Source organism: Bombina bombina, chromosome 2 (genome assembly GCF_027579735.1).
Source record: "Bombina bombina isolate aBomBom1 chromosome 2, aBomBom1.pri, whole genome shotgun sequence".
Classification (NCBI taxonomy): Eukaryota; Metazoa; Chordata; class Amphibia; order Anura; family Bombinatoridae; genus Bombina; species Bombina bombina.
In genome coordinates, this window is record NC_069500.1 from 319,008,029 (window position 1) to 319,080,117 (window position 72,089).

The 72,089-nt window shown below is 40.1% G+C and overlaps 1 protein-coding gene across 1 annotated transcript; it reads right to left on the reverse strand.

Annotated features, from left to right (window-relative positions):
• Positions 1-14,470: 14,470 nt before the first annotated feature.
• On the reverse strand, positions 14,471-33,244 carry LOC128647770 (A-kinase anchor protein 9-like). Its single transcript, XM_053700494.1, has 5 exons — positions 33,131-33,244; positions 25,808-26,071; positions 24,684-24,746; positions 15,479-15,574; positions 14,471-14,578 (listed from the first exon to the last, which is right to left on the reverse strand). Exons 1-5 carry the CDS (start codon positions 33,218-33,220, stop codon positions 14,495-14,497), a joined length of 597 nt encoding a protein of 198 aa, XP_053556469.1. The 5' UTR covers positions 33,221-33,244; the 3' UTR covers positions 14,471-14,494.
• Between the last annotated feature and the right edge of the window lie 38,845 nt (positions 33,245-72,089).

Here is a 72,089-nt window from a genome sequence, read left to right on the forward strand (position 1 = left end):
TAAAATGAAGAAAATCTAATGACATGCCTCCTTGTTCGCCTGATCTGAACTCCATTGAGAACCTGTGGTCAATCATCAAATGTGAGATTTACAAGGAGGAAACAGTACACCTCTCTGAACAGTGTCTGGGAGGCTTTGGTTTGCTGCTGCACGCAATGTTGATGGTGAATCAGATCAAAAACACTGACAGAATCCATGGATGGCAGGCTTTTGAGTGTCCTTGCAAGAAAGGTGGCATATTGGTCACTGATTTGTTTTTGTTTAGTTTTTGAATGTCAGAAATGTATATTTTGTGAATGTTGAGATGTTATATTGGTTTCACTGGTAAAAAATAAATAATTGAAAATGGGTATATATTTGTTTTTTGTTAAGTTGCCTAATAATTATGCACAGTAATAGTCACCTGCACACACAGATATCCCCCTAAAATAGCTATAACTAAAAACAATCTAAAAACTACTTCCAAAACTATTCAGCTTTGATATTAATGAGTTTTTTGGGTTCATTGAGAACATGGTTGTTGTTTCAATAATAAAATTAATCCTCAAAAAAATCCAAACTTGCCTAATAATTCTGCACTCCCTGTATATATATATATATGCAGGTGGTGAAAACGGCTCATGTTTCTTTTCTCCTGCTGGAATATCCTTTTTATAAACAGGTCATTTTATTGTCATTAAAACAGATAAGTATTTTTTTTAAGTAAAAGCACATTTATAATTATTTTTTATTTATTTATAAGGTGCTACATATTCCTTATTAATTATAAGCAGACAGTGAGGGGGTGGTTTGTTGTGGCCCAATGGGGACTCTTTAGCACAGCTTTCAGCCCTTTCATTTTAGTATGACAATAAACTGTGCTGTTTACAAAAAACAGAATTTATGCTTACCTGATAAATTTACTTTCTCCAACGGTGTGTCCGGTCCACGGAGTCATCCTTACTTGTGGGAATATCTCTTCCCCAACAGGAAATGGCAAAGAGTCCCAGCAAAGCTGGCCATATAGTCCCCTCCTAGGCTCCGCCCACCCCAGTCATTCGACCGACGGACAGGAGGAAAAAATAGGAGAAACCCATATGGTGTCGTGGTGACTGTAGTTAGAGAAAATAATTCATCTGACTTGATTAAAAAACCAGGGGCGGGCCGTGGACCGGACACCACACCGTTGGAGAAAGTAATTTATCAGGTAAAGCATAAATTCTGTATTTCTCCTCAACATTGGTGTGTCCGGTCCACGGCGTCATCCTTACTTGTGGGAATCCAATACCAAAGCTTTAGGACAAGGATGAAGGGAGGGAGCAAATCAGGTCACCTAACGGAAGGCACCACGGGCTTGCAAACCTTTCTCCCAAAAATAGCCTCCGAAGAAGCAAAAGTATCAAATTTGTAAAATTTGGCAAAAAGTGTGCAGTGTGAAGACCAAGTCGCTGCCTTACATATCTGATCAACAGAAGCCTCGTTCTTGAAGGCCCATGTGGAAGCTACAGCCCGTAGAGGAGTGAGCTTGTGATTCTTTCAGGAGGCTGCCGTCCGGCATGTCTCATAAGCCAATCGGATGATGCTTTTAAGCCAAAAAGAAAGAGAGGTAGAAGTGCTTTTTGACCTCCTCCTTTAACCAGAATAGACGACAAACAGAGAAGAAGTTTGTCTGAAGTCTTTCGTGGCTTCTAAGTAGAATTTTAGAGCACGGACTACATCTAAATTGTGTAGCAAACGTTTCCTTCTTTGAAACTGGATTCGGACACAAAGAAGGTACAACTATCTCCTGATTAATATTTTTGTTGGAAACAACCTTTGATAGAAAGCCAGGCTTAGTACGCAAAACAACCTTATCTGAATGGAACACCAGATAGGGTGGAGTACACTATAGAGCAGATAACTCAGAAACTCTTCTAGCAGAAGAAATAGCAACCAAAAACAAAACCTTTCTTAGATAACAACTTAATATCTACGGAATGTAAAAGGTTCAAACGGAACCCCTTGAAGAACTGAAATAACTAGATTTAAACTCCAGGGAGGAGTCAAAGGTCTGTAAACAGGCTTGATCCGAACCAAAGCCTGAACAAATGCTTGAACATCTGGCACCAACTGCCAGTCGTTTGTGCAGTAGGACAGATAAAGCAGAAATCTGTCCCTTTAGAGAACTTGCAGATAATCCTGTATCCAAACCTTCTTGTAGAAAGGAAAGAATCCTAGGAATCTTTTATCTTATTCCATGGGAATCCCTTGGATTCACACCAGCAGATATATCTTTTCCATATTTTTATGGTAAATCTTTCTAGTTACCGTTTTTCTGGCTTGAACCAGAGTATCTATCACGGAATCTGAAAACCCACGCTTTGATAGAATCAAGCGTTCAATCTCCAAGGACGTCAGCTGGAGGGAGACCAGATTTGGATGTTCGAATGGACCCTGAACAAGAAGGTCCTGTCTCAAAGGTAGCTTCCATGGTGGAACCCGATGACATATTCACCAGGTCTGCATACCAAGTCCTGCGTGGCCACGCAGGAGCTATCAAGATCACAGAGGCCCTCTCCTGTTTGATCCTGGCTAACCCAGCCTGGGAATGAGAGGAAACGGTGGAAACACATAAGCTAGGTTGAAGGTCCAAAGCGCTACTAGTGCATCCACTAGAGTCGCCTTGGGATCCCTGGATCCTGGACCCGTAGCAAGGAACCTTGAAGTTCTGACGGGACGCCATCAGATCCATATCTGGAATGCCCCATAGTTTGCGTCACTGGGCAAAGATCTCCGTGTGGAGTTCCCACTCCCCCGGATGGAATGTCTGACGACCTCAAATTAATCCGCTTCCCAGTTTTCCACACCTGGAATGTGGATCGCAGATAGGTGGCAGGAGTGATTCTCCGCCCATGTGTATTATTTTGGTCACTTCTTTCATCGCCAGGGAACTCCTTGTTCCCCCCTGATGATTGAGATACGCAACAGTTCTCATGGTTGTCTGATTGGAATCTTATGAATCTGGCCTTTGCTAGCTGAGGCCAAGCCTGGAGGAGGCATTGAATATCGCTCTTAGTTCCAGAATGTTTATCGGGAGAAGAGACTCTTCCCGAGACCACGAGTCCTGAGCTTTCAGGGATTCCCAGACCGCGCCCCAGCCCACCTAGGCTGGCGTCGGGTCGTGACGATGACCCACTCTGGACTGCGGAAAGCTCATTCCCTGGATAGGTGATCCTGGGTTAGCCACCAACGGAGTCTCTGGTCTTCTGATCTACTTGAATCACTGGAGACAAGTCTGGTATAATCCCCATTCCACTGTTTCAGCATGCACAGTTGTAATGGTCTTAGATGAATTCGCGCAAAAGGAACTATGTCCATTGCTGCAACCATCAATCCTACTACTTCCATGCACTGAGCTACGGAAGGAAGAGGAATAGATGAAGAACTTGACAAGGCCGTTTAGGAAGTTTTGACTTTCTGACATCTGTCAAGAAAATCCTCATTTCTAAGAATCTATTATTGTTCCCAATAAGGGAATTTCTTGTCGACGGAGACAGGGAAACTTTTTTCTATGTTCACCTTCCATCCGTGAGATCTGAGAAAGGCCAGAACGATGTCTGAGTGAACCTTTGCCTTTGAAAGAGACGACGCTTGTACACAGAATGTCGTCCAAGTACGGTACTACTCGCAATGCCCCTATGTCCTTCAGAACCGCTAGAAGGGATCCGAGTACCTTTGTGAAAATCCTTGAGCAGTAGCTAACTCCGAATGGGAGGGCCACAAACTGGTAATGTTTGTCCAGGAAAGGCGAACCTTAGAACTGATGATGTTCCTTGTGGATAGGGATATGTAGATACGCATCCTTTAGATCCACGGTAGTCATAAATTGACCTTCCTGAATTGTGGGTAGAATCGTTTCGAATGGTTTTCCATCTTGAACGATGGTACTCTGAGAAATTTGTTTAGGATCTTTAGATCCAGGATTGGTCTGAAAGTTCCCTCTTTTTTGGGAACCACAAACAGATTTGAGTAAAATCCCATTCCTTGTTCCGCCGTTGGAACTGGGGTGTATCACTCCCATCTTTAACAGGTCTTCTACACAATGTAAGAATGCCTGTCTCTTTATTTGGTTGAGGATAAGTGAGACATGTGGAACCTTCCCCTTGGGGGTAGTTCCTTGAATTCCAGAAGATAACCCTGAGAAACTATTTCTAGCGTCCAGGGATCCTGAACATCTCTTGCCCAAGCCTGAGCAAAGAGAGAGAGTCTGCCCCCCCACTAGATCCCGGTCCCGGATCGGGGGCTACTCCTTCATGCTGTTTTGTTAGCAGCGGCAGGCTTCTTGGCCTGCTTACCCTTGTTCCAGCCTTGCATCGGTTTCCAGGCTGGTTTGGTCTGTGAGGTATTACCCTCTTGTTTAGAGGATGCAGAATTAGAGCCCGGTCCGTTCCTGAAATTACGAAAGGAACGAAAATTAGACTTATTCTTGGTTTTGAAAGGCCTATCTTGTGGAGGGCGTGGCCCTTTCCCCCAGTGATGGTCTGAGATAATCTCTTTCAATTCTGGCCCGAAGAGAGTTTTAACCCTGAAGGGGATATTAAGCAATTTTGTCTTGGATGATACATCCGCTGACCAAGACTTTAGCCAAAGCGCTCAGCGCGCCACAATTGCAAAACCCTGAATTTTTCGCCGCTAATCTAGCTATTTGCAAAGCGGCATCTAAAATAAAAGAGTTAGCCAACTTAAGTGCGTGAACTCTGTCCATAACCTCCTCATAAGGAGTCTCTCTACTGAGCGACTTTTCTAGTTCCTCGAACCAGAACCACGCTGCTGTAGTGACAGGAACAATGCACGAAATGGGTTGAAGAAGGTAACCCTTGCTGTATAAAAATCTTTTTAAGCAAACCCTCCAATTTTTTATCCATAGGATCTTTGAAAGCACAATTATCCTCGATAGGAATAGTAGTGCGCTTGTTTAGAGTAAGAAACTGCCCCCTCGACCTTAGGGACTGTCTGCCATAAGTTCCTTTCTGGGGTCGACCATAGGAAATAATTTCTTAAATATAGGAGGGGGAAACAAAAGGTATGCCCGGGCTTTCCCCCATTCCTTATTCACTATGTCCGCTACCCGCTTTGGTATAGGAAAAGCGTCGGGGTGCCACCGGAAACCTCTAGGAACTTGTCCATCTTGCATAATTTTTCTGGAATGACCAGGTTGTCACAATCATCCAGAGTAGATAACACCTCCTTAAGCAGTGCGCGGAGATGTTCTTAATTTAAATTTAAATGTCACAACATCAGGTTCAGCCTGTTGGGAAATTTTTCCTGAATCTGAAATTCCCCATCTGACAAAACCTCCCTCATGGCCCCATTCAGATTGGTGTGAGGGTATGACAGAACAATTATCATCAGCGCCCTCCTGCTCTTCAGTGTTTAAAACAGAGCAATCACGCTTTCTCTGATATGCAGGGGCATTTTGGATAAAATATTTGCTATGGAGTTATCTATTACAGCCGTCAATTGTTGCATGGTAATAAGCATTGGCGCGCTAGAAGTACTAGTGCCTCCTGCGTGGGCAAAACTGGTGTAGACACAGAAGGAGATGATGTAGAACCATGTCTACGTCCCTTCATCTGATGAATCATCTTGGGCAACTTCATATCTGTGACAGTACTGTCCTTACTTTGTTTGGACGCTTTAGCACAATTATCACATAATTTAGAAGGGGGAGACACATTGACTTTCATACATATAGAACTAGCTTATCTGAAGGCACAGACATGTTAAACAGGCTTAATACTTGTCAGTAAAACACAAAAACCATTTTAAAATCAAAACCGTTACTGTCTCTTTAAATTTTAAACAGAGCACACTTTATTACTGAATATGTGAAAAAATATGAAGGAATTGTTCAAATTTACCAAAATTTCACCACATTGTCTTAAAAGCATTAAAAGTATTGCACACCAATTTTCAGAGCTTTAACCCTTAAAATAACGAAACCGGAGCCGGTTACAGTTTTAACCCCTCTACAGTCCCAGCTACAGCCTTTGCTGCGACATCTACCAAACCCAGAGGGAATACGATACCAAATGACGCCTTTCTAGGAACTTTTCCAACTATTTTCAGGTCCTCACACATGCATCTGAATGTCTTGCTCTCAAAACAACTGCACAGTTATGGCGCGAAAATGAGGCTCAGCCTACAACTGTGAAGGCCCTTCCTGACTGGAAAAGGTGTCTAACATAGTGCCTGATGTTAAAATACGTTCCCCCAAGTTTATAAATGTGAAATACCAGCATAAACATGTATAAAATGCCCAAATAAAGCAATCGATTTTTGCCCATAAAAGTGTCTACCAGTTTTATAGCCCATATTAAGCCCTTTATTCTGCTTGAGACTAAGAAAATGGCTTACCCGGTCCCCATGAGGGGAATTGACAGCCTTCCAGCATTACACAGTCTTGTTAGAAATATCGCTAGTCATACCTTAAGCAGAAAGTCTGCTAACTGTTTCCCCCAACTGAAGTTACTTCATCTCACAGTCCTATGTGGAAACAGCAAAGGATTTTAGTTACAGTCTGCTAAAATCTATCTTCCTCTCACAAACAGAATTCTTCATCTCTTTCAGTTTCAGAGTAAATAGTACATACCAGCACTATTTTAAAATAACAAACTCTTGATAGTAGAATAAAAAAACTACAACTAAACACCACATACTCTTAACCATCTCCGTGGAGATGTTGCCTGTGCAACGGCAAAGAGAATGACTGGGGTGGGCGGAGCCTAGGAGGACTATATGGCCAGCTTTGCTGGGACTCTTTGCCATTTCCTGTTGGGGGAAGAGATATTCCCACAAGTAAGGATGACGCCGTGGACCGGACACACCAATGTTGGAGAAAGGATATTCAATGCAGGAGAAAAAAGAAACATGAGGCCTTTTCACCGCTGCAGTGAACAGTGTATCACTACTGACAGGAAGATTCACTGTTCACTGTAAGCAGCAGAGAGATCAGATCTAAAACTGCATTTGTACGTTGTAGTTCTGGCAATTCTGCTTTAAAATCACCACATGAGAGCATGCATATACTAGACTGACATAGGGTGTATGGTGCAGTCCCTATTGGACGATACACCTGTCTGTCAAAATGAGATTACAGAAATTTCTCAGACAGAGGCGGCCAGGAACAGGTAACGGAGTGGCTTAAAAAGTAATATTTTCATTGAAAAAAAACAGAATTTATGTTACCTGATAAATTACTTTCTCCAACGGTGTGTCCGGTCCACGGCGTCATCCTTACTTGTGGGATATTCTCTTCCCCAACCAGGAAATGGCAAAGAGCCCAGCAAAGCTGGTCACATGATCCCTCCTAGGCTCCGCCTACCCCAGTCATCTCGACCGACGTAAAGGAGGAATATTTGCATAGGAGAAACCATATGATACCGTGGTGACTGTAGTTAAAGAAAATAAATTATCAGACCTGATTAAAAAAACCAGGGCGGGCCGTGGACCGGACACACCGTTGGAGAAAGTAATTTATCAGGTAAACATAAATTCTGTTTTCTCCAACATAGGTGTGTCCGGTCCACGGCGTCATCCTTACTTGTGGGAACCAATACCAAAGCTTTAGGACACGGATGAAGGGAGGGAGCAAATCAGGTCACCTAAATGGAAGGCACCACGGTTTGCAAAACCTTTCTCCAAAAATAGCCTCAGAAGAAGCAAAAGTATCAAACTTGTAAAATTTGGTAAAAGTGTGCAGTGAAGACCAAGTCGCTGCCCTACATATCTGATCAACAGAAGCCCTCGTTCTTGAAGGCCCCATGTGGAAGCCACAGCCCTAGTGGAATGAGCTGTGATTCTTTCAGGAGGCTGCCGTCCGGCAGTCTCATAAGCCAATCTGATGATGCTTTTAATCCAAAAAGAGAGAGAGGTAGAAGTTGCTTTTTGACCTCTCCTTTTACCAGAATAAACAACAAACAAGGAAGATGTTTGTCTATAATCCTTTGTAGCATCTAAATAGAATTTTAGAGCGCGAACAACATCCAAATTGTGCAACAAACGTTCCTTCTTTGAAACTGGATTCGGACACAAAAGAAGCACGACTATCTCCTGGTTTAATGTTTTTGTTAGAAACAACTTTCGGAAGAAAACCCAGGTTTAGTACGTAAAACCACCTTATCTGCATGGAAAACCAGATAAGGGAGGAGAACACTGCAGAGCAGATAATTCTGAAACTCTTCTAGCAGAAGAAATTGCAACCAAAAACAAAACTTTCCAAGATAATAACTTAATATCAACGGAATGCAAGGGTTCAAACGGAACCCCCCTGAAGAACTGAAAGAACTAAGTTGAGACTCCAAGGAGGAGTCAAAGGTTTGTAAACAGGCTTGATTCTAACCAGAGCCTGAACAAAGGCTTGAACATCTGGCACAGCTGCCAGCTTTTTGTGAAGTAACACAGACAAGGCAGAAATCTGTCCCTTCAAGGAACTTGCCGATAATCCTTTCTCCAATCCTTCTTGAAGAAAGGATAGAATCTTAGGAATCTTTACCTTGTTCCAAGGGAATCCTTTAGATTCACACCAACAGATATATTTTTTTCCATATTTTGTGGTAAATTTTTCTAGTTACAGGCTTTCTGGCCTGAACAAGAGTATCAATAACAGAATCTGAGAACCCTCGTTTTGATAAGATCAAGCGTTCAATCTCCAAGCAGTCAGCTGGAGTGAGACCAGATTCGGATGTTCGAACGGACCTTGAACAAGAAGGTCTCGTCTCAAAGGTAGCTTCCATGGTGGAGCCGATGACATATTCACCAGATCTGCATACCAAGTCCTGCGTGGCCACGCAGGAGCTATCAAGATCACCGACGCCCTCTCCTGATTGATCCTGGCTACCAGCCTGGGGATGAGAGGAAACGGCGGGAATACATAAGCTAGTTTGAAGGTCCAAGGTGCTACTAGTGCATCTACTAGAGTCGCCTTGGGATCCCTGGATCTGGACCCCGTAGCAAGGGAACCTTGAAGTTCTGACGAGAGGCCATCAGATCCATGTCTGGAATGCCCCACAATTGAGTAATTTGGGCAAAGATTTCCGGATGGAGTTCCCACTCCCCGGATGTAATGTCTGACGACTCAGAAAATCCGCTTCCCAATTTTCCACCCCTGGAATGTGGATTGCAGACAGGTGGCAGGAGTGAGTCTCCCGCCCATTTGAATGATTTTGGTCACTTCTTCCATCGCCAGGGAACTCCTTGTTCCCCCCTGATGGTTGATGTACGCAACAGTCGTCATGTTGTCTGATTGAAACCGTATGAACTTGGCCTTCGCTAGCTGAGGCCAAGCCTTGAGAGCATTGAATATCGCTCTCAGTTCCAGAATATTTATCGGTAGAAGAGATTCTTCCCGAGACCAAAGACCCTGAGCTTTCAGGAGTCCCAGACCGCGCCCCAGCCCATCAGACTGGCGTCGGTCGTGACAATGACCCACTCTGGTCTGCGGAAGGTCATCCCTTGTGACAGGTTGTCCAGGGACAGCCACCAACGGAGTAAGTCTCTGGTCCTCTGATTTACTTGAATCGTCGGAGACAAGTCTGTATAGTCCCCATTCCACTGACTGAGCATGCACAGTTGTAATGGTCTTAGATGAATGTGCGCAAAAGGAACTATGTCCATTGCCGCTACCATCAAACCTATTACTTCCATGCACTGCGCTATGGAAGGAAGAGGAACGGAATGAAGTGTTTGACAAGAGTTTAGAAGTTTTGTTTTTCTGGCCTCTGTCAGAAAAATCCTCATTTCTAAGGAGTCTATTATTGTTCCCAAGAAGGGAACCCTTGTTGACGGAGATAGAGAACTCTTTTCTACGTTCACTTTCCATCCGTGAGATCTGAGAAAGGCCAGGACTATGTCCGTGTGAGCCTTTGCTTGAGGAAGGGACGACGCTTGAATCAGAATGTCGGCCAAGTAAGGTACTACTGGCAATGCCCCCTTGGTCTTAGTACCGCTAGAAGGGACCCTAGTACCTTTGTGAAAATCCATTGGAGCAGTGGCTAATACGAAAGGAAGTGCCACGAACTGGTAATGCTTGTCCATGGAATGCGAACCTTAGGAACCGATGATGTTCCTTGTGGATAGGAATATGTAGATTACGCATCCTTTAAATTCCACCGTGGTCATGAATTGACCTTCCTGGATGGAAGGAAGAATTGTTCGAATAGTTTCCATTTTGAACGATGGAACCTTGAGAAACTTGTTTAGGATCTTGAGATCCAAGATTTGGTCTGAACGTTCCCTCTTTTTTGGGAACTACGAACAGATTGGAGTAGAACCCCATTCCCTTGTTCTCCTAATGGAACAGGATGAATCACTTCCCATCTTTTAACAGGTCTTCTACACAATGTAAGAATGCCTGTCTCTTTATGTGGTCTGAAGACAATTGAGACCTGTGGAACCTCCCCCCTTGGGGGAGGCCCCTTGAATTCCAGAAGATAACCTTGGGGAGACTATCTCTAGTGCCCAAGGATCCAGAACATCTCTTGCCCAAGCCTGAGCGAAGAGAGAGAGTCTGCCCCCCACCAGATCCGGTCCCGGATCGGGGGCCAACATTTCATGCTGTCTTGGTAGCAGTGGCAGGCTTCTTGGCCTGCTTTCCCTTGTTCCAGCCTTGCATTGGTCTCCAGGCTGGCTTGGCTTGAGAAGTATTACCCTCTTGCTTAGAGGACGTAGCACTTGGGGCTGATCCGTTTCTACGAAAGGGACGAAAATTAGGTTTATTTTTGGCCTTGAAAGACCTATCCTGAGGAAGGGCGTGACCCTTACCCCCAGTGATATCAGAGATAATCTCTTTCAAGTCAGGGCCAAACAGCGTTTTCCCCTGAAAGGAATGTTAAGCAATTTGTTCTTGGAAGACGCATCCGCTGACCAAGATTTCAACCAAAGCGCTCTGCGCGCCACAATAGCAAACCCAGAATTTTTCGCCGCTAACCTAGCCAATTGCAAAGTGGCGTCTAGGGTGAAAGAATTAGCCAATTTGAGAGCACGGATTCTGTCCATAATCTCCTCATAAGGAGGAGAATCACTATCGATCGCCTTTTCTAGCTCATCGAACCAGAAACACGCGGCTGTAGTGACAGGGACAATGCATGAAATTGGTTGTAGAAGGTAACCTTGCTGAACAAACATCTTTTTAAGCAAACCTTCTAATTTTTTATCCATAGGATCTTTGAAAGCACAACTATCTTCTATGGGTATAGTGGTGCGTTTGTTTAAAGTAGAAACCCGCCCCCCTCGACCTTGGGGACTGTCTGCCATAAGTCCTTTCTGGGGTCGACCATGGGAAACAATTTTTTAAATATGGGGGGAGGGACGAAAGGTATACCGGGCCTTTCCCATTCTTTATTTACAATGTCCGCCACCCCGCTTGGGTATAGGAAAAGCTTCTGGGGGCCCCGGGACCTCTAGGAACTTGTCCATTTTACATAGTTTCTCTGGGATGATCAAATTCTCACAATCATCCAGAGTGGATAACACCTCCTTAAGCAGAGCGCGGAGATGTTCCAACTTAAATTTAAATGTATCACATCGGGTTCAGCTTGTTGAGAAATTTTCCCTGAATCTGAAATTTCTCCCTCAGACAAAACCTCCCTGGCCCCCTCAGACTGGTGTAGGGGCATATCAGAACCATTATCATCAGCGTCCTCATGCTCTTCAGTATCTAAAACAGAGCAGTCGCGCTTACGCTGATAAGTGGGCATTTTGGCTAAAATGTTTTTGATAGACTTATCCATTACAGCCGTTAATTGTTGCATAGTAAGGAGTATTGGCGCGCTAGATGTACTAGGGGCCTCCTGAGTGGGCAAGACTGGTGTAGACGAAGGAGGGAATGATGCAGTACCATGCTTACTCCCCTCACTTGAGGAATCATCTTGGGCATCATTTTCAGTGTCACATAAATCACATCTATTTAAATGAGAAGGAACCTTGGCTTCCCCACATTCAGAACACAGTCTATCTGGTAGTTCAGACATGTTAAACAGGCATAAACTTGATTAACAAAGTACAAAAAACGTTTTAAAATAAAACCGTTACTGTCACTTTAAATTTTAAACTGAACACACTTTATTACTGCAATTGCGAAAAAATATGAAGGAATTGTTCAAAATTCACCAAAATTTCACCACAGTGTCTTAAAGCCTTAAAAGTATTGCACACCAAATTTGGAAGCTTTAACCCTTAAAATAACGGAACCGGAGCGTTTTTATCTTTAACCCCTTTACAGTCCCTGGTATCTGCTTTGCTGAGACCCAACCAAGCCCAAAGGGGAATACGATACCAAATGACGCCTTCAGAAAGTCTTTTTATGTATCAGAGCTCCTCACACATGCGACTGCATGTCATGCTTCTCAAAAACAAGTGCGCAATACCGGCGCGAAAATGAGAGCTCTGCCTATGATTAGGGAAAGCCCCTAGAGAATAAGGTGTCTAAAAACAGTGCCTGCCGATATTATTTTACCAAAAATACCCATATTAAATGATTCCTCAAGGCTAAATATGTTATATATGAATCGATTTAGCCCAGAAAATGTCTACAGTCTTAACAAGCCCTTGTGAAGCCCTTATTTACTCTGTAATAAAAATGGCTTACCGGATCCCATAGGGAAAATGACAGCTTCCAGCATTACATCGTCTTGTTAGAATGTGTCATACCTCAAGCAGCAAAAGTCTGCTCACTGTTCCCCCAACTGAAGTTATTCCTCTCAACAGTCCTGTGTGGAACAGCCATCGATTTTAGTAACGGTTGCTAAAATCATTTTCCTCTTACAAACAGAAATCTTCATCTCTTTTCTGTTTCAGAGTAAATAGTACATACCAGCACTATTTTAAAATAACAAACTCTTGATTGAATAATAAAAACTACAGTTAAACACTAAAAAAAACTCTAAGCCATCTCCGTGGAGATGTTGCCTGTACAACGGCAAAGAGAATGACTGGGGTAGGCGGAGCCTAGGAGGGATCATGTGACCAGCTTTGCTGGGCTCTTTGCCATTTCCTGTTGGGGAAGAGAAATATCCCACAAGTAAGGATGACGCCGTGGACCGGACACACCTATGTTGGGAGAAAGTTTATTTTAAAAAAATTTAGGCATCACTGTGCACATATCGAGGAGTACATCCAAAGTATTAAAATTCATAAGCTTGAGTTTACCATAACTTTAAGTCCAAATTAAAGTGATGGTAAACAGATCCAGAATGTTAGCGCTATTTTAGATGGAGTTTAATTCATCAGTTGAAATGAAGATGCGCTATAACTTACCTTTTAATGTAGCACTGAAATTCAAATACCCTGGGCTCCTGCCGCCCACTTCAAAAGTAATTATTTTTTGTGAAAAAACGGTTTGAACTGTTCTCCAATTGGTGCTTGGTGAATTAAACTCCATCTAAAATATCACTAACTTTCCGAATCTGTTTATACAAAGGGGGAAAGTTTACCATCACTTTAAAGTTAAATTGATTGCCTAGATCATTGAATTTCAAACAACTTTCCAATGTTACTTCTATTATTAATTTTCTCTTGGTATCCTTATATGTTAAATAAAGAATAATCTTAGGTGAGTTCAGGAGCCTGTGTTCTATTTGCCTACCTTGTTACGTTTTCCTACCTATGTAACACGTATGGCCAAGCCTACATCTAGATAGAGCACTTTCATATCCACCATGTTTGTTTGAAACAGAGGCTGATGTTAAAATAGTGATCAGATGGTTATATTTCGCAGTTTTGAGTGCAGATCTCGCTGAAACACAGAACATTAAAAGATAAACACAAAATATTATGTATGTTATTAGCTTGTGATGATAGCATTCATTTTATAAATTTATTTTTCAGGCTAGAGATATGTTTAAATTGTTTGTTCTTAATTAGCGAGAAAAATACATTTATAAAATTAACGCTATCATTACAAGCTAATACCATACATATTTATTTGTGTCTGTTTTCATTTTTTATGTTTCAGCAAGATCTGCACTCAAAACAGCCAAATATAACCATCGGTTCACTATTTTACCAACCATAGCTGTATGAAACAAAAATGACTTCCTCTGCGTCTGCAGGATTTACATGTAGATGTGGCCATAGTTGTTACATTGGTAGAAAAACATAACGCGGTCGGAAAATTATACAGAACACCTGTACGTGTCTTAAGCCATATGGCAGCAGTGTTTGCAACATTGTTAATGGCAATATTAACCCCTATTATGTCCTTAAGGGGTTATACCATAGTTACAAATACTGCTGACATAGACTGCTATAGACTTGTGCACACTCCTAAGCTCCTATCAGCTTACTTAGGTTTAGTCTTCAACAAAGAATACCAAGAAAGCAAAGCAAATTTGATAATAGAAGTAAATTGGAAAGTTGTTTAACATTCCATGCTCTATCTGAATCATGAAAGTTTAATTTTGACTTGACTGTCCCTTTAATTCCTGTTGGCTAAGGTATTATTAGGATTTTTTCCTTACCGTCTCTCTGGCTTCTTGTTTTAGTTCCTACAACAAGTTTTTTTCATGATTCCTTTTGCGATTTCAGTGTTCTCTTTCAATTTCCCAATCTCTTTATCCTTTAACTGTAATATAAAACAATGATACAATATTTACTTTTCATAGTAAACTTATAACTAATTAATCTCAAATTGTGTCTTTTGCAGGGAATTCATTCTTTAAGAAGGGTTTAGCTATTGTTGCTGAGATCAACTATATCTTTTTTTTTCTATGACAAATAAGCCTAGCAAGAGATCTGTGGATGGAGACTTAGGCAAGTAGCCACCAATCAGCAAGAGCTACCCTGGGTGCTGAACCAAAAATGGGCCTAAGCTTACATTCTTGCTTTTTACAATAAAGATACCAAGAGAACGAAGAAATTGATAATAGAAGTAAATAACAAAGCTGCTTAAAACTGTATGCTCTTCTGAATCATGAAAGAAAAAAATCCCTTTAAATATATCTATGAAACCAATGAATATGCGCTAATTGCTGCATGAAGCTTGCCAGGACTATGTGCCAAACACACATGCATGCTTTTTTCTAATAAACAGTGTTTTTTTCTTATACTGACGCCCCCCCCCCCCCCCCCCCGTATTTTCTTTTTGAATATTAAATATGATATCCACTTGCAGATCTTATGCTGGTCTCATGGTAAAGACTAACAGAAGACAGAATATCCTCTGACAATCTCTTATATAGCACATGTAGTATCCAAAAGAAAAGCCACTATCTGCGAAAATGTAAGACTTGCTCAGCGCATAAGAAAGAAGGAAATCTGTATGTGTACAAGTGAAAGATTGTGGTTCGGGAGCTGGTATCATGACAAGTGTCTTCTCTCGTATGTCATACTGGGTCACAACAACTCTTGGTTTTCAAGACTTATTTATGTTTTGCCTTGTGATATGATTTCTAGTGTATATCTCTTTATAATATGAAACTAATTTCAAATAAAAAAAAAATACTAATTCACTCAATGTCATTACCACTAAAGTTTTCAGAACTTTATCCATTTCTTTCTTGAGTGATTCAGCTTGATCCTGAAGTGCTTTTGTTTTCACTTGCTCCATATTTTCTGCAAACTGAGATAAAAAAAAAAAAAAAAAGTAAAAGGAATAATTAAAAACAATTATTTTAAATGTCAAAATATTGTATTAGCTAATAACATTAAAATATCTTACAGCACAATGACAATAGGTACTTGAATTACATGAAAATATAAAACACAGCAATAGATTATAAAGGGGCAGAAGGCTTTGCACATGTATATAGATTAATACATAAAATGTAACGCAGCAGATTTAAATATATATGTATATGAATATATACATATATATTTATGTTTTTATTTGTGTATATACACATATTTATATATGTATATAAGCATATATATAAAAAGCTGCACTCAGGTGGTAAATCACCATAGAACAGGCTAACAATGGTATTGAGCCAGTTTGTTCCTGTGAGTGCACTTCTCTCTGTATGTATATAAGCATATACATATAAATTTATAAAGTACACACAGTTCCCCATAGACCACAATGTAAAGGCACTTTTCAGTATCGTTTTTCTCTAACACCCCACACCTGCCAACTTTAACCCCTAAAAACTGCGTAGTGCAGTTTTAAAAAAAAAATGATGCTAATATTTTTTGTTTTAAAGGCACTACACAATTTATTTTGGGGGCAATTGGGGGACATTTTGAAAATGAACCAGAGGTCTGACCTCTGGTTAATTTTTTGAGTACTAATTGCTACCGCAAGCTCACTATAGCAATAACCAGCTACTTGTAATGGCTGGTTATTTATCGCTCGCGCAGAAACGGGCTAATAAACCCGTTTATGGGCACACAATAAATTAGCACTCCACTTGTAAAAAATAAGAGTAAAGTTAATGTCTAAAAAGCAGTGAGCGCCGCCATATTGTAACTTAAATTACCTTTTTCTTCTGAGGCCAATTAGGAATTGTTATAAATGGCTTACTAGAGTGTGCAACCAATGACTGTGCGGGATATAGCTGTGATTCAAAAGAAGTACAGCCACTCCTCCCCATGCAAACTGTTGTAAGGTAACTGCCAAACCTCACGTAGAGCAAATCCAAAACAGAAGTCAGCAGCACTGTCCAGGCTTTATATAAAAGACCTTTATTTCAACAAGACGTTGTATTTTTTGACCCAGTCTTGTTGAAATAAAGGTCTTTTATATAAAGCCTGGATAGTGCTGCTGACTTCTGTTTTGGAATATAGCTGTATCTGCACTTCCATGTTTAACATGAGTTGGAAAGCTCACAATATTCAGAATCAAATTACAGGAAAGGAGAACAAAATAAATAATGAAAGTATCTTGTAAGTTGTTTTACTACATGTAATTAAACAATTTATATTATTATCTTGAGGTGTTTAATGTCCCTTTAATGTCTATTTACCTTTAAATAAACATTAACAATCTTAGGAGGGAATGCTAATAATAGGGAAAGGGGCGAGAGAAGGATTTCAGTAGAACACAGAATGTACACAATAACATGAAACAAATCATGTAAATAAAATGCACACACAGGTATAACATAATTTAAAGAAAACTCACTCATAATTCTCTACTGTAAAATGTAACAAGTTGGATACAATTACTAAAACAAGAAGAGTAGAGGTGATAAGATAGATTAGGCCTATACCAAAATCCTTCCATGTGCTTACTAATCAAGCTCCCCATCTGTATACCATACAGTTTTCCATTTAAGCTATTTTTTTCATAATACGCACAGAGGTCCAAAAATGGTCTCCCCTATACATTAATCCCCCCAGATAATATGAATGCTCTTTGCTGAGATCCAAAGTTAGCGTTCTATTGGCATGGGAGAATATTTAATAGTGAAGCTACTTATTGTATCCTTTAACTTAAAATTATAATCGTATAATTTAGCTAAAGTTAACTGTAAAAGTGGCCCCTCTGATATATATTAATCTCCCCCAGATAATATGAATGCTTTTTGCTAAAGTCAAAAAAGCGGCTTTCTATTATTATGGGAGGATACTTAAAGGGACACTCAGGTCAAATAAAATTGTCATGATTCAGATAAAGCATGTAATTTTAAACAACTTTACAATTTACTTCCATTAAAAAAAAAATGTGCACTCTTTTATATTTACACTTTTTGAGTCACCAGCTCCTACTGAGCATGTACAAGAATTTACAGACTATACGTATATGCATTTGTGATTGGCTGATTGCTATCACATGGTACAGGGGGAGTGGAAATATACATAACTTGTGAAATTTGTTAGAAAAACATCTACTACTCATTTGAAAATCAGAGTAAATGCTATTGTATCGTCTACTTATTTTGCATTTGTTGATTATGCAATGTGTTTACAGGTCCGCTTGTTTAAATAATTTACCTATAGTTTAGATTTAATATAAAATGAGGTTAGATTATTTGGTGAACTCAAGAGTATCTAACGGCTTTGTGCTATTACTAAAAATGTATGTCATCAAGGAGACCTGAAATTAGCATATGCTTAGGTACTCAGTATGTGGCATGTTTAGGATATTCTTGCATTCGTTCTGATAGAATGTTAACAAAATAAACAAATAATAATTTACAACACTGCCAAAGTGAGACAGGCAACCAAAGTGGTGCACCTCAGTAATGATTACATTCTGTAGCTTCTTCCATTATAGCAGATAGACAATTACTGTGAATAATTTATTTTAGGCTTAAGTGAACTATGTTCACAAATGAGTTCTAAATGCAAATTATATACCCCTGGAGAATTTTTCTTTAATTAAGGTACTTAATAAAATCTCTTGCTTTTGTGCAAAAACAATTCTGTTTGTCCTGCACTCCCCAGAAAATAAAAAATAGCAATTTCTGTAACCTAAGTTTTCAAAATGCAGCAAGTTGAACAGCTGGCTTAGGCAATTAGCAATTAGCTGCATTTAGAAAATCTAAGTTACTAAATTTGCTTTTTAGGCCTGTCTAAGGAGTGTAGGACAAGCACAAATGCTCTATAAAAACTACTAATTTGTACATTTTCTAAACCATGATCTAACATTTAATGTGTAAAAACACATACAATGTCCATAATGGTTTTAATTTGACTTTTCAGCTATATATAAACACAATTATCCGATTTCAATAAAGTGATTGTCAGATGGCAATCAACTTGTCAACACTGCAAAATATTAAAATTGCCTATTTAAAATGATTATAATTTCATTTTGAAATTTTTAAAGTTAAAAAAAAAAAAATATGCAAAAAACAAAATATTATTTCTTTCCAATTGCATGGAGAGTCCACAAATCCATTCAATTACTAGTGGGAATTCAACTCCTGGCCACCAGGTGGAGGCAAAGAACACCCCAGCTAAGATTTAAGTATCCTCCCACTACCCACAATCCTAAATCATTCTTTGCCCATTGTAGGTGATGTGCGAAGAAGGTGTCTGAAGTAATTAAGTTGTTAATCCTTTAATGGGTACTTTTCCCTGCAAGCAAGGATTGGGGTTATGCTGTGTCCATGTAATTCTCTTTAGTTAGAGTAATGGTGGCTTTTAGCAGTTAGAAGACGGCGAGGTGGTCTTTGCTTACCTTACAACATTTTTGCTACCCCTATATAGAAAACCAGGGTTGGTTACTCTGTTTTTTTTTTCTTTATCTACAGGTCTATGTCAGTGAGGATTCTGTCACACCTGTTTGCTGTTCTGTCATGTAAAGGTTTTTTTTTTTGGCTAAGGGGATTTGTTTGCCAAAGTTTTATCTTTAATTTAGTTTGGGTAATATCTCTTTAAGAAAGTTGTTGGACCGCACCTTACTTTTGAACTTCCTGTTTGGAAGCCGGATATTCAAGGAGACAGACTTGATTTTCTAGCATTAGATCGTTTTTCCTGCCTGTCGCTTCTCTCTGATGTTTGCAGCTTTCTAGGATCTGTAGTTTAAACAGGATTTATCTGCTGGTGTGGATTGCATTCCTGGTTACCGGTTGGGTGAGTCTCTCCAGCATGGCTGGGGTGTAGAGGTGCTAGTATTAATAATTATTTATCTATGCTTAGAATTTTATTCTATTTTTTTATATTGAAATTAGAGTTTAAGGGAAATAAAGGGCTATTTTATTTACTATGGAAGCCGATCCCAAGCTTTCTCTGTCATTTGATAAATGTCTTTATTGTGCAGATGCCCAGGTTATACCTCCTGTCTTGTTCCCCTTGCCTTTATAAGATTTTATTATCTAAGGATAAGGATTCCTTATCTGAGCCGTCTTTTTCTCAAAATAATGCTGTTCAGGGGTTGTCTCAGCTTTCTGCTAACATGTCCCAGTCTTTGACAGATTCACGTGCAGTGCCCTGTGGTTCCTCTCGGTCTCTGGGAGTGTTTGTTTGCCTAGAGATTTTGCTGCGCAGTTAACTTCTGCAGTTTCTGCAGCCCTAAGGGCTTTACCTAGTTCTGGTAAAGGGAAGAGGAAATCTAAGAACATTTTTATGGGTTCTGATTTCGCCAAGACTGATTTTAATAGTCTTTCTCAGTTAACTAGCAAGGATCTGCAGCTTCTGAGGGCAAGATCTCTGATTCAGAATCTGCAGTTCCTAGTACAATAGATTCTGAGAAAGTTAATTTTAGATTGAGACTGGAGCATCTCCGTTTACTTTTGAAGGAAGTTTTAGCTACTTTGGATGACTCTGAAACTGTTTCAGAGGCTCCTAAAAAGGTTAATAAACTGAATAGAGTTTTTGTTGTCAAACCTAAATCTGTGGAGGTTTTTCCTGTTCCAGATCGCATGTCTGACATTATATCTCAAGAATGAGAGAAGCCAGGTGTTCCTTTTAATCTGTCTCCTATGTTTAAAAAAATGTTTCCAGTGGCTGATTCAGTGCGAGAACTGTGGCGCAGTTACTATTCCTCTCAGGATAATTCCTCTTTTAGAGACCCTATGGAAGGTTATTTAAGAAAAATATTTCTCCATCATGGTTTGCAGTGGCAAGCAGTTGCTAGTATTGCAACAGTTGCTGGTGCAGCCTCTTTTTGGTCTGATCTAATTTCAGAGGAGACTACTATAGAGGAGATACAGGATAGGATCAAGACTCTAAAGCTGGCTAATACTTTTATCTGTGATGCCAGTATGCAAGTTGTTAGGCTGGGAGCCAAAATTCTAGTTTTACAGTACTAGCCCACAGAGCCCTTTGGTTAAAGTCTTGGTCTGCGGATGTGTCTTCTAAATCCAAGCTTCTGTGTTTACCTTTTAAAGGTAAGACTTTATTTGGTCCTGGTCTCGCAGAGATGATTTCCACGGTTACTGGAGGAAAGGGAGTATTTTTTTACCACAGGATAAGAAGAATAAACCCAAGGGTCATCAGACTTCTAATTTTGATTCCTTTCGTAACTTCAAAGGACAGAGATCTTCCTCGTCTTCTAAATCTGAGCAAGCCAAGATTTCTTGGAGAGATAGCCAGCCCTGGAACAAGGGTAAGCAATCCAGAAAGCCTTCCGCTGAGGTTGAGTCAGCATGAATGGGCGCCCCTGATCCAGTTCTAGATCAGGTAGGGGACAGGCTTTCCTTTTTCAGCAGGCTTGGATTTGCGACGTTCCAGTTCCTTGGGCAGTGGTTGTAGTCTCCCAGGGACAGATTCCTATTATCAAGATTATCTGTAAACCAGGTAAAGGGAGAGGCCTTCTTAAACTGAGTAAGGGATTTGTTCTCTCTGGGAATGATTATCCGAGTTCCTCTAGCAGAACAGGGTCAGGGATTTTATTCAAATCTTTTTGTAGTTCCCAAAAAGGAGGGAACTTTTCGACCCACTCTAGACTTAAGGTCTCTCAACAAGTTTCTCAAGGTCCCATCCTTCAAAATGGAGACTATTCGTTCTATTCTCCCTCTAGTTCAGGAGGGTCAGCTTATGACCACTATAGACCTAAAGAATGCGTATCTTCATGTGCCTATCCACAGGGAACATTTCAAATTCCTGAGGTTCGCTTTTTTGGATCAACATTTCCAATTTGTAGCCCTGCCTTTCGGCCTCGCCACTGCTCTTTGAATCTTTACAAAGGTTCTAGGCAGGGCTCTTTTGGCTGTGGCCAGATCTCTAAGGATTGCGGTAGCTCCTTACCTGGACGATATCTTGGTCCAGGCAACATTTTTTTCAGTTAGCAAGATTCCATTCAGATTCTCTGTTAGCTATTCTCCGCTCTCGCGGGTGGAAGGTGAATCTAGGGAAAAGTTCATTGGTGCCAGGGTATGTTTCCTGGGGACAATCATAGGCTCAGTATCTATGAAGAGTTTTTTGATGGAGGTCAGAAAATTCAAGCTTCTGGAAGCCTGTAATTCTCTTCAGTCCTCTGTTCGTCCATCGGTGGCTGTATGCATGAAAGTAATTGGTCTCATGATGGCATCCATGGACATTGTTACGTTTGCTCGCTTCCATCTGAGACCTCTAAAGTTATGTATGCTCAATCAATGGAACGGAGACCACTCGGATCTCTCTCAGAGGATAGTTTAAGACTCTCAGACAAGGATGTCACTGTCTTGGTAGATCTCTCAGGACCATTTGGCTTGTTAGCTATGAAGGAGGTGACTCGCATTTTTCAGTGGGCAGAGTCTCACAATTGTCATCTCTCTGCCATTCATATCCCAGGGGCGGACAACTGGGAAGTGGATTATCTGAGGAGGCAGATGTCCAGGGGAATGGGCTCTCCATCTAGAATTTTTCTCGATGTTAACCCTCAAGTGGGGAGTTCCAGAGCTGGATATGATGGCATCTTGCAAAGCTTCCAAGATACGGAGCAAGATCAAGAGATCCTCAAGCAGCTCTGGTAGACGCCCTGGCAGTGCCATGGGTTTTTAGTCTAATTTATATGCTTCCTCTAGTTTCCCACCTTCCTCAGGTGATAGCTCGTATCAAAACAGGAGCAGGCTTCAGTGATTCTAATAGCTCCAGCGTGGCCTCGCAGAACTTGGTTTGCGGACCTAGTGAGGATGTCGTCATTTCCCCAGTGGAAATTGCCTCTGAGGAAGGATCTTCTACTTCAGGGTCCCTTCTCCATCCAAACTTAGTCTCTCTGAAGCTGACTGCTTGGAGATGAACGCTTAGTCTTGTCCAGACAAGGTTTTTCTTTGAAAGTTATTGAGACTATGATTCAGGCTCGTAAGCCTGTTACTCCCAAGATTTATTATAAGCTATGGCATAAATACCTTCATTGGTGCGGATCTAGGGGGCTTTCTTGGAGTCAGGTGAAAATTCTCGTATTCTGTCCTTTCTTCAGAAGGGCCTGGAGAAGGGTTTATCAGTCAGTACCCTAAAAGGTCAGATTTCGGCTCTGTCAATTCTTCTGCAGAAGCTTCTGGCAATTTTGCCAGATGTTCAATTTTTTGCATTGGTTAGAATCAGGCCTGTGTTTAGGTCAATTGCTCCTCCTTGGAGTCTTAATCTGGTTCTTAAGGTTCTGCAGCAGGCTCCATTTGGGCATATGCATTTTGTTGATATCAAGTTATTGTCCTAGAAGGTTTTGTTTCAGAGTTTTCGGTTTTACAATGTGATTCTCCTTATCTTATTTTTCATGCGGATAAGGCGGTTCTCCGTACTAAATTTGGATTTCTACCGAAGGTGGTCTCGGTACGCAATATTAATCAAGAAATTGTTGTTCCTTCATTTTGTCATAAGCCTTTCTCTAAGAAGGAGCAGTTATTGCACAATCTGGATGTTGTGCATGCTTTAATGTTCTATTTACAGGCTATGAAAGATTTTCGTCAATCTTCTGCTCTATTTGTTGTCTTTTCTGTTAAATGGAGAGGTCAGAAGGCCACTTCTTTTACTCTCTCCTTCTGGTTGAGAAGTGTTATTCGATTGGCATCCAGAGAAAATTACTCTCACTCCACTAGGGCTGTTGCTTCCTCTTGGGCCTTTAAAAATGATGCTTCTATGGAACAGATTTACAAGGCGGCCACTTGGTCATCATTGCATACTTTTTCCAAATTTTCCAAATCTGATGTTTTTGGCTCAACTTTTTTTGGGAGGAAAGTTCTTCAAGTGGTGGTGCCTTCTGTTTAGGTTTGCCTGTCTTGTGTATCCCTCCCTTCCATTCTGTAGACTCTAGCTTTGGTACTGGTTCCCACTAGTGATTGAATAGATTTGTGGACTCTCCATGCCACTGGAAAGAAAACATAATTTATACTTACCTGATAAATTATCTTCTTTCCTGGCATGGAGAGTCCGCGACCTGCCCTTATTTTTAAGATGGCTTTTTGTCATTTTTATAAACCTCAGGCACTCTACATCCTTTGTGTCTTCTTCTCTTTCCATAATTCCTCGTCTGAATGACTGGGGATTGTGGGTAGTGGGAGGAAACTTTAAGCTTTGCTGGGGGTGTTCTTTGCTTCCACCTGGTGGCCAGGAGTTAAATTCCCACTAGTAATTGAATGGATTCGTGGACTCTCCATGCCAGGAAAGAAAATAATTTATCAGGTAACTATAAATTATGTTTTCCCTAAGTAAATAAAACATTTTTTTGTTGAAAATAAGATGGCAGTTTCTCTTACTACACCTATAAATACTTTTCCACTAAACAAAAACATTACATTTTGGGTTTGGAACAAAGAATCTTAAAGGGACAGTATACCTTAAAATTGTTTTTCCCTTAATATGTTTCCAATTACTTTTTTTCCAGCTTCAGAGTATAAAATGTATGAGAGTATGAGATTTGCTTTTTTAAGGCTTATTTGTGTATATGAATTAGCTGATTTTGTGTTTTCAACCTACAACCTAATAAAATGGGTTGAGATGGTAGGCATAATCAGATATCATTACTTTATTACATTGTGTACATATACCTGCTTCTTTATATTATATCTGTCTATAAACCAATCATTAATACTTGTAGAGAACAATGGAAAATTAACATTGTATTACCTTATCTCTTCTATAACCCACTGGGAGTGTAATTTCTTCTACTGGCTGTGTTAACACAGCTTGGCCTCGAGGCCAAAAAGGATGGGTGGGGATACCACAAGCTAAATAAACTAATTCAAATGCCAATATAAGGGCAATGGAAATGCTTGTAAACAATTTAATACACTCCAGCAGGTAAAGTGGATCATTGGGAACAAATTAAAGGGGAGAACATTTTTGAGTAAACTGTCCCTTTAACTACTTAACAGATTTACATTCAGACATAATAAAATAACATGATGCAATAATTAATTGTTCACCTGTTGGATTTCCTTTTGCTTTTGACACTGTAGCTCCTCTTTCAGAAGTGATAACTGCATATCCTGTATTAATAAAAATTACAATTTGTTCATACATCTCTGCAGTAGATATAACTGATATATCTATTGTTCAAGCTGAGTTTCTGCCTTGTGCAAAAAGTGCATCAATAACATAGAGACCCATTTAATTCAATAGATACATTCATATATTAAATCATTGGTTCTGTTGGTTCTCTCATTCAGAGAACCTTTGCATGATGCTTTGTGATTGGACAATGCTTCTGGGTAAACTAAAATAAGCTGTGACTGAGTGAGACCTAACCACACAGTGTTGCTCATATAGGGTTATATGGCTGGCATTTTCTTTACCATATATAAACAACTTATATCATACATGACAAATGTGATCCTACCTGATTACATTGTTACTTGTCTTCAGTTGTCCCTAACTATTGGGATGAAGATATACATACAGAAAGAGAAGCAAACTATCAGGAATGAACAACAGCTCAGTAGCTTGTTTTATGGCCTAGTTACCACCTGGCAGTAACTTCTTTTAGCCCAATTGTGCTTTTCACAGAGGAGAACTTTCCTGAAGTATATCAGTCTGATCCCGCCTAGCAAGGTCAGTCCAGCCATGAAATATCAGGCAATTCTCCTTTGGAACAAGGGAAATGGCAACCCCAAATGATAGTTTTGGCATACTTTAAAGTTAGTCAGTGAGGTGCAGCCAGATCCATCTGGAAACATTGAGCAAGGAGTCCATGACTGGTTTTCCCTATAACCCTTAGGGAGACTTTCCTCAGGGTCATAATACAAATAGATACAGATAGAGAAGAAATCTGTCAAGAACGAACAACAGCTTAGTAGCTTGTTCTTTGGCCCTGGGAGTAGCTTCTTTTAGCCCAATTGTGATTTTCACAAAGGAGAAAATTCCTAAAGTATATCAGTCTGATCCCACATAACGAGATCAATTCAGCCCGAAATACCAGGCAACTCTCTTTATAACAAGAGAAATGGCAACCCCAGATGATTGTTTTGGCCTCCTTTGGGCCTCATCAGTGAGGTGCAGCCATATCCCTCTAGGCACATTGGGCAAGGATGGGATGAAGATATGTTTGTACCTTATCCTGTTGATGCTGAAGCTGCAGTTCTAACAACCTTTTTGTTTGTTCTTCTTTTAGAGTTTCTACAGCCAATGCCTGAGCTTCTTTTTCAGCCTTCAAGGAGGATATAACATCTCTCAGCCTCAGCAAATCCAGCTCCTTCTCAGAAACAATCTTCTCTAGAGATGATATTCTCATGCTCTGTTCTTTGGCTTGGCAGGCTAAGTCAACCACTTGCTGGTTTAATGCTTCCTTCTGTTCATTAGCTTCAGTTGCTTGATTCTGTAACACAGAAATATGCACTGTTTTTTATTTTTCTTGTATTTTTGTTTTGGAATATAAACAGATAAAAAAAACTAAATTTATGCTTACCTGATAAATTTCTTTCTTTTGCGATGTACCGAGTCCACGGATTCATCCTAACTTGTGGGATATTGTCCTTCCTGACAGGAAGTAGCAAAGAAAGCACCAGAGCAGAGCTGTCTATATAGCTCCCCCATTAACTCCACCCCCCAGTCATTCGACCGAAGGCCAAGGAAGAAAAGGAGAAACTATAAGGTGCAGAGGTGACTGAAGTTTACATAAAAAAATACTATCTGTCTTGAATAGACAGGGCGGGCCGTGGACTCGGTACATCGCAAAAGAAAGAAATTTATCAGGTAAGCATAAATTTTGTTTTCTTTTGCATGATGTACCGAGTCCACGGATTCATCCTAACTTGTGGGATATCAATACCAAAGCTTTAAGACACGGATGAAGGGAGGGACAAGACAGGAACCTAAACGGAAGGCACCACTGCTTGCAAAACCTTTCTCCCAAAAATAGCCTCCGAAGAGGCAAAAGTATCAAATTTGTAAAATTTTGAAAAGGTATGAAGCGAAGACCAAGTCGCAGCCTTACAAATCTGTACAACAAAAGCATCATTTTTAAAAGCCCATGTGGAAGCTACCGCTCTAGTAGAATGAGCTGTAATCCTTTCAGGAGGCTGCTGTCCAGCAGTCTCATAAGCCAGACGGATGATGCTTTTCAGCTAAAAGGAAAGAGAAGTCGCCGTAGCCTTTTGACCCCTACGCTTTCCAGAATAGACAACAAACAAAGAAGATGTTTGACGAAAATCTTTGGTTGCCTGCAAATAAAATTTCAAAGCACGAACCACGTCCAAGTTGTTCAACAGACGTTCCTTCTTACAAGAAGGATTAGGACACAGAGAAGGAACAACAATTTCTTGATTGATATTCCTGTTATTAACAACCTTAGGTAGGAACCCAGGCTTGGTACGCAAAACCACCTTATCAGCATGGAACACCAGATAAGGTGAGTCACATTGTAAAGCAGATAGTTCAGAAACTCTTCGAGCTGAAGAGATAGCAACTAGGAACAAAACTTTCCAAGATAAAAGCTTAATATCTATGGAATGCATGGGTTCAAACGGAACCCCCTGAAGAAATCTAAGAACTAAATTTAGACTCCATGGCGGAGCAATAGGTTTAAACACAGGCTTAATTCTAACTAAAGCCTGACAAAAAGCCAGAACGTCTGGAATATCTGCCAGACGCTTGTGCAACAAAATAGACAGAGCAGATATCTGTCCCTTTAGGGAACTAGCTGATAATCCTTTCTCCAATCCCTCTTGGAGAAAAGACAAAATACTAGGAATCCTGATTTCACTCCAGGAGAAGCCTTTGGATTCGCACCAAAAAAGATATTTACGCCATATCTTATGATAAATTTTCCTGGTAACAGGCTTTCGAGCCTGAATCAAGGTATTTATGACTGACTCAGAGAAACCCCGCTTTGATAGAATCAAGCTTTCAATCTCCACGCAGTCAGTTGCAGAGAAATTAGATTTGGATGCTTGAATGGACCTTGAATCAGAAGGTCCTGTCTCAATGGCAGAGACCATGGTGGAAGGGATGACATGTCCACCAGGTCTGCATACCAAGTCCTGCGTGGCCACGCAGACGCTATCAAAATCACCAACGCTCTCTCCTGTTTGATTCTGGCAATCCGACGTGGAAGGAGAGGGAAAGGTGGAAACACATAAGCCAGGTTGAACGACCAGGGTACTGCTAGAGCATCTATCAGTACAGCATGAGGATCCCTTGACCTGGAGCCGTAACGAGGAAGTTTGGCGTTCTGACGAGACGCCATCATTGAATATCGCTCTTAATTCCAGAATATTTATCGGTAGGAGAGCCTCCTCCCGAGTCCACAAACCCTGAGCTTCCAGGGAATTCCAGACTGCACCCCAGCCCAGAAGACTGTCGTCTGTCGTCCCTATAACCCATTCTGGCCTGCGGAAACACATTCCCTGGGACAGATGATCCTGTGACAACCACCAAAGAAGAGAGTCTCTGGTCTCTTGGTCCAGATTTATCTGAGGAGATAAATCTGCATAATCCCCATTCCACTGATTGAGCATGCATAGTTGCAGTGGCCTGAGATGCAAGCGAACTATGGAACTATGTCCATTGCCGCTACCATTAGTCCGATTACCTCCATACACTGAGCCACTGACGGCCGAGGAATGGAATGAAGAGCTCGGCAGGTGGACAAAATCTTTGATTTCCTGACCACCGTCAGAAATATTTTCATGTCCACCGAGTCTATCAGAGTCCCTAGAAATGAAACTCTTGTGAGGGGGGAAAGAGAACTCTTTTTTACGTTCACTTTCCACCCGTGAGGCCAACACTAAGTCTGTGTGAGACTTGGCTAGTTGGAAGGACGACGCTTGAATTAGAATGTCATCTAGATAAGGCGCCAATGCTATGCCCCGTGGCCTTAGAACTGCCAGAAGGGACCCTAGCACCTTCGTGAAGATTTGCGGCGCCGTGGCCAACCCGAAAGGAAGACCACAAACTGATAATGCTTGTCCAGAAAGGCGAACCTGAGGAACTGGTGATGATCTTTGTGGATAGGAATGTGTAGATACGCATCCTTTAAGTCCACAGTGGTCATATATTGACCCTCCTGGATCAATGGTAAGATGGTCCGAATGGTCTCCATCTTGAAAGATGGAACTCTTAGGAATTGGTTTCGGATCTTGAGATCCAGAATTGGTCTGAAGGTTCCCTCCTTTTTGGGAACTATAAACAGATTGGAGTAGAATCCCTGCCCCTGTTCTGCTTTTGGAACTGGGCAGATCACTCCCATGGTAAAAAGGTCTTCTACACAGCGTAAGAACGCCTCTCTTTTTGTCGGGTTTACAGACAATTGAGACAGATGGAACCTCCCCCTTGGAGGGGAATCCTTGAAATCTAGAAGGTATCCCTGGGTTACAATTTCTACTGCCCAGGAATCCTGAACGTCTCTTGCCCAGGCCTGAGCAAAGAGAGAGAGTCTGCCCCCTACTAGATCTGGTCCCGGATTGGGGGGTTACCCCTTCATGCTGACTTAGTGGCAGCAGCAGGATTTTTGGCCTGTTTACCCTTGTTCCAAGCCTGATTAGGTCTCCAGGTTGGCTTGGATTGAGCAAAGTTCCCCTCTTGCTTTGCAGCAGGAGAAGAGGTAGAGGGACCACTGTTGAAGTTTCGAAAGGAACGAAAATTATTTTGTTTGGTCCTAGTCTTATTTGACTTATCCTGAGGGAGGGTATGACCCTTCCCTCCAGTAATGTCTGAAATGATCTATTTCAATGCAGGCCCGAATAGGGTCTTACCTTTGAAAGGGATCGACAAAAACTTAGATTTAGATGACACATCAGCTGACCAGGACTTAAGCCATAACGCTCTACGTGCTAAAATGGCAAAACCTGAATTCTTAGCCGCTATTTTAGCAACATGAAAAGCGGCGTCTGTAATAAAAGAATTAGCCAATTTAAGAGCCTTAATTCTGTCCAAAATTGAATCTAGTGGGGTCTCCATCTGAAGAGCCTCTTCTAGAGCCTCAAACCAAAAGGCAGCTGCAGTGGTTACAGGAACAATGCATGCTATAGGTTGAAGAAGAAAACCTTGATGAACAAAAATTTTCTTTAGGAGACCCTCTAATTTTGTATCCATAGGCTCAATGAAAGCACAACTGTCTCCAATAGGTATAGTTGTACGCTTAGCCAAGGGTAGAAATAGTTCCCACCACCTTAGGGACGTCTGCCATGGTGTCAGAAATGGGAAACATTTTCTTAAAAACAGGAGGGGGAGAGAACAGAATACCTGGTTTATCCCACTCTTTAGTAACAATGTCCGAAATCCTCTTAGGGACCGGAAACACATCAGTGTAAACAGGAACCTCTAAATATTTGTCCATTTTACACAATTTCTCTGGAACTACAATAGGGTCACAATCATCCAGAGTAGCTAAAACCTCCCTGAGCAATAAGCGGAGGTGCTCTAGCTTAAATTTAAATGCCGTCATATCTGAATCTGTCTGAGAGAACGTCTTTCCTGAATCAGAAATCTCTCCCTCAGACATCAAATCCCTCATCCCTACTTCAGAACATTGTGAGGGAATATCGGATACGGCTACTAAAGCGTCAGAAGGCTCAGCATTTGTTCTTAACCCAGAGCTACTGCGCTTGCCTTGCAAACCAGGCAGCTTAGATAAAACCTCTGTGAGGGTAGTATTCATAACTGAAGCCATATCTTGCAAGGTGAATGAATTAGACGCACTAGAAGTACTTGGCGTCACTTGTGCGGGCGTTACTGGTTGTGACACTTGGGGAGAACTAGATGGCAAAACCTGATTTCCTTCTGTCTGAGAATCATCTAATGCCAAACTTTTATAAGTCAAAATATGCTGTTTACAATTTATAGACATATCAGTACAAGTGGGACACATTCTAAGAGGAGGTTCCACAATGGCTTCTAAACAAATTGAACAATGAGTTTCCTCAGTGTCAGACATGTTTAACAGACTAGTAATAAAGCAAGCAAGCTTGGAAAACACTTTATTTAATGAAAAAAACACAATTTGCAAAAACGGTACTGTGCCTTTAAGAGAAACAAAAAGGCATACACAAACTGCAAAACAGGTTAAAATTGCTTCAATTTTTCTGAAATTTTAACAGTGTACCCACTAAGCTTTAGAAGGATTGCACCACAAGGTAATAAGCAATAAACCCCCAAATGAAAAAAACGGATTGAAAAATGTCTAAAACCGGTTAAACACCCCTATAAGCACCTTGCCACAGCTCTGCTGTGGCCCTACCTGCCCTTAGGAACGATAATATGGGGTTAAAGCTTCAAATAGGCCCTCAGAAGATCATCAGGACCTCAGGAGAAGTTGCTTACTGCTTGTCTGTATAACTAAATGCGCAACTGAGGCGTGAAAATAGGCCCCGCCCACCTCACTCAATGTTACTGGGGCCTACTCAAATCTAACAAACCTAGTTTGAAAACCATGTGGGTTATAACAAACCCAAAATAAGCCAAATGACCCCTCAAGCAAACGTCCCATAAACATAAACGTTACTCCCAGAACACACAAATGTTTGAACCAATTTTACATAAACAAAATTTTTTAGCCCCTTATGCAAGCTAGTAAAACCTCTTTCATACTAGGATTACTGCTTATCCTTCCCCTAATGGGGATACTGTCAGCCTTTCTGAGCAAGAAACCGTTCCTCACACTGAAGTTTTCCTGTACTCCTCAGCTCATGTGGGCACAGCAGTGGACCTTAGTTACAAATGCTAAGATCATCATCCTCCAGGCAGAAATCTTCATCTATGTCCTGCCTGAGAGCAAATAGTACAACACCGGTACCATTTAAAAATAACAAACTCTTGATTGAAGATGAAATAAAAACTAACAGTTTAATACCTCTTCTCTTTACTCTTCCTGCTTAGAGCCAGCAAAGAGAATGACTGGGGGGGTAGAGTTAAGGGGGAGCTATATAGACAGCTCTGCTGTGGTGCTCTCTTTGCTACTTTCTGTCAGGAAGGACAATATCCCACAAGTTAGGATGAATCCGTGGACTCGGTACATCATGCAAAAGAAACAGTAATTCTTGCTGACTCCCTTGCCCAATTCATGTCCTCTTACAGACTCTAATCTCTGTGATTTTATCACACATAGACAAGAATAGGACAACACTAGACAAGTCCTCTCTGTCATGTAATCCCCATCTGGTTAACCTTCGATATTCTCCTGCTCCTTTCGTTCTATACCAAATATGATTTGTACATGATCAACTGGGACTTTCTACAAGGGATATTAGGCACATACCCCAATCATTTGGCTCATCTTTTAGAATAGGATTAACATTTCCCACATCAAACAGAACAAGGCAATGCTGTCCACTTTCCTTCCATTCTCTACTATAGTCAAGTTATTTACTTATATATCTATGTAATGACTGGAAGAAAGAATAAAAATGATGTCCCTCCCCAATGCTTTACTGTTCCCATCTCCTATTTTAATACCATGAAGATGCCAGTTGCTGAAGTTCTGCCTCTTAAAATTGGTTGCCGACATCTTGAAGCTTAAGTATACTCACACCCTGTGACAGAAGTGATGCCTACTCACAGATCAGTGATGGTGTGTGCTTTTAGATAGATTAATCATTTGCTTGGAATGTACATGATACAGTGGGTGAGAGCTACATTTTTGCATTTTTTAGACACTTTTAAAGTTACACAAAATATATTTAAAAAGCACCCAGCAATAATATAGAGCAATGTACACAGTGCAAAAATATAAAGTTCCTGTTCTATATCATGCACCCTAACCTAAAGGACATTATACCGTTGTCAAAAAGCTAGCATCTTCACTGATCTGTAAATGCACACTGCATCTGTCATATGGTTTGAGAATACCTGTGCTCCATAATGGTGGCCTCAGTATAAATGCTCCAAAATGGAGGCCCCCAGTATAAAGATGTGGGGCTTCAGTATCTGTGAAAATAGGAGAATAGCTTTGAAAAGATCTAAAGACACAGGAGGAAGCAACAACCCTGCTATTATAGCTTTGCCCAGAAGTTTTATGTCTCTTTAAGAGATTTATTCAATTTGCAGTGCTTACTTCTTTAGATTAATTCATATTGAACAAACCTAAAATTACTCAGTTATTCCCTATACGCTATCAGCCCTATCACCAAACTTTAACAGTTTTTTTTATCTCTCTTATCAATTGTTATTTTAGCTTTCCATTGATCAAATATCATTCATTGCTATTAAATTATCCACCTTTTTTTAGTATAAAGCAAAATATCTAGCCCAATATTGGCATTGTCATAGAGTCTAGGTATAATTAGCGTTTAGCAAGAAACCTCTTGATGATGAACACAGCATATCAACTGTATTCAGTATGTAGAAATAAAGCTGTGATTGGTACTTGAGACAACATTTTGCGACTTAATAAGCAGTGACGTATAATAGGTAAGAGGTACAGACGCATTTGGAGCCTTACCTGAAGTTGGATTTCCTTCTTTTTTTCAAGTTCTCGTAGCTGAGATTTAAGTTGACTGTTCTTTTCTTGGATATCTGCACATTCAGCCATTTTATCTGCAAGTTTGCTCTGCAATTCTTCTAAATTCTGCAGCATGTACCAATAAACTATAAATTAGCACTGGTGAAAGGGTACTGCTATGTTATCACACCAGGTTAATATTAATAATAATCTCATCTTATTTCCATTATGATATAATATATTTGACATGATATTATACTGATAATACTTTGCAGCGGTTAAACACATGGGTATATGCAAGCAATACTACAACAATAATAAGCTTTTCTTTTTGCATGTTTGTATCCCTTTAAATACCTGTTTAACCATCTGGGTTCTGCCTCTGTGTTATTAAGTTATAGTTTGCATATTCAATTACATTTGTCAATATTGCTTCAGCCCTGAATAAAAAAAAGTATATTTTGAAACTTGCTTCTTAATATGTAATGTTAGACCATACAATACAAATCGAATACATTTTATTCCGAAAACTGGTGATGATGGCTATGTCAATGTATTATGAACAATCAAGAAACAAATGTGAGAGGAGCACTGTAACAAAACTTCACTTTTAATGCTTTCATCTTAAAATTACATCAAATCTTCACAGAACAAGCAACTGCAACAGCCTATTCATAAACAAAAAGGAAATTTATGCTTACCTGATAAATTTATTTCTTCTACGATATGACGAGTCCACGGATTTCATCCTTACTTGTGGGATTTATCCTCCTGCTAACAGGAAGTGCCAAAGAGCACCACAGCAGAGCTGTATATATAGCTCCTCCCTTCCCTCCACCTCCAGTCATTCGACCGAAGTTAGGAAGAGAAAGGAAAAGCCAAAGGTGCAGAGGTGACTAAAGTTTAACAAAAATATAATATATACCTGTCTTAAAAAATGACAGGGAGGGCTGTGGACTCGTCGTATCGTAGAAGAAATACATTTATCAGGTAAGCATAAATTTCCTTTTCTTCCACAAGATATGACAAGTCCACGGATTTCATCCTTACTTATGGGATACAATACCAAAGCAACAGGACACGGATGAAATGGGAGGGACAAGACAGGGACCTAAACGGAAGGCACCACTGCTTGAAGAACCTTTCTCCCAAAACTAGCCCCAGAAAAAGCAAAAGTATCAAATTTGTAAAATTTTGAAAAGGTATGAAGAGACGACCAAGTTGCAGCCTTGCAAATCTGTTCGACAAAAGCATAATTTTTAAATGCCCATCAGGAGGCTGCTGTCCAGCAGTCTCATATGCCAGACTGATGATACTCTTCAGCCAAAAAGAAAGAGAGGTAGCCGTAGCTTTCTGACCCCTACGCTTTCCAGAAAAAACAATGAATAATGAAGATGATTGACGGAAATCCTTAGTCGCCTGCAAGTAAAACTTCAGGGCATGGACCACGTCCAAGTTATGCAACATACGCTCCTTCTTAGAAGAAGGGTTAGGACATAATGAAGGAACAACAATTTCCTGATTAATATTCTTATTAGAAACAACCTTAGGAAGAAAACCAGGTTTGGTACGTAAAACCACCTTATCAGAATGGAAAATAAGATAAGACGAATCACATTGTAATGCTGAAAGCTACGAAACTCTACGAGCAGAAGAAATAGCAACCAAAAATAAAACTTTCCAAGATAACAACTTAATATCTATGGAATGCATGGGTTCAAACGGAACCCCTTGAACATTAAGAACTAAATTCAAACTCCAGGGTGGAGCAATTGGTCTGAAAACAGGCTTAATTCTGGTTAGAGCCTGACAAAAAGACTGAACGTCTGGAACATCTGCCAAACGTTTGTGTAGCAAAATTGACAAAGCAGAGATTTGTCCCTTTAAGGAACTCGCTGATAACCCTTTCTCCAAACCTTCTTGGAGAAAAGACAGAATCCTGGGAATCCTAACTCTACTCCATGAGTAGCCCTTGGATTCACACAAAAAAGATATTTACGCCATATCTTATGATAGATCTTTCTAGTGACAGGCTTACGTGCCTGGATCAAAGTATCAATGACCGAACCCCCGCTTAGATAAAATCAAGCGTTCAATCTCCAAGCAGTCACTTGCAGAGAAACTAGATTTGGGTGTTGGAAGGGTCCCTGAATGAGAAGGTCCTGCCTCAATGGAAGCTTCCACGGTGGCAGAGAGGACATGTCCACTAGATCGGCATACCAAGTCCTGCGAGGCCACGCAGGCGCGATTAGAATTACTGAAGCCCTCTCCTGTTTGATCCGAGCAATCACCCGAGGCAGGAGAGCAAACGGTGGAAACACATAAGCTAGGTTGAATGACCAAGACACTGCCAAGGCATCTATCAGTTTGGCCTGAGGATCCCATGACCTGGATCCGTATCTTGGAAGCTTGGCATTCTGACGAGATGCCATCAGAGTCGCAAAGACCTCCGGATGGAGTTCCCACTGCCCCGGATGAAACGTCTGTCTGCTTAAAAAGTCTGTTTCCCAGTTGTCCAACCAGCCTCCGCCCACCGAATTATCTTGGATACCTCTTTCATCGCTAAGGAACTCCTTGTTCCTCCCTGATGATTGATGTAAGCCACAGTCGTGATGTTGTCCGACTGAAAGCGAATGAATTTGGCCAAAGCCAACTGAGGCCACGCCTGAAGCGCATTGAATATTGCTTTCAATTCCAGAATATTGATTGGAAGAAGCGACTCCGATTGAGTCCACACACCCTGAGCCTTCAGGGAATTCCAGAATACACCCCAAACTAGAAGGATGGCGTCCGTCGTCACTATCACCCATGAGGGTCTGCGAAAACACGTCCCTTGGGAGAGATGATCCTGAGACAACCACCAAAGAAGAGAATTTCTTGTCTCCTGGTCCAGATCTATCTGAGGAGACAAATTAGCATAATCTCCATTCCACTGTCTGAGCATGCTCAGCTGTAGTGGCCTGAGATGAAAATGAGCAAATGGTATGATGTCTATTGCCGCCACCATCAATCCTATTACCTCCATGCACTGGGCCACTGATGGCCGAGGATTGGACTGAAGGGCTTGGCATGTATTCAGAATCTTTAACTTTCTGACCTCTGTTAAGAAAATTTTCATGGATATGGAATCTTTTAGAGTTCCCAGGAAGGGAACCTTGGTCTGTGGAATTAATGAACTCTTTTCTAGATTCACCTTCCACCCGTGAGTCCTCAGAAAGGACAGAACCATGTCTGTATAAGACTTTGTCAGATGATAAGACGACGCCTGGATCAGAATATCGTCCAGATAAGGTGCCACTGCAATACCCCGCGGCCTGAGAACCACCAGAAGGGACCCTGGAACCTTCGTGAAGATCCTGGGTGCTGTGGCCAACCCGAAGGGAAGAGCCACAAACTGAAAATTTTTGTCCAGGAAGGCAAACCTTAGGAACTGATGATGATCCTTGTGGATAGGAATATGAAGGTATGCATCCTTTAAGTCCATGGTAGTCATATATTGACCCTCCTGGATCAATGGCAGAATTGTTCGAATAGTGTCCATTTTGAAGGATGGGACTCTTAGAAACTTGTTTAGACTCTTTAGATCTAAAATAGGTCAAAACGTGCCATCTTTTTTGGGAACCACGAAAAGATTTGAGTAAAACCCTTGTCCCTGTTCCAGTTTTGGAACGGGACGATTTATTCCCATAGTAGAGAGGTCTTTTTACACAATGTAAGAACGCCTCTCTTTTTGTCTGGTTTACAGACAATCGTGAAAGAAGAAACCTCCCCCTTGGGAGAGAATTTTTGAATTCCAGCTGATACCCTTGGGACACGATTTCCAGTGTCCAAGGATCCTGAACAACTCTTACCCAAGCTTGGGCAAAGAGAGAAAGTCTGCCCCCTACTAGATCCGGTCCCGGATCGGGGGGCGCCCCTTCATGCTGTCTTGGTAGCAGCAGTGGGCTTCTTGGGTTGTTTACCCTTGTTCCAAGTCTGGTTGGGTCTCCAGATGGACTTGGCCTGAGCAAAATTCCCTTCCTGCTTGGCGGAAGAAGAGGAAGAAGATGGGACTCCTTTAAAGTTCTGAAAGGAATGAAAATTATTTTGTTTACCCCTCAGTTTAGCAGTTCTATCCTGAGGTAGAAGATGACATTTACCTCCCGTAATGTCGGAAATGATCTCTTTCAAGTCAGGTCGGAAAAGGGTCTTCCCTTTGAAAGGAATAGCCAAAAGCTTTGACTTAGATGACACATCAACAGACCAAGATTTTAACCATAACGCTCTACGCGCTAAAATAGCAAATCCGGCATTCTTAGCCGCCAACTTGGCATTCTGAAAGGCGGCATCTGTAATAAAAGAATTAGCAAGCTTAAGAGCCTTAATTCTATCTAAAATATCCTCTAAAGGAGTCTCAGTCTTAAGAGATCTTCTAAGGCATCAAACCAGAAGGCCGCCACAGTGGTAACTGGTACAATGCAGGCCGTTGGTTGTAAAAGGAAACCCTGATGAATAAACAATTTCTTTAGAAGACCCTCCAATTTCTTATCCATAGGGTCTTTGAAAGCACAACTTCCTCAATAGGAATAGTTGTACGCCTAGCCAGTGTAGATATAGCTCCCTCCACTTTAGGGACTGTTTGCCAGGAGTCCCGAACAGTGTCAGATATGGGATTCATTTTCTTGAAATTAGGAGAGGGTGAGAACGGCATACCTGGTCTGTCCCATTCCCACTTAATAATCTCTGAGATTCTCTTAGGAACCGGAAAAACATCAGCGTAAGCAGGTACCTCTAAGTATTTGTCCATTTTACACAATTTCTCTGGTGGTACCACAATAGAGTCACAGTCATCCAGAGTCGCTAAAACCTCCCGAAGTAACAGGCGGAGGTGTTCAAGCTTAAATCTAAAGGACATGACGTCCTAGTCTGTCTGAGGTAACATACTTTCCGAATCGGAAAATTCCCCCTCAGACAGAAGTTCCCTGACCCCCAAATCAGATCCCTGTGAGGGTACATCGGAAATAGCTAATAAAGCATCAGAGGACTCAGTATTCACATTGACCTCTGTCCTACTGCGTTTACCCTGTAACACTGGCAACTTAGATCATACCTCTTTAAGGGTAGTTGACATAACTGCAGCCATATCCTGCAGAGTAAATGAATTAGGGTGGGCATTGTGACGCTTGGGGAGAAGTTAGCGGTATACCCTGATTCTCCTCAGACTGAGAATCATCCTTAGACACATTTTCTTTACATAAAATTTGTGTTTTACATTGTAAGGCTCTCTCAGTACACGAGGGACAAAAAACCAGAGGGGGTTCCACAGTGGCGTCTAAGCACATAGAGCAAAGAATTTCCTCCTCAGTATCAGACATGTTAAACAGACTAGCAATATTAGTAATAATAGTCGTATTTTGCTGAAAAAAATTGAACTCTAAAATTATGTACTGTGCCTTTAAATTTTAAAGCTCAACTATTTTACTGCAATCGAACCGAATATATTGTTTAAAAGTGCCCAAAATACTTTTTTAGCATTGCATCCACTTGCCAATATATGAAAAAAGGCTGTATATACTCTTTATCACAGAATTTTATTTATATCTGAATCTGGCCTATGCACCACGCCACAGCTCTGCTGTGGCGCCTACCTGTCCCTGGAATGGCCCTAATGTAGAGAGGTAACTTGAACAAGCCCTTCGGTAAGTCGAGCAACTTAGGCCCACCAGAGCCTCTATTGCGATCCTGAGTCACTGCGCGTCTGAGTGCGCGAAAAATAGGCCCCGTCCACCGCGTGCGATACACTACGCCTAACCAAAGCCTGCATGGGCCGAAAGTAACCACAACATGGCAACAAATAATAAAAAACATAAACCATGTGCCTCATGTACACGTAACAACGAAACACTGCACATTCAGAAAAAGGGTTCACAGCCCAAACAAAAAGTCCCAGCGTTTTCTCAGCCCAACATAAGCCATAAGGTCATATGTATACATTTTGGCAAATAAAAGAAATTAAAGTAAAGGGATTCCAGGTATTCTTTTGCATTCCTCACATATAGTGCATACTGCTTACCTTCCCCATATAATGAAATATGTCAGCAAACATGGTAGTCAGCGCACCCAGGTAGGCAAAAAAAGCAATAAAACTTGAGATTTGATCCAACTCCTTTATTGTAATGTTTTGTATCACATTACAAATGTGTATTGGCAAAAGAAATGATATGGCTGGCAGCTCAGGTCAGGAAAAAAACATGAAAAAGGTCAGACGCGTTTCCTAGTGCATAAAGCACATTAACTTCATTAGCTCCTCAGTGACCATAGTGTGTACCCATGATTCCAGGCATTATATTCACGGGAGAACTCCTCCTATTTAATGGCCTAACCTATAGTGAGTTAGCAACACATTAAATGTATTGGAAAATGGGTGCACACTAGGGGGATATGTATAGAAAAACACGCAAAAAGCCTAAAATAATAATAATATTGTGATTTTTTTTTTAGATATATTAATGATGTACTAGCAATAAACAATTATATATTTGTTAACTAAGGACTAGTAGCATGCGTGCACATGTGAACAATAAACAATTTAAACATGAAAACATACTAGTTAATATAAATGCAGATTGTCTTGAAGATTTAAAGGGACAGCAATTGAAAAAAATAATAATAAATAAATAAATAAAAAAAAAAAAATAATTAATAAATAATGAATAACCAAATCTGGCTTACTATTGATCCACATATAATTTAACATCCCACTCTGAATTGAGACCAATGGAATATCCAAAAAACTTCTTTTTTACTGAGAGTTATCCCTCTGTTACCCCCCCTGGGGTGTCTGGGGATCATTTGGATAGCCTGGAATGTCAAGAGGGAACTATCAGAGTTATGACATTTTTTGAAATGCAGAGATATTGGGGTAGTAGACTCAGGGTCCTCTATAGAGTGTAGGTGTTCAAGAAAGCGCTCTTTCAAGGCTTGTGTAGTTTGACCTACGTACTGCCTCAAACATCCCTTGCATGTCAAAAGGTAAATGACATAACAAGAGTTACAAGTCATATGTTCCCGAATCTGAAAACTCCTGTGGTTGGCAGAGGATGTAAAACTCGTTCCAAAAGAAGATATCCACAGAGGAGGAGAGCCACTCAATTTCAAAAATATGCTTAGATACTAACAATGTCATTAATCTTTCTTCCGTAGTATTTACACAGACACAGATAGAGGTATTGTCCTTAGGTCTTGGTTTCTCCCCCACCTCACATTTCAAATAATTTGACACTATAGTTGATTTAAATAGATTTGTTAGATCTATTGTTCTCAAAAAGCACTTTTTGGGTTCAACCAGTCAAAGCACAGATGTGGGGGAAAAACATGGTCAAATAAAGCTTGGTTTTGATTTCTCAGATGAATGTTCAGCTTTGGATATTATGACATTGGATAGAGAGAATTTAGATTTTCGTAGTGTTCAGGTATCTGGTGAGGCAAAAGACATCACTAGACTTAAGAGAAAATCAAAATTTTATCCTGTAAAGGCGCGATCGAGTGCCATTGAAGTTTTTCAAAAAACGGTTGAACAAGAATTAAAGAAATTGTCTGGTAAGGAATTCAACCCTCACAAAGACAATTTGTCTAAGGCACAACATGTTGCCATTAAAGAATTACAGGCGAATTGTGAGTTAGTCATACGCAACTCTGATAAAGGGGGCAAGGTGGTTGTTTTGGATCGTAAGGCATATTTAATGGAGGCCTATAGACAGTTGTTGGATGCTACGGTGTATGAAAAGCTCAAATTTAATCCCATTTTCTTTTATAAATCTGAGCTGCGTACCATATTGGCTACAGCTTTACAGGAGGGGATAATTAAACAATCCAATTTTGACTTTCTATACACTGAGCATCCAGTCATGGCCATCTTTCATTATTTGTCTAAGGTCCATAAGCAAGGCACCAATCCCCCTGGTAGACCCATAGTGGCAGGGATTGGATCACTTAATGAACCACTTTCGGAACTCATTGATGGGTATCTTCAACCATTTGTGTTGAACCTTACAAGTTACATTAAGGACACGTCAGATGTTATTAGACAGGTTGAAAGTATTCAATGGCGTAAAGAATTTACCTTTGTCACCATTGACGTGGTCTCATTGTACACTTGTATTCCCCATCAACAGGGCATACAAGCAATTGAATTTTTTCTGAACACTTTTTCCGACTATGATGAGGCTTTGAAACTGTTCATCAAGATTGCTGTGGAATATCTGTTGACACATAATTTTTTCTTGTTTGAGGGGGAGTTCTATCTCCAGAGGCGTGGGACGGCTATGGGGGCTAAGTTTGCCCCCTCCTATGCCAACCTGTATATGGGTTGGTGGGAGCTGTCCCACGTCTATGGAGATGGGAACCCTTTCAGACAACATACAGGGAGTGCAGAATTATTAGGCAAGTTGTATTTTTGAGGATTAATTTTATTATTGAACAACAACCATGTTCTCAATGAACCCAAAAAACTCATTAATATCAAAGCTGAATAGTTTTGGAAGTAGTTTTTAGTTTGTTTTTAGTTATAGCATTTTTAGGGGGATATCTGTGTGTGCAGGTGACTATTACTGTGCATAATTATTAGGCAACTTAACAAAAAACAAATATATACCCATTTCAATTATTTATTTTTACCAGTGAAACCAATATAACATCTCAACATTCACAAATATACATTTCTCACATTCAAAAACAAAACAAAAACAAATCAGTGACCAATATAGCCAGCTTTCTTTGCAAGGACACTCAAAAGCCTGCCATCCATGGATTCTGTCAGTGTTTTGATCTGTTCACCATCAACATTGCGTGCAGCAGCAACCACAGCCTCCCAGACACTGTTCAGAGAGGTGTACTGTTTTCCCTCCTTGTAAATCTCACATTTGATGATGGACCACAGGTTCTCAATGGGGTTCAGATCAGGTGAACAAGGAGGCCATGTCATTAGATTTTCTTCTTTTATACCCTTTCTTGCCAGCCACGCTGTGGAGTACTTGGACGCGTGTGATGGAGCATTGTCCTGCATGAAAATCATGTTTTTCTTGAAGGATGCAGACTTCTTCCTGTACCACTGCTTGAAGAAGGTGTCTTCCAGAAACTGGCAGTAGGACTGGGAGTTGAGCTTGACTCCATCCTCAACCCGAAAAGGCCCCACAAGCTCATCTTTGATGATACCAGCCCAAACCAGTACTCCACCTCCACCTTGCTGGCGTCTGAGTCGGACTGGAGCTCTCTGCCCTTTACCAATCCAGCCACGGGCCCATCCATCTGGCCCATCAAGACTCACTCTCATTTCATCAGTCCATAAAACCTTAGAAAAATCAGTCTTGAGATATTTATTGGCCCAGTCTTGATGTTTCAGCTTGTGTGTCTTGTTCAGTGGTGGTCGTCTTTCAGCATTTCTTACCTTGGCCATGTCTCTGAGTATTGCACACCTTGTGCTTTTGGGCACTCCAGTGATGTTGCAGCTCTGAAATATGGCCAAACTGGTGGCAAGTGGCATCTTGGCAGCTGCAGGCTTGACTTTTCTCAGTTCATAGGCAGTTATTTTGCGCCTTGGTTTTTCCACACGCTTCTTGCGACCCTGTTGACTATTTTGAATGAAACGCTTGATTGTTCGATGATCACGCTTCAGAAGCTTTGCAATTTTAAGAGTGCTGCATCCCTCTGCAAGATATCTCACTATTTTTGACTTTTCTGAGCCTGTCAAGTCCTTCTTTTGACCCATTTTGCCAAAGGAAAGGAAGTTGCCTAATAATTATGCACACCTGATATAGGGTGTTGATGTCATTAGACCACACCCCTTCTCATTACAGAGATGCACATCACCTAATATGCTTAATTGGTAGTAGGCGTTCGAGCCTATACAGCTTGGAGTAAGGCAACATGCATAAAGAGGATGATGTGGTCAAAATACTCATTTGCCTAATAATTCTGCACTCCCTGTATACAATATTACGGTCGGTACATTGACGACATCCTTCTTATTTGGAAGGGTCCAATTGATCTTCTTGAACAGTTTCAACTCTATCTACAGGACAATTTGCTGAATCTTAAATTTACTATGGAGGTTAATACATCTTCTATCTCGTTTTTGGATATCGAATTATGTGCTAATTTGAATACCTCCTCTATAGAAACACAACTGTTTCGCAAATCCAGTGCTGGAATTACCATTTTGAATGCCCGGTCATGTCATCCCAGACACACTAGAAATTCCATACCGAAGTCCCAATACATCAGGGTTAAACGTAATTGTAGCAACTCACAGAGTTATTCGAAATACTCTGCTGAACTAACAGCTAGACTTTTTGAGAGAGGTTATTCTAAGGATCTTCTAGAACGGACTAAGCAGGAAGTTGATCTGTTTGATAGAGAAGTTTTCTTTCAGCCTGATAAATCTACCAAAATGAGTAGATCCAAGAACCTCAAATTCATCACTACATATAGTGTTGAATTTGGGAAAATCTGTGACATAGTACGGAAGGTACTCCCTATTTTGGATACTGATGAGAGTCTCAAAGACATTCTCAAGGAAGGCACATGTTTTGTGTCGCGTAAAGCATCTACCTTAGGGAATCTCCTATCTCCTTCTATGTTGCCAAGGATACCACACACAAAGAATTGGCTTTCAATTAAGCCGGGGTTTTTCAAATGTGGTAGCAGGAGGTGCAGATCTTGTTCCTATGCTTCTTTTGGAACGAGTTTTACGTCCTCTGCCAACCACAGGAGTTTTCAAATTCGGGAACATATGACTTGTAACTCTTGTTATGTCATTTACCTTTTGACATGCAAGGGATGTTTGAGGCAGTACGTAAGTCAAACTACACGAGCCTTGAAAGACCGCTTTCTTGAACACCTACGCTATATAGAGGACCCTGAGTCTACTACCCCAATATCTCTGCATTTCAAAAAATGTCATAACTCTGATAGTTCCCTCTTGACATTCCAGGCTATCCAAATGATCCCCAGACACCCCAGGGGGGGTAACAGAGGGATAACTCTCAGTAAAAAAGAGGTTTTTTGGATATTCCATTTGGATACTCGAATGCCAATTGGTCTCAATTCAGAGTGGGATGTTAAATTATATGTGGATCAATAGTAAGCCAGATTTGGTTATTCATTATTTATTTATTATTATTATTTTTTTCTTTTTTCTTTTCTTCTTTTTTTTCAATTGCTGTCCCTTTAAATCTTCAAGACAATCTGCATTTATATTAACTAGTATGTTTTCATGTTTTAATTGTTTATTGTTCACATGTGCACGCATGCTACTAGTCCTTAGTTAACAAATATATAATTGTTTATTGCTAGTACATCATTAATATATATATATAAAAAAATCACAAAATTATTATTATTTTAGGACTTTAGCTTTTTGCGTGTTTTTCTATACATATCCCCCTAGTGTGCACCCATTTTCCAATACATTTAATGTGTTGCTAACTCACTATAGGTTAGGCCATTAAATAGGAGGAGTTCTCCTGTGAATATAATGCCTGGAATCATGGGTACACACTATGGTCACTGAGGAGCTAATGAAGTTAACGTGCTTTATGCACTAGGAAACTCGTCTGACCTTTTTCATGTTTTTTTCCTGACCTGAGCTGCCAGCCGTATCATTTCTTTTGCCAATACACATTTGTAATGTGATACGAAACATTACAATAAAGGAGTTGGATCAAATCTCAAGTTTTATTGCTTTTTTTGCCTACCTGGGTGCGCTGACTACCATGTTTGCTGTTTGAATTTGGAGCGCAGATGGAACGCTCCTGTCCTCGCACCAGCCGGGTGAAAGCTTGACGTCATCACGACGCATCAGAGGGGTGTGACTCACTACGTGAAGGCCACTGCAGGGTTCCTGGTAACTAGTGCCGTATTGGGTGCAGTGTCTGAGCGCTTCCTGGAGGTTCTGACTAATGAAATATGTCAGCCTGTTCTGATCATCAAGTCTCCCCAGAAAACAAAAGACTGGACATACCTCAATGTTGCTTGTAGCAATACACCGTTCTCCACACTGAAGATTTTCTTACACTACCTTCAGCTGAGCTGTGGGAACCATCATGGATCTTAGATAATGTTTGCTAAGATCATCAACATCAGGGCAGAAAATAATATGTCTCCACTCCTCTTGGGAAGCAATAGACTGACGATTTCCCCCTGAGAAAAAAAGTACTCACTGGCACCATTTTAAAATAAAAAAAACTTATTGATTGAAGAATCTAAACTAACACCTCACTTTACCTCTTCCTATTATTAACACAGGCAAAGAGAATGACTGTGGGTGGATGGAAGGGAGGAGATATATATACAGCTCTGCTGTGGTGCTCTTTGCCACTTCCTGTTAGCAGGAGGATAAATCCCACAAGTAAGGATGAAATCCATGGACTCGTCATATCTTGTAGAAGAAATATGTATTATGAACACCAATACAATTGTAGTCTGCAGTAAGAATGACTTTACCTACAATTATAGGCACATCTCTCTCATCAATGTTGATTTCTTGCCCACAGTCATACATGTCAACCAAGTGGGGTTTACACCGCGAAGAGGGGGCTCTGATAACACCCGTTGCTTGCTAACATTTTTTACAGTGTCAATCAATGGATCTTCCCCTTCTCATCCTTTCTCTGTTTGAAGTTATGAGGGTGTTTGGTCTGCCTGCGGAAAGTGGTGGCATTGTGGGGGCTCTATATTCCTTCTCAGTCACCACAGTTAGAGTCTTAGGCTTTCACTATGCCTTTTTCAAATTTGCAATGGCACTCAGCAGGGGTGACCCCTCTCTCCTTTATTGTTTACCATTGTTTCTCCATTAAATTCATCAGAAGCTATCTTTGCTGATGATCGGACCATCTTTCTCACAGACCTGAAATGTTCACTTCCACCCCTTTTTGACCTGTTTTAGCGATTTGGCAAATTCTCCTAATACAAACTGAATGTAGACTGAAGCTTACTCTATAGACATTTCAGATTATATTCTGTCAGTGATTTGACAAGTTCTCCTATTATAAACTGAATGTAAACTGAGGCTTACTCTATAGACATTCCAGATTATATTCTGTCAAAGTTTAAGAGCGCCTATCCTTTAAAATGGTTGGTAAAAGGTCTTCAGCACCTGGGTGTTTTCCCTTCTCACAATCCCTGCATTACTGTTACGCTAATTCCACTTTATTATTGAGGATATTTATATCCACTCTTAGCAAGTGGCAGGTCAGAAATCTCTTGGTTAGCAAGAATTGCTGTAAAAATGTGTTTATTACCAAAATTGACCTACTTGTACCAATGTTCTCCACTTAAGATCCTGGTTCTAATTTTCACCAAGTTTCAGAGTGTCATTATTGCTTATATCTGGAAATCCAGCAGGATAAACATTTCTTGCCACATTCTGTAAAACCTAATAGAAATGGGTGGAGTTGCCCTCCCTAATGTTAGGTTTTACTATGAGGCAACAATGGGCTGTCTGCATGGGCATCACCATTAGAACCTACTAGATGAAGAGACCTTGAGCAAGTCTACCTTTATGACTTAGGAGGATTAGCTTTGGATCCCCCATAACAGATTATGCCCCACACTTACTAATTTTAATTTTATAGTTACTTGGAGAAATGTCTTAACTGAGAATTAACCCATGTTAGCCCTACACCCCTCACCGGTCCACTCTGCCAGAGTACTCTTAACATGGCTGAGAGACACCCAACTGCAACTTTGAAGTGATGGGGTAACCATGCAACTTAGCAATCTCTACACTGCAAACTCTGTGAAGTCAATGCAGGATTTACTGAGCCTAGCAATATGTACTTTGCGGTACTTAGATTCCTATCTTTCCTGAGATCCCTGGGCTTGCCTAAGGTTGGCATCATACTTTTAATGGTCCGGGAATACCGCTGGAAAGGCAACTCCCAAATGTAAAAACCTTTATCAACTAAATGCCTATTTATGAAGATCCTGCATATGCAGGTATGAAAAAAGAATTCCAGGTTGAAATTAGACCCCAAAAATGAAAGCTGGGGATCACACACACCTAGGGGATAGAGTGGACTAAGTGGTGTGCTATTTAGCGCTGCCGCACGAGCATAAACTTCGCTAGAAGTAAGTGTTTTTTGTTTTTTTTTTTAAAGAAAGAATAGATAAACAAAATACCATTTACATAAAATAAGAAAAAGTTGTCAGCCATTATTCTGGAAACGCAGCTCCACTGTTACATTTCACAGTACATAGTTATTTCTCTTTCTCTTAAAGGGATATGAAACCCAAATTTTATCTTTTATGATTTAGATAGAACATGCAATTTTAAGCAACTTTCTAATTTACTCCTATTATCAATTTTTCTTCGTTCTATTAGGTATGCTATTTTGAATGAGCAGCAATGCACAACTTGTTACTGACTGAACACATGCGTGAGCCAATTACAATTGATATATACATGCAGCCACCAATCAGCTGCTAGAACCTAGTTTTTTTGCTGCTCCTGAGCTTTCATAGATACACCCTTCAGCAAAGGATAACAGGAGAAGGAAGCAAATTAAATAATAAATATAAATTGAAAAGTTGTTTATAATTGTATTCTCTATCTGAATCATGAAAGAAAAATTTTGGGTTTCATGTCCCTTTAATTTTCCCATATTTCCAATTTCCCCTCTCCCCCCCCCCAAAATAAAAAAAAAAAAAAAAAAAAAAAAGAGGATCCAGTCATTCACAAGATACCTAGAAATACTATTTCGGAGTTCCTAAAAGGGTAAATCAGATAATCTATTTCCCTAGGGGGGAATATCTTAATGAATGCAGACCATTTAAAAAAAAATATATAAGATTATATCACGCTCTGCATTCATATCGGTGTCCATTTGTTCAATAATACGTTGTTTCTTTAAGTAATTTTTTATATCCATGATACTGGGAATAGCTTTATCCCTCCATTTCTTAAAGATTAAATGGTTTACTGCTAAAATGATCAGATTAACAAGTAAGTTTTTTGTGCTTGCGGGTTAGTGCGCGTATTACAAGCTGAAAGTAAATGTTGTGCACATGGGCAAAACCCGACGCACGCTAACTTCAGGACTTCGGGATATCGCGACTGTGCTAATGCATTCACCCTATAAACTTCAATGGAGAATGTAAAAAAAGGGGAAAAAAAACGAACACTTATCGCTCAAGTGCTAACCCAACAGGAGTTACTAATATTTAACATTATAATTGAAATTTATTATAGATACTGTAAATATATATATATATATTCTATTTATTATTTCAATTTTTTTTTACAATATCTATAATAATTTTGAATAATTCTTATTAATATTTTTTCATTTTTAATATTTCAATAACACGCCTTCCGATAACCAAGTTCATGTGTGCTAACCCAACACCGCGTTAAGCCTACATTGTGAAACCCAACGCCAGAGGCGTAACTAGAAACTACAGGGCCCAGGTGCAAGAATCTAAGAAGGGCCCCCCAAAAAAGTGAATTTGATACATATCTTTTTTTTTTTACATTTAACACAGAAAAAAATGTGAATCAGATTACATGTCTACAAAAGGAGGTAGCCTGTGCCCACAGTCTGTGAGAAGGTCTGATCCCCCCCCATTACTGTATATAGTGACACTGTTTAACCCACCAGTACTGTATATAGTGAGTCAGTGACACAGTCTGTAATCTGACACACACACACACACATAAACACCAATGGGTAAAACAGAAACACTAACCCCTGTAGTCAGAGACACTAGTGAAGCATCATGTCACACTTGCATGATATCAGTGCAGGCAGTAGCAGGTCAACGTTTTTTATTGTAAAAAAAAAAATTATTGTAAAAAAAATGTAAAAAAAATTGCGACCTCTGCAACCCCTGTAGTTTCGTCCCTGCCCAACGTGCTTTACACATTTTGTTCTTCACATAGATTTTTTTTTAATTTTTATTATTAAATATATATATATATATATATATATATATATCTGATAATGTTAATGCAAAATATATATCTATACCATTATATCTAAAGGAATATATATATACAGGTATAAGCAAATACAGATATATATAGAAATATGTATTTACAATACAAATAACATTTTCCTGTATGTGAAAAACATATTTACAGTAAATACACAGTAAAACACATTAAATATTATTATGGAATTATTATTTAGACACATATGATGTATATATATATATTATAGCCTTTTGCAGTTAAAGGGACATGAAACCCACATTTTTTCTTTCATGATTTAGAAAGAGAATGCAATTTTAAACATCTTTCTAATTTACTTCTATTATCTAATTTGTTTTATTCTCTTGATATTCTTTGCTGAAAAGCATATCTAGATATGCTCAGTAGCTGCTGATTGGTTGCTGCACATAGAAGCCACGTGTGATTGGCTCACCCATGTGCATTGCTTTTTCTTCAACTAAGGATATCTAAAAAATGAAGCAAAATAAATAATAGAAGTAAATTGTAAAGTTGTTTAAATTCGTATTCTCTATCTGAATCATGAAAGAAAGATTTTGGGTTTAGTGGCCCTTTAAATACATGACCATATACTATATACCTTTAAACCCTTATAAATAATTTTTATGAATATTTATATGAATAATTTTTTTAGATAGTGTTTATAGGAGTGTAACAGTATATTTTAATGTATTTATGTTGTGTTTGGTGCAATTTTTATTTCATCCCTAACTCTTTACGTGAGGTCCTCAAGCAAAAGTGTTTACTTTCAACTTGTTTACTTTTCAACTAACAGTAGTGCGCCCCTTGTAATCTAGCCCTAAATCGACTATTTACTGCAAGACCTTGTTTGAATTGTACATCAAGATTCTCTATCAGTAGCACTGGTGCCATTGACATTACATAAAGTGTTCCCAGAAAGATCAAGTACTTGATAGAGTAACTGTGATCAAATAGGGTTGGTGGTTCATATATGGTGGGAAAGCTCACACATCTGTTCCCTGTGGAATCAAACTTTAAGCCTATTTGAACCAAGTGTGCGACATACCCCTACAATTTGCCATTTCCACCAGGGACTGAGGTCTGTTCCCCTAGCTGTACGATACTTATGTGTTTTCCTGTACCTTGTAACAAAATTAGTGATCACACATAACTGGGGAGCTGTTATTGCCCCACCTTGGCATCAGGTTTAAGGTTTGTTAGATGCATCAGAGCAATGGAAGAATATGTGTTCTCTTGCAACAACAAAACAAATCTCTATGTTGTAATCTGGAACTTGTGAGAACACTAATGAAGTGGGGTGAAGTGAATAGGAGTCTCCCTCCTTCAATTTCCCCCTATGATGTTTATGGCGAACTGGTGAGGAGATTGTGGACTGTGGCACACAACCCTTTTTTTTTCTCTTTTTCCTATCTTCCTTTTGTCTTGCCCCACCCTCCCTTGATCCCGCTTGTACCCTGGAACAAGGTTCCTTACTGGATTAGGATTAATGTTTCCTGATATTGTTGGTGCATCTTCACTCTTTACCCTACTATTTACTTGTTTGCATTCTGATATCTCTGAATTTGTTTTAGCAAGGAAGGACTTTCTACAAATCGTTACAATTGCCTTTCCTTGTCTTTGTGTATCTCATTTGCACCATAAGTTTTGGATATACACTGTGGATTTTCTACCCATAAGTGTAATTTCAAATGTACTTTACTGATCTTTTCACATTTTCTTGGTTAATTATACATTTTTGAATAAATAATTACAAATAAAAAAAAGAATTACTTTACCTCTTGTAAATTTTCAATCTTGGCTCTTGCTGCCCGTTGTTCTGAAAATAGTTCTGATTTCGCATGGCCGAGTTGACGTTCCAGTTCCTGGCGCTCCATAAATGAAAGACTGCTCTCAAGGTGACGTACTTGTGACTTTAAGTGCTCTCGTTCACTTGTCAGTGAGGAGATCTGGTGGGGAAAATGTTACACTAAACAAAACATCCCTTTGTCTTCAATTTAACAACAAATAACAGTAGCTTCATAGTGGGCAGGAGATGCTACCTTATATGATCCTGAAGAAATTTTATAAGTCCTGTACTGTACATCCCTCAAAACTGGTGTACGCAACACTACTGAGGTGTACAGAGGTCTATCAATATTAATAATGTTGAAAAAGAAAAGAAATTTGTATTTTTATTACACTGTATTAAAATTAGATAGGTACAATAGAGTAGAGTTTTTAATGTAAATCAGTGACGTGCAGTGACGTCACAGGCTGGTGAGGCAGTGGCTAGGATACGCCTTCATTCTTTAGATATCCTTTGTTGAAGAAATAGCAATGCACATGGGTGAGCCAATCACATGAGGTATCTATGTGCAGCCACCAATCAGCAGCTACTGAGCATATTTATATATTCATTTTCAACAAAGGATATCAAAAGAATGAAGACAATTAGATATTATATGTAAATTAGAAAGTTATTTAAATTTGCATATGGGTTTCATATGGGTTACATGTCCCTTTAAATGGTGTCTTGGAAAACTGGTCAACTTAGTAAACATCTGATTTTAGTCTAAAAGAATTGTAACAGAAACTCTTGCCAGATAACACAATGCTTGCTCTGATTATGAGATCTAGAAATCCATGCCCATTAAAATATGTTTAAAACATACTTTTTACTTTAATGCTGCAAATTATGATTATAGATTCTTTCATTATTCAGTAAATATAAAAATGTCTTGATCCAGTGGCGGCTGGTGAAATTAAAAGATGGTGGGGCGCTTGACCCCACACCTTTAAATAAAGCCACACCATCAGATGGCACTACCAATTAACGAATAAATAAAAGGTAGACAGAAACACAGAAAAGCACTCGGGGGGGGGGGGGGGGGGGGGGGGAGGGAGAGAGAGACGGGGGGAGAGAGACGATCATACACAGAGGGTTAGAGAGAGAGAGAGACACAATCACACACAGAGGGTTAGAGAGAGAGAGAGAGAGAAAGAAACACAATCATACACAGAGGGTTAGAGAGAAAGAGAGAGAGACACACAATCACACACAGAGGGTTAGAGAGAGAAAGAGAGAGAGACACAATCACACATAGAGGGTTAGAGAGAGAGCGAGAGGAAAGAGAGAGACACAATCACACACAGAGGGTTAGAGAGAGAGAGAGACACAATCACACACAGAGGGTTAGAGAGAGAGAAAGAGAGACAATCATACACAGAGGGTTAGAGAGAGAGAGAGAGAGACACAATCACACACAGGGTGAGAGAGAAAGAGAGAGACACAATCACACACAGAGGGTTAGAGAGAGAAAGAGAGAGAGAGACACAATCACACACAGAGGGTGAGAGAGAAAGAGAGAGAGACAATCACACACAGAGGGTTAGAGAGAGAGACACACACACAATCACACACAGAGAGTTAGAGAGAGAGTTAGAGAGAGAGAGAAAAAAAGAGAGAGACACAATCACAACAGAGGGTTAGAGAGAGAGGAAAGAGAGAGACACAATCACACACAGAGGGTTAGAGAGAGAGAGACACAATCACACACAGAGGGTTAGAGAGAGAGAAAGAGAGACAATCATACACAGAGGGTTAGAGAGAGAGAGAGAGAGAGAGACACACAATCACACACAGAGGGTGAGAGAGAAAGAGAGAGACACAATCACACACAGAGGGTTAGAGAGAGAAAGAGAGAGAGACACAATCATACACAGAAGGTTAGAGAGAGAGAGAGAGAGAGAGACACAATCACACACAGAGGGTTAGAGAGAGAGACACAATCACACACAGAGGGTTAGAGAGAGAGAGACACAATCACACACAGAGGGTTAGAGAGACACATAAGGGATGAGAGTCAGAGGGGGAGGAAGAGAGACAGAGAGAGAAAGAGACCATGGGGGAGAACAACACATAAGGAGAGAGATGGATAGATAGAGAGAGAGAGACACACACACACAAGGGGGGGGGGACCACTGCATTTTAAAGTAATAAAAAAGCAGAGCTACAGAGAGTTAAGAAAATGAGTCTATAATTTAGTGTGAAGTACAGAGGCAAGCTGCTAAGTTAGTGGGTGTAAAGTTTGAGTAAACAAAATACAAAAATGACCCTGCTGTAAAAGAGTAAAAAAAACACTAAACCACATTCATTAAATTATCATTTTCACTAACAGAATCCCTTTCAGTAAAATCTTACTTTAATAAGATGTGGCTGAAACACTGCTCTCTCTGCCTCTCTTCCTGCTCTGTAAGGATTCAGGAAGTGAAAGTGGCACATTCCACTGCACTTAGAGGGGAAGAATAAAACTCTCTTTTTCACTTTAGCAAAGCTAGCAGGTTCACAGGACAGCAACAAAATATATGAAAGTTGTTTTTTTCCGTTTTTGTTTTGTTTTATATGATTTAACATCCAGCCCCAACCCTATGTTCCACTTACTAATGCCTCTCGCTGGATTGGTTCAGCCCAAATAGGACTGCCTCAAATAAGCAGTTAATGGGCCATGCAATGATCTTAACCACTTGCATCCAGTAGGTGGCGCAGCATGTTGTGTAATGGTAGGCAGACCTGCTTGTACCTCTCCATTGCACAACATATAGTTGTGAGAAATAAAAATACTGGGGGAAAAAAAAGTTGCAATTTTTTTTTTTTAAAGCCAATTAAAAAAATATATATTTTTGCCCATATGAGAGGTGAAGCACTGCCTCAACTGCCTCTAGTGACTGCACATCACTGATGTAAATGGTGGTGCCAGGGTATACAAGGATAAAGGCCAGTATTTCTTATGGATAGAGGGCTCACCAGCTTGGCATTTAATAGTCAGCCTTGCATCTCACTGAGCAATGCAAATTAATTTGCAGGCCTACCTCAATAAAACATGAAATATCACAAATCATAATCCACTGAAATAAACGAGGTTTGTCAGAAGTGTACATTTTACCAACAGATGCAAAATATTACAGACAGCGGACCTCTGTTCAATAAACCAAAGCTGTTTGACAAATTAATGAAAATGAACTTGAGCCTATCTTTGTATTCTCTTTAACAAATTATACTAAGAGAACAAAGACAATTTAAATTAGAAGTAAATTTAAAAGTTTTTTAAAATGACATGAAAATTTAATTTTAATTTTACTGTCCCTTTAAAGGGAAAAGCATGTTACAGGTGTGTAATTACATGCACTACCTCACTGCTAATACAGAGCTCTAATTAAGACAACCTTTAAAACTTTACTGCAATGTGTATTTTGATACAGATTGTTGTAGTGAGTCTAGATTTAAATGATCGACCTAATGTCAAAAAAAGTTTGATATGTGAATTGAAACAGTCTTCTGAAAAGCTGGAGATTTTAGTTCTTTTATAGTTAGTTTCAACACAGCAAGAATGACCCAACATTCATTAATAGTTGACTCTAACCTCATATTGAAAGCTGTCTATCTGGCTGTTGTGAGCAGTGGAACATTGCTGCTTTACGGAGTCTAGTTCCAGCTCTAGTTCCTGCACCTCCTTCAGGTATTCATTCCTCTTGTATTCCAGCATCGCCAGCTCACTTCTGTTAGACATAAGAACATATAACTGCACACCTCAATAGGAACGTCATTACTTTTCTTTATTGTATAGTTAGACCTCTGCTTAGTCAAGAGCAGCTTACACAAGTTGTTGGTTTAATTTGTCTGTTAGCTAAGTGATCATTCTCTTAGATCAAAATGTAAATTACAGGGAGTGCAGAATTATTAGGCAGGTTGTATTTTTGAGGATTAATTTTATTATTGAACAACAACCATGTTCTCAATGAACCCAAAAAACTCATTAATATCAAAGCTGAATAGTTTTGGAAGTAGTTTTTAGTTTGTTTTTAGTTATAGCTATTTTAGGGGGATATCTGTGTGTGCAGGTGACTATTACTGTGCATAATTATTAGGCAACTTAACAAAAAACAAATATATACCCATTTCAATTATTTATTTTTACCAGTGAAACCAATATAACATCTCAACATTCACAAATATACATTTCTGACATTCAAAAACAAAACAAAAACAAATCAGTGACCAATATAGCCACCTTTCTTTGCAAGGACACTCAAAAGCCTGCCATCCATGGATTCTGTCAGTGTTTTGATCTGTTCACCATCAACATTGCGTGCAGCAGCAACCACAGCCTCCCAGACACTGTTCAGAGAGGTGTACTGTTTTCCCTCTTTGTAAATCTCACATTTGATGATGGACCACAGGTTCTCAATGGGGTTCAGATCAGGTGAACAAGGAGGCCATGTCATTAGATTTTCTTCTTTTATACCCTTTCTTGCCAGCCACGCTGTGGAGTACTTGGACGCGTGTGATGGAGCATTGTCCTGCATGAAAATCATGTTTTTCTTGAAGGATGCAGACTTCTTCCTGTACCACTGCTTGAAGAAGGTGTCTTCCAGAAACTGGCAGTAGGACTGGGAGTTGAGCTTGACTCCATCCTCAACCTGAAAAGGCCCCACAAGCTCATCTTTGATGATACCAGCCCAAACCAGTACTCCACCTCCACCTTGCTGGCGTCTGAGTCGGACTGGAGCTCTCTGCCCTTTACCAATCCAGCCACGGGCCCATCCATCTGGCCCATCAAGACTCACTCTCATTTCATCAGTCCATAAAACCTTAGAAAAATCAGTCTTGAGATATTTCTTGGCCCAGTCTTGACGTTTCAGCTTGTGTGTCTTGTTCAGTGGTGGTCGTCTTTCAGCCTTTCTTACCTTGGCCATGTCTCTGAGTATTGCACACCTTGTGCTTTTGGGCACTCCAGTGATGTTGCAGCTCTGAAATATGGCCAAACTGGTGGCAAGTGGCATCTTGGCAGCTGCACGCTTGACTTTTCTCAGTTCATGGGCAGTTATTTTGCGCCTTGGTTTTTCCACACGCTTCTTGCGACCCTGTTGACTATTTTGAATGAAACGCTTGATTGTTCGATGATGACGCTTCAGAAGCTTTGCAATTTTAAGAGTGCTGCATCCCTCTGCAAGATATCTCACTATTTTTTACTTTTCTGAGCCTGTCAAGTCCTTCTTTTGACCCATTTTGCCAAAGGAAAGGAAGTTGCCTAATAATTATGCACACCTGATATAGGGTGTTGATGTCATTAGACCACACCCCTTCTGATTACAGAGATGCACATCACCTAATATGCTTAATTGGTAGTAGGCTTTCGAGCCTATACAGCTTGGAGTAAGACAACATGCATAAAGAGGATGATGTGGTCAAAATACTAATTTGCCTAATAATTCTGCACTCCCTGTAAAGGGACAGTAAGCACCTTATAATTACAATATATTTTAGTTGTCTTCCCATAGAATAACATATTACCTCAGTCTAAACATTTTTAAAACACATTAACCTTTTACTTGCTTAGCTGCAATTATTTTTCAATAGCTCTAAACTCCACCCACTACTTCTTTGGAGGAGCCAATCCAGGCTTGAGTCTGCAGCTGACAAGGCTAGCTGCAGTCATTATAAAAGTATAAAGTCTATTGTTTTGCAGTTATCGGCTAAAGCCAAATAGGGAAAGATTTGTATCATTTTTTTCTTTTCTTCCCAGTTGTGATCATCACTAAACAGAGATTTTTATACTGGAGCTATGAACACTTGGTACAGTGAGCGTGCAGTTTACTAGAGTTAATTTTATTTTCTCTTTCCTCCCTTCCCATCATCACCAAACCTTGAGATTTTTACACTTGAGCTATACACACTTGAGACAGAGAGGGTGAGTCTTACTAGAATTTTTATTTTCCTTTTTTGGAACTTACATTATTATGGACATTAACAACCAGCTTCATTCATACTTAAAGATAGTTTTTTCTGACCATAATGTCTTATTATAACTGATATAATCAATAGTGACATAGAATGGTGATTAATTAGGTACAATGATGACATTTATACACATTATAGAAACATTTTACTTTAGAAAGACATTAGGTAAGTGCTATGTATACACTATTGCAGTGAAATGTATTATCAGCAATTGTTTTGTTTTTAAAAGATGTCTTGTAGTTTGTTTGTGCTCTTTTTACATTATTTATTTACATGCGGCTAGATTACGAGTTGCGCGCTAAGTTAAAAAAAAGAAGTGTTAACAGGTCCTAACACTGTTTTTTTACGCCCGCTGCTATTACGAGTCTTGCAAGTATAGGTATACTGCACACTTGTTTGGCCTTACCGCAAACCGACTTACGTAAAGTTCGTAAACCCTTTTTTCTACAGGACTTCCATAGCGCCGGTATTACGAGTTTGTCCTGGGAGGCCAAAAAGTGAGCGGTACAGCCTCTACCGAAAAGATTCGTAACGCATTCTAAAGTCAGTAGTTATGAGTTTTACACTACAACGCCGTAGCATAAAACTCATAACTAAAGTGCTAAAAAGTACACTAACACCCATAAACTACCTTCTTAACCCCTAAATCGCATCGCAAACACTATAATAACATTTTTAACCCCTGATCTGCTGCTCCGGACATCGCTGCCACTATAATAAACATATTAAACCCTAAACCGGCGCACTCCCGCCTCGCAAACACTAGTTAAATAATATTAACCCCTAATCTGCCGCCCATAACATCGCCGCCACCTTAATTATACTTAATAAGCCCTAATCTGCCGCCCCTAACATCGCCGCAAACTACATTATATTTATTAACCCCTAATCTGCTGCCCCCAACATCGCCGCCACCTATCTACATTTATTAACCCCTAATCTGCCGTCCCCAACGTCGCCGCCACTATTCTAAATTTAGTAACCCTTTAAACCTAAGTCTAACCCTAACCCAATCGGAATTAAGGTAGAAAAAATCCTATTGGCTGATTGGATCAGCCAATAGGATTGAGCTCACATTCCATTGGCTGATTGGAACAGCCAATAGAATGCAAGCTCAATCCTATTGGCTGATTGGATCAGCCAATAGGATTGAAGTTCAATCCTATTGGCTGATCCAATCAGCCAATAGGATTTTTTCTACCTTAATTCCGATTGGCTGATAGAATTCTATCAGCCAATCGGAATCTAAGGGACGCCATCTTGGATGACGTCATTTAAAGGTACCTTCATTCATCGTTAGTCCGTCGGAAGAAAAGGATGCTCCACGTCAGATGTCTTGAAGATGGACCCGCTCCGCGCCGGAAGAATGAAGATAGAAGATGCCGTCTGTATGAAGACTTCTGCCCATCCTCTGGGGTTAGTGTTAGGATTTTTTTAAGGGTGTATTGGGTGGGTTTATTTTTTAGGTTAGGGCTTTGGGCCTGCAATAGAGCTAAATGCCCTTTTAAGGGCAATGCCCATCCAAATGCCCTTTTCAGGGCAATGGGGAGCTTAGGTTTTTTTAGTTATTTGGGGGGTTAGTTGTGTGGGTGGTGGGTTTTACTGTTGGGGGGGTTGTTTGTATTTTTTTTTCAGGTAAAAGAGCTGATTTCTTTGGGGCAATGCCCCGCAAAAGGCCCTTTAAGGGCTATTGATAGTTTAGTTTAGGCTAGGTTTTTTTTTTATTTTTGGGGGGGTTATTTTGATAGGGCTATTAGATTAGGTGTAATTAGTTTAAATATCTTGTAATTTGTTTTTTATTTTCTGTAATTTAGTGGGGTTTTTTGTGATTTAGCTAATTTAATTGTATTTAATTTAGGGAATTGATTTAATTGTTAGTGTAACTTAGGTTAGGTTTTATTTTACAGGTAACTTTGTATTTATTTTAGCTAGGTCGTTATTAAATAGTTAATAACTATTTAATAACTATTCTACCTAGTTAAAATAAATACAAACTTGCCTGTAAAATAAAAATAAACCATAAGCCAGCTACAATGTACCTCTTAGTTATATTGTAGCTAGTTTAGGGTTTATTTTATAGGTAAGTATTTAGTTTTAAATAGGAATAATTTAGTTAATGATAGTAATTTTATTTATATTTATTTAAATTATATTTATGTTAGGGGGTGTTAGGGTTAGACAGATTTAGGGGTTAATACATTTAATATAGTGGTGGCGACGTTGGGGGCAGCAGATTAGGGGTTAATAAGTGTAGGTAGGTTGCGGCGACATTGGGGGCGGCAGATTAGGGGTTAATAAATATAAAATGTAGGTGTCGGCGATGTTAGGGCAGCAGATTAGGGGTTAATAAATATAATGTATGTGGCGGCGATGTCGGGGGCGGCAGATTAGGGGTTAATAAGTGTAAGATTAGGGGTGTTTAGACTCGGGGTTCATGTTAGGTGTAAACGTAAAACGCGTTTCCCCATAGGAATCAATGGGGCTGCGTTACTGAGTTTCACGCTGCTTTATTGCAGGTGTTAGACTTTTTCTCAGCCATCTCTCCCCATACGACCAGCTCACCGCTGACTTAAGCAGCGCTGGTATTGGAGTGCGGTATGGATCTCAATTTTGCTCTACGCTCACTTCTTATCTTTTAACCCCGGGTTTATAAAAACCCGTAATACCAGCGCTGCAGGGAAGTGAGCAGTGAGAAAAAATACTCGTTAGCACCGCACAGCTCATAACAAAAAACTCGTAATCTGGCCGTTAGGTTTTTAATTTGTACAAATATTGAAAAATACTCCTTAAAAAAAATAATGTAATTTGAGTTAAAGGGACATTAAACACATTGAGGCCCATTTATCAAGCTACCGCTGCTCCATAACCCTGTCTGCCTGCTCTGAGCAGGCGGACAGGAATCGCCACAATTCAACCCAATCGAGTACGATCGGGTTGACACCTCCCTGCTGGCGGCCCATTGGCCACGAGTCTGCAGGGGGCGGCGTTGCACCAGCAGCTCACAAGAGCTGCTGGTGCAATGCTGAATACGGAGAGTGTATTGCTCTCCGCATTCAGCGAGGTCTGCCGGACCTGATCCATACTGTTGGATCAGGTCCACCAGACCGTTGATAAATAGGCCTCATTGAGTATTTTTTTATATATAAAATGTTTGGTTATGCAGTATACTTTCCTTATTTATGTTTCCCTCTTTTAGCTCTAAAAATGTCATAATTCTCAGAGATGGAAATGCACACTGCAGACTTATGAAGGCTAACCCTGCTACATTAAAATTAAAAGGGATATTACTACAGTGAGGGTAAAAGCCACAAAGTTTATCAATAACATTTAAAAGCAAAATTGCTACAAAATAAGAACAAATTCACAGTCTGGCACATTTTGTGTAGCAGTGCCTTGGTGCTTACTTCCTCAGAAACTATAACACATAAATCAATTTATAGGGAAATTAGGCTCTCATTTGTTTTACTAATTGTCACTCTGTCACTATCCTAGACAAGTGAATAAATTGGCACCATGACTTTTCCTACATACATGTACAGTGCTTCCATGTCAAAATGTCTGAGGTGGTAAAAGTTTTACATTTTATAAAATGGACGCTGCTATATAATACGGTCTTGTCTGACATTATCCTCGCTCTGAACTTTAGAAATCAGCACTGAGCTCGATGCATATTCACCTAAGATCATCTGCTTTTAACTGGCTCTCCCTCACACGGGATTCCATTTTCACCACATCCATCTGAGTCTTCTCTAGTAAATCACGGAATGACTCCAGTTCCTGGTAAGCTTCCTATGATAAACATCAGGAAAAGATCATTTAAACATTGGGCACATATTTACAAAAGAAAAAAAGAGAAAGAACTGTCTATCAAAAGGGGGTAGGAGAATGTCTTTAAAACACTATTTCATAGGCTGTGTTTTCTGAACTAGATTTTGATGAATACAAAAAGGCCTATTTTTCTGCTTGCGTTCCTAAATAAAGAGCAGGCTTAGATAATCATCAGCACAGCCAGTGCATATTCCCAATTCATATTCTGGAAGTTGTTGTTTTGGGTTTTTTTTCCACTAAGCGCTCAGTTCATATATTAGCAAACTCATGTTTAGCTATTTTATTTTCACCCATAACTAGTTTTTGAGCATGTGATGTGGTTAACATATTAAACATAGGTGAATAATAAATACATTTGAAAAAAAAAAAAAAAAAAAACGTGGTAAAAATGTGTTTTAATATTAAAGGGACACTGAACCCAAATTTTTTCGTTCATGGTTCAGATAGAGCATGAAATTTTAAGCAACTTTCTAATTTACTCCTATTATACATTTTTCTTCGTTCTCTTGCTATCTTTATTTTAAAAGCAGGAATGTAAATCTTAGCAGCCAGCCCATTTTAGGTTCAGAACCATGGATAGCGCTTGCTTATTGGAGGCTTACATTTACCCACCAATAAGCAAGCATAACCAGGGTTCTCAGCCGGCTCCTATGCATCACATTCCTGCTTTTTAAATAAAGATAGCAAGAGAACAAAGAAAAATTGACAATAGGAGTAAATTAGAAAGTTGCTTAAAATTGCATGCTCTACCTGAATCATGAAATAAAAAAATTGTGTTTAGTGTTCCTTTAAGAAAAAGTTTTTTGTGTTAATTGTCACCTTATGTTATTGAATGGGACACTGAACCCAATTTTTTTTCTTTTGTGATTAAGATAGAACATGCAATTTTAAGCAACTTTCTAATTTACTCCTTATATCCATTTTTCTTCGTTCCATTGCTATCTTTATTTGAAAAAGAAGGCCTCTAAGCTAAGGAGCCAGCCATTTTTGATTCAGACCCTGGACAGCACTTGTTTATTGGTGGGTAAATTTATCCACCAATCAGCAAGAACAGCCCAGGTTGTTAACCAAAAATGGGCCGGCATCTAAACTTACATTCTTGCTTTTCAAATAAAGATACCAAGAGAATGAAGAAAAATTGATAATAGGAGTAAATTAGAAAGTTGCTTAAAATTGCATTCTGAATCTCGAAAAAAAAAATTGGGTTGTGTCCCTTTAACTGCTTATACTGTATGTCTCCCGTTATCCCTCTATACTATATAAAAAAAAAATTAACCAGTTATATCCAGGATGAATGCAGCTATGCTTGACGTCACACCCACATACATATACGCCCACATATGTCATGCCCACCTTACATCACAGTGCTAGACACGGTTCAGTTTAGTACGCTACATTGTAGTGTTTGCATACGACTATTGCAACAATTGTTACAAACTTGGTTCAGTTATCCACAACGGATTATACATCCTACCACTCAGTGGTAGGATTTGCCGGTCATCCAGCTCTTTGCAAGATTTCCCAAGTTGGACAACTTTACCTCACCCATTGCGGTGTGCAACATGCATAGCTTACCTTATATTGATTGAGGTTATAGTTTGTGAGTAGCCACTTTGAAGGGGGATTGTATTTTTATATGTCTGCTTTTCACATTTATTAAAACTGATTACAATATGAGGAGATTCTTTGTGCGCTTATATTTCTAGATTGGACACATTTGACTCCAGCGCTGGTACCGGAATATTTTTCTATGAGCTGCCGTTTCTCCTTATGTTGAAGAGGAACTGATCATTATTTGGAGATAAGACAATGAGCTTTTATATTTTAATTGCATACTCATTTGCATTTTTTTTTGCATATATATTAGTGGGCGCAGTTTTTCTTATTTGTGTGCAGATTTTCTTTTATTACACACACACATACATATATATATATATACTGTGTATGTATATTATGTGTATGTATGTGTGTGTCAAAAACGATTCTATAACAATTCTGCCAATAACAAGGAGACACTGCACCTTCTTCTGTTGCTGGGCATCATGAAATGACTGATCAGCTTCTCTGTACTGTGCTTTTCTTTGTGATAACCTTTCTTCTTCCACAGCTACTTCCTGCAAATAAGATCAAGCAGTAAATATGTCAGTCATTTATGCACATTACTTAAAGGAACAGTAAAGTCATAATTAGACATTCATGATTTAGACAGAGCAAACAATTTTAAACAACTTTCCAATTTACTTCTATTATTTAATTTGCTTGCTTCTCTTGTTGTCTTTTGCTGAAAGGTTTATCTGGGTAAGCTCAGGAGCAGCAAACAACCTAGGTTCTAGCTGCTGATTGGTGGTGCATATATATACTGATTGTCATTGGCCGACCCATGTGTTCAGTCAGAAACCAGTAGTGTACTGCTGCTCCTTTAACAAATGATACCAAGAGAATAAAACAAATTTGATAATAAAAGTAAACTGGAAAGTTGTCTAACTCTTTAATGACCAAGGATATGTCAGGCACGTCCTACAAAAAAATACAGTTAAGGACCAAGGACATGCCTGACACGTCCTCTGGGGTTTCAAGTGCTGGAAGCGATGGTGATCGCTTTCAGACGCTTTCAGGGTATTGCAGTGATGCCTTGATATTGACCCTATTTTACCCACTGATGCAGAGAGGGCCACTTTGTGGCCCTCTCTGTATCGGTTATCGATGGTGCTGATTGTTAGTGGGTGGGAGCAGCAGCAGGGAGGCAGATGGGCAGCCCATCGATGTTTAGATCCGGATCCGGTCACACAGAAGTGTGCACAATGCGGCGGAGGGGGATGGGGGGCGTGTGTGCGGGCGTGCGCGCATGCCACATTTACATTAATATATTGTAAATGTATGGGAAGGAGGGAGAGGGAGGGGAGGGAATAAATGTTGGGCAAGGGGTCTGGCAGGGGGATCTGGGGGGTAGGGTATTGTGGGGGGGCAGCTACACTACAGAAAATGTTTTATTGTGCATATAAAAATACAATATTTTTTTTGGTAAACCACCAAAGATAAAACTAAAAGCACCAAAAATCATCTGCATATATATCATTTCACAGAAAAATCAGCTATTTTTATGATCTCACATTTTTTTGCTCTATCAAATGATGGGTGTTACAATGTATTTCTATTTTAAGGGGGTAAAAAAGGCCTCTTGAAAATCACCAGAACACCCAAAATACAAAAACAAAGATGATTGTTATTATGCTTTATTTATAAAGTGCCAACAAATTCTGCAGCACTGTCCATGGGTACAAATTATATAAGTAAAACAAAGATACAATAGTTGTAAAAGACAAGGCAAATTTATCAAACAAATACAGGAGGAGTTGAGGGTCCTATTCCTGTAGGAATTTACTATCTAGAAGGGTAGGAGGGTGAGTAACAGGAGGTAAGGACTGCAAGGGTGAGAATGATGTTAATATAGAGTTATATGAGGTCAATTATTAGATAAGTGGAATTCAATTGTTACTGAGTTGGCTGGTAGGTTTCCCTGAACAAAAACGTCTTTAGGGAGCGTTTAAAGTAGGACAGATTAGGAGTAAGTCGTAAAGTGCAAGGAAGTGCATTCCAGTGAGTTGGTGCCGCACGGTGATGATAGACGATGCAAGGAGCAGGTCATTGTTGAACCTTAGGGGGCGCCCTGGAGTATATTTGTTGATTTATGAGGACAGGTAGTGGAAAGCGGCATTGGTAAGGGCTTTGTAGGTCAGGGCTTTGTAGGTCAGGGTGAGAATTTTCTATTTAATTCTGCTGTGAATGGGGAGTCAGTGAAGGGACTCACAGAGGTGCAGCAGAAGCAGAGTTATGGGAAAGGTGGATTAGCCCAGCAGAGGCATGTGACCCCCCCTCCTTTGAAAGAAGACCTCTTCTTTTTTCAAAAGATGGTCGACTTGCCCCATTGTAGGGCTAATTTTGGGCAGCTACTGTCCCTATTGATGCCCAGGGTAGCATAAAAGCCACCAAGTAGAAAGATAATTGGCAAATGTCTGCTATCTAAAGGTGCATGGGACCACATAATTTGAAAATGGGTAGACCCCTCTTTCATGTGGCTGGCATAGTGTCTATGTCTGTTTTAAGCTGTCTTTAGGGGATAGGGGCTGATTTGGAGTTACTGCGTCTCTACAATAAAAATATTAGGTAGGTGTTCCTTACTTCCCAAACAGGGGGTCTCATAACTCTCTGTGTTTTATTTGGTGGCAGGGACTCTAAAAATGCCCTCTCCCACAGTCAAACACTGCAGTAATCAGCTGAAAATTAGAGGTAACCCTCTAGTTAAATCAATGGAGGTAATAGGGTCACTGTTTTTAACGGTGATCAGCTAACTCATATGGTCCCTTTTCAAATGAGGGTTCACTTGTCCTTCTAGAACAAACAGAAGGAAAGTAAAGCAGTTTTGACTATAGAAAAGTACAGCAGAATAATTTACACTCAGTGGGCATGGGAGAGATAGACATTAAAATGTTAATTTTTCAAGTGCTCTATGTATTAGCCTTGGTGTATACAGATATAGATAAAGAGGTTAGCTCTTCGTACAAGCTTGGTACACTTGAATGAGTTAGGGTTTCAATGAAAAAAATGATATTTCATAAACAAAATCAAGTCTAAAGAGCAACTTCCCATACATTTTTAAAGGGCAATTATAGTGATAAGAAATGTAAACAAGAGATATCAGAAGAAATACGCCTCCCAGTGGGGGGGGGGGGGGTTAAAGACATTTTAAAGGGTGCTCCTGAATCAGCTCTTTAAATACAATGAACTCTTATCTGCTGCTTTCCTGAGTGCACTGTCCCTTTAAGAATTATGCTAAGGGACAAGAAAGAGAGGAAAAGAGAGGAGGAGCCCACCTTCTCCTGCAGATGGACATAACAGTTTATCCGTCTATGTCTGCATGGCAAGGATGGCACTGAGTATACTCATTTCTAAATTATATCGCAAAATTTATAAGGGATGGTTAATCAAATATAAATATCTCTGTTGATAAGACTGTTTGCTTGATATATTCTCCCCATAGTATACAAAGTCAACTGCACACTGTTTCTATTATAAGCCCAGAACTTATTGTGTTTATATTGCTTTATGTTTACTAACTTGATTTGCTATATTTAAAGGGACACTCAACACCAAAATTGTTATTGTTTAAAAAGATAGATAATGCCTTTAATACCCATTACCCAGCTTTGCACAACCAACATTGTTATATTAATATACTTTATAACATTTAAACCTGTAAATTTCTGCCTGTTTCTGAGCCACTACAGACAGCCTCTTATCACATGCTTTTCACAACAGGGGAGTGCAAGTTCATGTGAGCCATATAGATTTATTCGATCTAAAGAGAAACCAGAGTATGTGAGCTATATAAATAACGTGCTCACACCCGCGGGTTGTGCACAACACAGCACTTATTGGCTAAAATACAAGTCAATAGATTATAAATAAATAGCCATGTGATCAGGGGGCTGTCAGAAGATGCTTAGATACAAGGTAATCACAGAGGTTAAAAACAGAATTTATGCTTACCTGATAAATTACTTTTTCCAACGGTGTGTCCGGTCCACGGCGTCATCCTTACTTGTGGGAATATCTCTTCCCCAACAGGAAATCGCAAAGAGTCCCAGCAAAGCTGGCCATATAGTCCCTCCCAGGCTCCGCCCACCCCAGTCATTCGACCGACGGACAGGAGGAAAAAATAGGAGAAACCATATGGTGTCGTGGTGACTGTAGTTAGAGAAAATAATTCATCAGACCTGATTAAAAAACCAGGGCGGGCCGTGGACCGGACACACCGTTGGAGAAAGTAATTTATCAGGTAAGCATAAATTCTGTTTTCTCCAACATTGGTGTGTCCGGTCCACGGCGTCATCCTTACTTGTGGGAACCAATACCAAAGCTTTAGGACACGGATGAAGGGAGGGAGCAAATCAGGTCACCTAAACGGAAGGCACCACGGCTTGCAAAACCTTTCTCCCAAAAATAGCCTCCGAAGAAGCAAAAGTATCAAATTTGTCAAATTTGGCAAAAGTGTGCAGTGAAGACCAAGTCGCTGCCTTACATATCTGATCAACAGAAGCCTTGTTCTTGAAGGCCCATGTGGAAGCTACAGCCCTAGTGGAGTGAGCTGTGATTCTTTCAGGAGGCTGCCGTCCGGCAGTCTCATAAGCCAATCGGATGATGCTTTTAAGCCAAAAAGAAAGAGAGGTAGAAGTTGCTTTTTGACCTCTCCTTTTACCAGAATAGACGACAAACAGAGAAGAAGTTTGTCTGAAGTTTTTCGTAGCTTCTAAGTAGAATTTTAGAGCACGGACTACATCTAAATTGTGTAGCAAACGTTCCTTCTTTGAAACTGGATTCGGACACAAAGAAGGTACAACTATCTCCTGATTAATATTTTTGTTGGAAACAACCTTTGGTAGAAAACCAGGCTTAGTACGCAAAACAACCTTATCTGAATGTAACACCAGATAGGGTGGAGTACATTGTAGAGCAGATAACTCAGAAACTCTTCTAGCAGAAGAAATAGCAACCAAAAACAAAACTTTCCAAGATAACAACTTAATATCTACGGAATGTAAAGGTTCAAACGGAACCCCTTGAAGAACTGAAAGAACTAGATTTAAACTCCAGGGGGGAGTCAAAGGTCTGTAAACAGGCTTGATCCGAACCAAAGCCTGAACAAATGCTTGAACATCTGGCACAACTGTCAGTCGTTTGTGCAGTAGGACAGATAAAGCAGAAATCTGTCCCTTTAGAGAACTTGCAGATAATCCCTTATCCAAACCTTCTTGTAGAAAGGAAAGAATCCTAGGAATCTTTATCTTATTCCATGGGAATCCCTTGGATTCACACCAGCAGATATATCTTTTCCATATTTTATGGTAAATCTTTCTAGTTACCGGTTTTCTGGCTTGAACCAGAGTATCTATCACGGAATCTGAAAACCCACGCTTTGATAGAATCAAGCGTTCAATCTCCAAGCCGTCAGCTGGAGGGAGACCAGATTTGGATGTTCGAATGGACCCTGAACAAGAAGGTCCTGTCTCAAAGGTAGCTTCCATGGTGGAACCGATGACATATTCACCAGGTCTGCATACCAAGTCCTGCGTGGCCACGCAGGAGCTATCAAGATCACCGAGGCCCTCTCCTGTTTGATCCTGGCTACCAGCCTGGGAATGAGAGGAAACGGTGGAAACACATAAGCTAGGTTGAAGGTCCAAGGCGCTACTAGTGCATCCACTAGAGTCGCCTTGGGATCCCTGGATCTGGACCCGTAGCAAGGAACCTTGAAGTTCTGACGGGACGCCATCAGATCCATATCTGGAATGCCCCATAGTTGTGTCAACTGGGCAAAGATCTCCGGGTGGAGTTCCCACTCCCCCGGATGGAATGTCTGACGACTCAAATAATCCGCTTCCCAGTTTTCCACACCTGGAATGTGGATCGCAGATAGGTGGCAGGAGTGATTCTCCGCCCATTGTATTATTTTGGTCACTTCTTTCATCGCCAGGGAACTCCTTGTTCCCCCCTGATGATTGAGATACGCAACAGTCGTCATGTTGTCTGATTGGAATCTTATGAATCTGGCCTTTGCTAGCTGAGGCCAAGCCTTGAGAGCATTGAATATCGCTCTTAGTTCCAGAATGTTTATCGGGAGAAGAGACTCTTCCCGAGAACACAGTCCCTGAGCTTTCAGGGATTCCCAGACCGCGCCCCAGCCCACTAGACTGGCGTCGGTCGTGACGATGACCCACTCTGGACTGCGGAAGCTCATTCCCTGGGATAGGTGATCCTGGGTTAGCCACCAACGGAGTGAGTCTCTGGTCTTCTGATCTACTTGAATCACTGGAGACAAGTCTGTATAATCCCCATTCCACTGTTTCAGCATGCACAGTTGTAATGGTCTTAGATGAATTTGCGCAAAAGGAACTATGTCCATTGCTGCAACCATCAATCCTACTACTTCCATGCACTGAGCTACGGAAGGACGAGGAATAGAATGAAGAACTTGACAAGCGTTTAGAAGTTTTGACTTTCTGACATCTGTCAAGAAAATCCTCATTTCTAAGGAATCTATTATTGTTCCCAAGAAGGGAACTCTTGTCGACGGAGACAGGGAACTTTTTTCTATGTTCACCTTCCATCCGTGAGATCTGAGAAAGGCCAGAACGATGTCTGAGTGAGCCTTTGCCTTTGAAAGAGACGACGCTTGTACTAGAATGTCGTCCAAGTACGGTACTACTGCAATGCCCCTTGGTCTTAGAACCGCTAGAAGGGATCCGAGTACCTTTGTGAAAATCCTTGGAGCAGTGGCTAACCCGAATGGGAGGGCCACAAACTGGTAATGTTTGTCCAGAAAGGCGAACCTTAGGAACTGATGATGTTCCTTGTGGATAGGGATATGTAGATACGCATCCTTTAGATCCACGGTAGTCATAAATTGACCTTCCTGAATTGTGGGTAGAATCGTTCGAATGGTTTCCATCTTGAACGATGGTACTCTGAGAAATTTTAAACCGTTTTAAATCAAAACCTTTACTGTCTCTTTAAATTTTAAACAGAGCACACTTTATTACTGAATATGTGAAAAAATATGAAGGAATTGTTCAAAATGTACAAAAATTTCACCACAGTGTCTTAATGCATTAAAAGTATTGCACACCAATTTTCAGAGCTTTAACCCTTAAAATAACAAAACCGGAGCCGGTTACAGTTTTAACCCCTCTACAGTCCCAGCTACAGCCTTTGCTGCGACTCTACCAAACCCAGAGGGGAATACGATACCAAATGACGCCTTCTAGGAACTTTTCCAACTATTTTCAGGTCCTCACACATGCATCTGCATGTCTTGCTCTCAAAAACAACTGCGCAGTAATGGCGCGAAAATGAGGCTCAGCCTACAACTGGGAAGGCCCTTCCTGACTGGAAAAGGTGTCTAACATAGTGCCTGACGTTAAAAAACGTTCCCCAAGTTTATAAATGTGAAATACCAGCATAAACATGTATAAAATGCCCAAATAAAGCAATCGATTCTGCCCATAAAAGTGTCTACCAGTTTTATAGCCCATATTAAGCCCTTTATTCTGCTTGAGACTAAGAAAATGGCTTACCGGTCCCCATGAGGGGAAATGACAGCCTTCCAGCATTACACAGTCTTGTTAGAAATATGGCTAGTCATACCTTAAGCAGAGAAGTCTGCTAACTGTTTCCCCCAACTGAAGTTACTTCATCTCAACAGTCCTATGTGGAAACAGCAAAGGATTTTAGTTACTGTCTGCTAAAATCATCTTCCTCTCACAAACAGAAATCTTCATCTCTTTCTGTTTCAGAGTAAATAGTACATACCAGCACTATTTTAAAATAACAAACTATTGATAGTAGAATAAAAAAACTACAACTAAACACCACATACTCTTAACCATCTCCGTGGAGATGTTGCCTGTGCAACGGCAAAGAGAATGACTGAGGTGGGCGGAGCCTGGGAGGGACTATATGGCCAGCTTTGCTGGGACTCTTTGCCATTTCCTGTTGGGGAAGAGATATTCCCACAAGTAAGGATGACGCCGTGGACCGGACACACCAATGTTGGAGAAAGTATATTAATATAACTATGTTGGTTATGCAAAACTGGGGAATGGGTAATAAAGGGATTATCTATCATTTTAAACAATCACAATTTTAGAGTTGACTGTCCTTTTAACTGGATAACCAAGTGAAATATACAAATAATTGCCCTTACCCGACGAAGTTTGGCTATAGATTCTTCCAGTATTATCCTTTCTGTAGAAAGTTCGTCTGTGGCAGGAAATCTCCGGTATTTTCCTTGATCAAGAGAACACTGTTTTGGAAAAAAAAGTATCTTTGATGGACACTATACATGTGATGTAGGTAGGTTCTCAGGAAGTTATGTGAAGAAACAAGTGTCAGTTAGTAGTAGTGAAAATTCAATCCCTATTTTATTATTCATACATCTTTAGATCAGAAAAGAAAATTTATGCTTACCTGATAAATGTATTTCTTTTTTGACATGATGAGTCCACGGATCATCTTAATTACTAATGGGATATTCACCACCTGGTCAGCAGGAGGAGGCAAAGAGCACCACAGCAGAGCTGTTAAATAGCTCCTCCCTTCCCTCCCACTCCAGTCATTCGACCGAAGTTAGGAAGAGAAAGGAAAAGCCAAGGTGCAGAGGTGTCTGAAGTTTACAATAACCCATAACCTGTCTAAAAGAACAGGGTGGGCCGTGGACTCATCGTGTCAAAAAATAAATAAATTTATCATGTAAACATAAATTTTCTTTTCTTTTTTAAGACACGATGAGTCCATGGATCATCTTAATTACTAATGGGATTCAATGCCCAAGCTAGAGTACACAGATGATACGGGAGGGACAAGACAGGGAACCTAAACGGAAGGCACCACTGCTTGAAGAACCTTTCTCCCAAAAACAGCCTCAGCCGAGGCAAAAGTGTAAAATTTGTAAAACTTTGAAAAAGTGTGAAGAGAAGACCAAGTTGCAGCCTTGCAAATCTGTGCCACAGAAGCTTCATTTTTGAATGCCCATGAGAAAGCAACAGCCCTTGTGGAATGAGCCGTAACCCTCTCAGGAGGCTGCTGTCCAGCAGTCTCATATACAAAACGTATGATGCTCTTTAGCCAAAAAGAAAGAGAAGTAGCTGTAGCTTTCTGTCCCTTGTGTTTTCCTGAGAAAACCACAAAGAAGAAGACTGATGAAAATCCTTAGTCGCCTGCCGGTAAAACTTTAAAGCACGGATCACGTCCAAATTGTGCAAAAGTCTTTCCTTCTTAGAAGAAGGATTAGGACACAAGGAATGCACAACAATCTCCTGATAAATGTTCCGATCAGAAACAACCTTAGGAAGAAATCCTAATTTGGTACGCAAAACTACCTTATCTGCATGGAAAATAAGATAAGGAGACTCATACTGTAATGCCGAGAGTTCTGACACTCTCCGAGCAGAAGAAATAGCCAACAGAAATAAAACCTTCCAAGATAACAACTTAATATCTAAGGAATGCAAAAGCTCAAACGGAGCCCCTTGAAGAACATTGAGAACTAAATTAAGCCTCCATGGTGGGGAAACTGGTTTGAACACAGGCCTGATCCTGACCAAGGCCTGACAAAAGGATTGTACATCTGGGACATCCACCAGACGTTTGTGTAACAAAATAGATAAAGCTGAGATTTGACCCTTTAGGGAACTCGTCGATAAACCTTTCTCCAAACCTTCTTGGAGAAAAGACAAAATCCTATGAATCCTTGGATTCACACCAATAAAGATATTTACGCCAAATCTTATGGTAAATCCTTCTAGTTACAGGTTTACGAGCTTGAATCATAG

Bases quoted from the DNA above. Each gene is read 5' to 3' on its own strand.
- LOC128647770 (XM_053700494.1), bottom strand. From the start codon at position 33,220: ATGGCTGAATGTGCAGATATCCAAGAAAAGAACAGTCAACTTAAATCT. The intron at 24,747-25,807 runs GTACAAACATAT...TTATTAATACAG, and splicing joins TTCAGCATCAACAGGATAAG to GATATGCAGTTATCACTTCT. The intron at 15,575-24,683 runs GTGAACAATTAA...TTTTTATCTCAG, and splicing joins AGCAAAAGGAAATCCAACAG to TTTGCAGAAAATATGGAGCA.